We start from the raw sequence: 72089 nt of genomic DNA on the forward strand, positions 1-72089 counted from the left end.
TGAAAGCCGGGCTGTTTCATAGAGGGGAAGGCACAGGCGCACAGAGATACCACACCATCTTTTTTTCTTCCTTTGATGTTGGCGAGCACCTCAGGGAGAGAATATGGAGAGTGTGTTGATTGCAGAATCTAGTATTCAGAACACATTGATTCTGGATGCAGTGTACCACGGGAGTCTCGGCGTGGCAGTTTGAGAGTTTGTGGTAAAAGTGCTGGCAGGGCAGAGCTCTGCTCCTGCTGCCAAGTCTGTGGTTCCATATTGTGGTTATCGGGTACAGATGTGAATCAAACTACAAGCTATAAGCCTTTCTTGATAAATGAAGCCAAGAGCACAGACTTGGCTTGGTCTGATTTGGAAGTATTGTATGTCAGATTCTTACCCTTTTATCCAAAGGACCATTTACAACCAAGCCTCAACCCAGTCTCTTACTGTAGTACTCTTTGACTACTATAGACATTCTTAGCTAATGTTTAAGTACACATTTTTGCAGTAATTATATATCTCCATATCTGTGTTTGTCTGCATAATGGAACAGAATAGAATTCAACTTTATTGTCATTAAACTGTTATAAGTACAAAGCAATGAAATGTAGTTTGCATCTATCCAGAAGTGCTATACAGGATATAAATATTTATATACATGTGCACAGAGACTATGCATGTATTGACTAATGGTATATATAAGCAGAGAGTAATTGTAAGAGGCAATAAAATAAATAAATATGGAAGCTATGTACAGATTAAACAGGAAAGTGAGGATATGGATTGTAGTATACATATTAGCAGGGTTATAATACAGGACAAATAATGATTGATAAGAGCAGAACAAAGATTTACACATTATAGCTATATTATTACTTTATTGCAGCTATAGTTGATGTATGTGTAAGTGGTCTTGGATCTGTGGGTTGCTTATGTTATAAATGTCTAGCTTCATGTTTTCAATAAAGCCTGATAAGAATGGAAAACTTTTAAACATTTATTTCTGTATAAAAGGGACATTTGAATCTATATTTGTAATGTTTCACTTATATAGTCAGAAACATGTTTATAGCTGACATTAACTTTGTGTATGTTCTTTTTTTCTTCCCATATTTTAGTAAATATTGTTGATTCTGTGTTGTGGAGAAAGAAGGGGTCTGAGCAATTGTTTTCCTTAGCTCAGTTACTATTTTTTCCTTCCCAACAAAAGTATTGCTTGTTATTTAACTGTGTAGGTGTTCTGGAAAAAAACCCAAAAACATATTCCTTTTACTATTGTGGTCGGAAAAATTGATTTACTATCATGTCCCTTCTCCTGATTTACTTAAATGTAAATGTATTCGCTCTAACAGAGCTTCTGCTAGACAAGGCTGAATGCAGGTCTTGTCCTACTGAAGCCTCAGAAGCGGTTTTCCAGTTTTATGTGTTTTGGTAAGAGGCTAGACTCCTTTAGACTAAAGGTTATTTAAACAAATGCTTTGGTTTGTGAGAAACTATCTATGTCAGAAACCGTCTATTTTGTATGTGGAATCTCTCCCTGTGCTTCTTAGATACGGTAGTTAAGGAAAACCTTTGGGATTCAGAACAAGCAGGAATAATGCGCAAATAGTTATTGCTGACTTTGATTCTGTGTTCTCTTAATGTTTTTTTCTTTGCCTTTCATATAAAAAAAGTATCCAAAACACTTCCTAAAAGGATGCGCTCCTTGACAAGAAAAAAAAGTATGGAAACGAAGGGTACTTTCTTAGTTTTTATTTCCTACTCTAAATTATGCATGGGTACATATCTCTGTATTCAGCTCCATCTCTTTTGTGGATAGAGTAGTTGTTGTCATCTGGCAGTAACTTTTATTTAGATATTCTCAGATATCTTTTCTATAGAAAGTACCCCTTAACAATTGTATCTGTGTTTGGAACAAGCCATTGATGGAAAGTTTGCTCTGATGAAGTTTGTGGGCTTTTAGTTATGAAAATGTCCCTAGTCCTATGAGTCTGTGTTTAGTTTTTGACTCTTTCATTAACAGAGTAATTGATTGCTGAAATCTATGCATTCTGTTTTTGTTTTTCTTATTTTATCATTTGTTTTTCTCATAGAAAGTACTTCTAATCCAGTTATATTTATTATGTGTTTAACCAAGTCTTATTATTGGACAGCATCCACAGCAGAGTAATTATGGCTGGGTGGTGACCTAAACAACGCCAGTGATACTGCAGTTAATTTCATGTAATCTCTTTATTCAACATAACTATTCTTCTTTAAACAATGACATGTATATGTGCATCTAGTAGTGTACAGTTTCTCTTTTCTAACAAACATATTTCTTTGTATATTTTTAGTCTTTTGTTTTGTGTTGGTGTTCTCCGGCTGCAGCCAGTCTAAGGTAGCCTAAGTGGTTCCTATTTCAGGTTTTTAGCTGTTAAAAAGGAGTTGCCTCTCTCCACTTTCGCCACATGCTTGCTCAGGTTAAAGAACTGCTGCGAACTCAAAACTGTGCTTATTTTCCTCAGATAGCAGCTTTTTAATCGGTTGGCATTTCTTGATCAAGGGTCAGTTTCATGACGCAGGTTTAACAAATTCAGATTCAAACCCACAACTCTAAATTGATCAAGCCAAAAGTTGGGAACTCTGAGAGTTCGGTTTCACAATGGCGGGTTTCAATTAGTTCAATCAATTTTAACTAGGTCCACTCAGAGTTAAACGCGTGCCCGACATGTATGAAAAGCCATTATTAGTGAAGTACCGTTTCAACGAGTCACCATGACAACAGGCAGTAATACAAAAAAATAAAATAAAAAGAGAGAATGTGTTTAAAGGACAGAAGAACAGTGCAACAGCTACAAAGGAGAGGAAGATGGTGAAGGAGAAGATTGTTGCTTGTGTTAATGCGTAAGTTTATATGAAGTGGGCTATGGCAGGCCGTTTTTACATTTATTAAAAGCAGTCCTCTCTGTTGTTCCGTTTGTAGATCACCAAAATAAGATTGTTCCTGATCAAAATCACACTCCTAGACTTAACTGTAATAATATTATTTTCTCATTTACATTTTTCTTGCAGAAACTGAATTTTAGAAAGTAAAAAAAACAATCATACTAGTAAGAATTAAGTTTTATGTACCTAGAAATGTTTATACATTTTAAATGACCATTCTGACATTTATCAGCTTAACTGAAAATGTATTTATGATATCTGAAATTTTTTTTAAGTTAATATAATACAAATGCTGACCAGTAATATTAGGAATATGGAGGTCTGAGATTAATTTCTAGTCATCCAGAATTTTTATTCTAGATGTGGAGAATGTATTTTGTATTATTTAGTCATTTAGACAAAGAAAAAATGTTTTTTTTTCCAGATATCAGGAATATATAAGCAGTAAAACTAGTACATATGAAAACAACTTGCCACAGCATTGTTACTGTGAAAATATGGGATTATTTCTTGAATGGTAGTAGACCAATGTATCTATTTAGGTGAAATCTTTTGGCAGCAGGTGAAAATTAAGTCTAAAAGTAACCTGTGCATCATCTCATGCGTCCATCCTCATGTTGATTCAGTCTTCTTTTACACAGTAAATCAGTGGCTGTTTGCAGCCACGCTTCATCCCAATAAATGGCTGTTATAAGCAGCTATCAGTCCCAATGGTTTTAGATTGTTCCAGTTCTCTCATTAGGGTGTTGTCATCGAGTGAATCCTAATCCTAATCCTAACCCTTAAGCAATCCCTTTTTCCCTGTGGAATTAATCTATTTTTATGTAATCTGAAAATAATTTCAATAGTTCTTCATGTACTGTTAATATAACTAAATAAAAATAAAATGATCAGCATCTCCTTCATATTAAACAAACCAAAAACAAATCAATCTCTCAACCTGTCCACTGAGTTGTAGAATCCTCTCCCTATAACTATTTAATTCTCAGTGAAAACATGCAGATCATTCTTTGATAGGCTCCTCATCAAACGGACATGCAATGTTTGTTTTTAAAACCTAATGTAACGGACCTAGTAAATGATAAATATATATTTTTCATGCACCATAACAACCATAACAAAACACCATAACAAAAATCAGAGTATATCAGGAAATAAAATAGCATGATTGGCTGTAAGGAGAGCAGAGACAGAGGACACTCTGAGTTTACTGAAGAAAACCTGCTGGCGACCAGGTTAGTCAGAATTTCAGAAACAGACCCCAGATGAATTAGGCTGGATTGTACTGTTAAATGTTTTTTTTTTACAGTTGCCTTTTGTAACTCTCAGCAGATGGCCGCTCACACTGAGCATGGTTCTGCTGGAGGTTTCGTCCTGTTAAAAGGGAGTTTTTCCTCTCCACTGTCGCTACAAGCATGCTTAGTGTGAGGGATTGCATTCCAGTCCATGAGTTGATGCAATCAACTGGTTTTCCTTGAATAGAAAACTTTGAATCAATTTGACCCTTAGAGATAGGGTGAGGAGCTCGGTCATTCGGGAGAGGCTCAGTGTAGAGCCGGTTCTCCTCCACATCGAGAGGAGTCAGTTGAGGTGGCTCGGACATCTTCTTCGGATGCCCCCTGGACGCCTCCCTCGGGAGGTGTTCCAGGCATGTCCCACCGGGGGGAGGCCCAGGGGACGGCCCAGGACACGCTGGAGAGACTATGTCTCTCGGCTGGCCTGGGAGCGCCTAGGGCTTCCCCCAACAGAGCTGGAGGAGGTGTCTGCGGAGAGGGAAGTCTGGGAGTCTCTGCTTAGTCTGCTGCCCCCGCGACCCGGTTCCGGATAAAGCGGGAGACAACGAGTACGAGTACGAATTTGACTGTGTGAGCTGGTAAACTGTAAAGTGCCACGGGATGACGTGTTGTGAATTGGAGCTATATAAATAAATTGAACTGAATTGAACATGAAGAAAAAGATTTAACGCTATGATTGTGATGTACTGGGATGCATGAGCATTGGAAACTAACTTTGGTCCAGTTTGTATTGTGTATATTTGAATAATTTTTATTTATATTTACTTCCTAAAAATGTTTTGAAGTTATGTTTCATGAATAAACTAATGTCAAGTAGATAATGAATTATTACAACATGCACTTTTAAAGTGATTTTTGTTTGATTAGTTCATTTTCTAAACAATGGAGGCTCTTTTTACCTTGGTAACAAGCTCCATCTGTATCTTCAAATGAACCTAACCGAAATAACATAAGTGGCTTTGTTTTCTGACTGTTACTATTTCATAAGAACAGTCTCATTTTGAACACATTTGTTCTGGTTTGTGACAAACAAATCTAGGCAAATGCAGCTTATTTCTCCAAAACCTTTAAGAAGCCATATTTATATTTCGCCCATGCAAGGTGACGCTGCTCATGCAGGGCAACGATTTTGCATTTAAAAGGCACTCTGAAGCAACACAGTTACAATTGGGCAATACAGTAGCATTACCTCAGTTTCCACAGTACAAGGCAGCAGGTGGCTGCATGAGCGACGTGGTGGTGATTATCAGCTCATCTCTGCCAGGCAGATACCGAGAAACTGACTGTTAACCAGCTTATGCTACATTTCCTTGGACGCCATGAATGAGAGATAAAGATCTCCAGCATCTGCTATGCACTGTACAGGGTGTCAGGCACCAACACAAACGATAGGTCTCTGCATAGGCCCCGTTTTGCTCGCATACGTGCATGTGTGCACACATATACACGCTTACAGTGAGTCACTCCTCCACTGCCGTGCTCTGACCACAGCTAAGTCTTGACATTTGCTCATGCCTCCAGTTTATTTACCAAAGTTCAGACAGGAAGGACGATTCTTTTACTTTTCCTATCATGTCACCCACCTATAAACAGTGATCAGAAAAATGGGGGAAACGATTGCTTGAATTTCACAATGACAAACTGTTTGTTTCCACTTTGTTTTCCACTATGAAGATTGATTTTTAAAAGTAACTACAAGACCTAAATGCTTGCATTGATCCAACAGAGTCCTCAATTTGGCGTGCATGTGGACGCAGCTAAATTCTACCTAAGTGTGCAGCTATGGAAACTAAACTGGTGCTGCATTTGACAGAGCATTCTTCTTCTGCTTACTTTCAAATAAGCCAGAAAACGTGGCAAAGATTGTCATTCCTTCCCTCTGCTTTAAAGCTTCCATGATTCCTATCTGTAGAGCCTTGGCAAATGGCTGGCCACACTTAGCCTGGTTCTGCTGGAGGTTTCTTTCTGTTAAAAGGGAGTTTTTCCTCTCCACTGTCCCTACAAGCATGCTTGGTGTGAGTTACTGCCTTTGAGACAATGAATCGATGCAATCAGCTGGTTTTCCTTAGATAGAAAACTTTGAATCAGTTTGTGTGATCTGTTTGAATTGTCTCTGTAAAGTGACTTGAGATGTGCTGTGAACTGACACTATATAAATAAACTGAACTGAATTGAATTGATGACCTAAGCTGTCATAATTTTATAAATAATCCCTCTTTCAATATTACTTTTACATTCCCAACATTGATCACCCATGCTTGGAAAAAGAGCATAATAAAATAAAAATAACCCTAAAAAAGTCTTAAAAAACATCTGTCCAATCCAGTCCTTTTCAGAATTCTTCAAGCTGTGAGAAAAACACACTTTTGTTTGGTCATACAAACTCTTATTGTTCTTGTGTCTAGACATCACATCAGTTGAGTTTGTTTCTTTGAATAAAGGGCTTTCAACTCAGCAAAGCTGGACAAACAAGCAGAATAACCCAAGGGTCTCTTTGTCTTGTTTTATTGATTTAATTAATTACAAAATAAACCAGGAATGACATGCAAAAGCAATTTTCACCACTTGTCTGGATATGCTAAGGTAGATTCCATATTGTACACGTTACAATCAAAATAGCTTTTTTGGAAATGAAATAAAATGAAATTTGACAATTCGGTTAAAATGTAAGAACCAACAAGAGCCAGAAACCTTTACAATCAATGTCATCTGGAGCTAATCGGTTTATCAAAACCTGAAAGAAACAGTGAATTATTAAACTTTAATCTGAGTAAAAGTGGGATGGAGATGAGATTAAAGGACAGAGTCCACCTTTTTTGACTTGTGTGACTTAACCAGCGCAGCACAGCCTACACATTTTACAGAACGGAATACCTGCTTAAGCCTTCATTCTGCTCCCTTGACAGATGAATGGCTCTATCAGCTGTCCAACCAGCCTATATTTACTCCACAAACACAAGAACTTGCTGTTCTTTCTAGCTCAGGCTTATGTCTGGATGGTTACAACTTTGGATCTAAATGGAACATTTTGTTCATATAAAGTTGGACCTGCTATTAAGAAAAAAAAAAACATATTTAATAATCAGAATCACTTCATGAATCCCTTGCAGTAAATTATTTTCTTGCAATGCAACGGTATACAAAACAGAGAAAAATAAGATTGATTGTAAGTAAAAAATAAGAAATAAGAATAAAATATGGATCACAGCATGTACAATCAACATTATTTACAATTTACAATGCTGCTCAGTACCAAATAAAAATGATTGGACATGACCGTGATATTGCACATGGTGAAGTAATGAAATAAATAAATAATACATAATAAAAGAAAAGCCTTACTTTATGATTAGTGGAGGGAAAAAGCCCTCCAAAAAATTTGACACAATTATGTAGAAAATGAATTAAATGAAGCAATGAAACATTGGTGAAGATTGGGAATCTATGGTGATACGTTTGCTCAACTGATTTCAGCTCCATGGACATGTTCGCTAACGGTGGGAGATTCTCAGTCAATAAAAACATCTTTGTTACCAAGGTTATGTCTACATTCATTCATCATGCATATCAACAAAGTGATAACCTCCTACAATAAAACACAGCATTTACTTTTATAATTTCTAACATTCAGCAATTAATGTTATTTTTAATTTACAACCAATTTTAAACTGTTGGAAGCAATTTAAAGCGACGTGCAAAAAGCCAGCTCAACAAAATAAAGGGCTTTGTTTTGCTTGTAAGATTTTCACGATATTTTATGAGTCATTCCTTTCACAAATGCTTGCTTCAGTAGTTTTCAATTTGATATTCTTGGAACAAATCCACTCAGTAAATGAATAATTTTCTCCACAGATTTGGATCATCTCCTTCACCGCCTCTTTGATGGCAGAGTTTTCCTTCCTAGACTTAAAGCAGTGGAAAATATGAGCCATTAAACTGTCCACAAAAACCAGTTTTTACTCATGCTGAACGACGCATTTGATCCCTGTGAGATGAAGGTAAAAAGGTTGCTGCTCTCATACTGCTTGGACATAAGTGAAATGATTTACACAGTTGTATTAACCAGACTATGGGTTGTGGACTTCTTCCCTGGGTTGGAAGAAAGAAAGCCACATGCAGTAAGTTCCTGACTCATGAGGGAGAGGGTTTGGGATGGATCAGTGTGGGGTGAAGAGCAAAAGGCTGAAGGAGGGGGGGAGGGTTGGACGCTGAACGCTGTGTGAACCACAATATTAAAAAATAAGAAGAAAGATGACAGGCTTTCCTTAGTTATCCATATGCTGCAAATTATCGCATCTGTTTACAGTTTATTTTATTTACTTTGCTGATGTTTGGGTCGAGTTGATTAAAATTTTTTTTTTAGTGTTTGTTGTCTTCTGGAGCTTGGGATCTGACTGGCTGTCGGTGACGCCTGTTTGAAGTGAGCGCAAAGCGTCTTTGAAGCCTGGCTGGATGAAAGTGGAGCATCCAGATATGACTGGAGGACAGTCTAGAAATGAATTTATGGCTGCCTCTGAAGGCGACCGACAGGCGACAAACATGTTACTAGCTGTTGATTAAATGCTACTTTGAGATGCAGTGATGCACAAACACAGAAGAGAGAGCAAACTCCTAAGCACACATGGAGAAATCAGTTAAACGTGTTTGTTTGATGGCAACAAGATGTGAATGTTGGTGAATAAGTAAAGAAAGTTCCCATTATTTATGAGTCTTGCTGTTTGTAATTGTTACTTTAATTAATGTTATGTATCACTGTTTCCTGTCATTGATGTTGTCATTATATCTTGAAGACATTAAGTACATCAAAACCTTTTAACATAAAAAAAAAAAAAATTCTTAAACCACAAGCTGTTGAGATTCCAGCTGGAAATATTTACGGAATGAAGCAAACATCTCTTATCTTCCTTTTGATAATAATACATTTTATTGTGCACTTTTGGTCAAACTTTTTTTTGGAATATGAGCTGTTTTCTCCACAAATTTAGTTTATTACACTTGATATGAGGGGCGTTTAATAAGTAATGCCCCTGAAATTTTGCATGTTATCTAAATCTCTGTAGATTAAGTAGCAAATTACAGCTCTGAACTGTTTTTGGTTTCTGATTTACAGGTGTTTGAACTGAGTAAAGTCTCAAATGGAGCATGTTGAGCGTCGAGCAGTGATCCAGTTTTTCTATTGGAAAGGACTCAAACCACAGGAGACTTTTGATTAAATTAAACTTGTGGTGATGATGCCCGTTACATGACCTTGCAAAATGTTTTACAAGGTTATATTATGGGACATTATCACTATAAGTTGCTTTCATTTGATCAAAAGGTTTCAAGACCAGTAAATCAGAAACCACAATTAGCTCAGAGCTGTAATTTGCTGTTTAATCTATAGAGATTTAAAATACTTCACATTAAAAATTTCAGCTCGATCAAACATCTGGAAGCGGGCCAGGGGCATTACTTATTGAACGTCCCTTGTGTAATAAACTTTAACAGTCATTTATTGATTATGACCAAACACATTTTGTTAAGTTAAGGCATTCTTTAAATGCTATTTAGAATATATTCAGTTATACTTAATTTACAAAGTATTTTCTTTTTGTGTTTTTTGTTAAGTCAGAGATCTAGTCGTATCAAAAATTGTGAGTCTGACATTATAAAGTTGACATATGGTAGCTCATAGCACGCAAAATTAGGTAATAGTACAGATTCTCTAATCTAATATCAAAAAAGCAGGAAAGAAAATTAAGATCCTTATAGAGTCCTTCTGGTGAGTGAAAAAATGCTCTCTTATGTTGACATTTCTCTCACTGTTAATCTTAGGAAAAAAATATTTTGCAAGTTAATCCTTCTCCTATTTGAAAACATTTATACTTGGAAGTTTTTGTCTGCGAATTATTTTGCTCTATGACATAAATCCCTTTTTCAAAAACAATCCCAAAGCATAAAAACTGAAATAAGGCTGAAAACTTGATGTTAATTTTTTACCTGTTTAAAATGTTGCATTTAGGTTAATTTGCACAGTGTTAAAAATGTACTGTCAAAGTATTGGATTAAAATATACTCCACGTAGAGTTCTAATTTAACTTTTCTTTTTATATAACTGTTACACAAATTTTTTCCTCAAACATTTTTTTTTAAGTTTTGAAAATTATTGGTGGAAAAATGCTATTTCATATTAAGACAGAAATCATAGCTTCTAGTCTAAATGTTCCTCAAACATTTCAATAGTTGCTCTATTTGATAAATACAAAGACCTGGACGTCTCTAAATGTAATTCTATGAGAAAAAAAGCGAAATAAAAAAACTGCATTGAGTTTTACTTTTTCAAGGGGCTAACAACAGCGACATCTACCGGCTAAATGTTTGAATACAGCTGCTTTTTCCCTATAGTTAGAAATTTTATTTTGACAAATAAATTAGTTATTAGGTGTTATAAATTGTTTTCTTAGTCGTCTGTACTGTTAAAACTCAAAATAAATCGTTTGCAACACATACTTTGTAGCAGGGGGTTGTTGTCCCATTGTAAGCTGTTTTATAGCCTGTTACAGAGGAAGCACTGCAGGGGTTGGCGTTGTTCCATTAACTCAACCACACGGCTCTGTTTCTGTGAAATCACGTACGCTAAATTAAAACTGCTAGCTTTTCTTTTTTTTTTTTTTTTTCCTTTTTCCAGGCTACAGCTTTGCGCAACTAGGAAGATGTGCTAAGACAAGGTTTCTTGATAAAGAAACATTACATTTTCTTTTTTTTTTCTTTGTAATTTTTATCTTTTTTGCTGTGTTTAAAGATTTTTCCAGAAAAAATAAAAATAACAATTCGCCGAAAGACCTTGCATTTTATATCTTGACAATTTATTAGCAACCTTTCTTAGATATTTTTATTGTAGGCCCTATTTCTTTTACATAAATTGATACTTTTTAAAACCGTTATTATAATATTATGGTGGGTTCTATAATAAATAAACACTGGATTTATTTAAAACAGTTAATCCATTGTAAACACACAAAATAAATTTTATTCTTAAAGTTTATAAAAAGAATCACTATATTAAACTATAGTATTACTTTAGAAATACTTTCATTATCGTATATTTGTTGAATTATAGCTATTTCATTGTCACACAGCGTTATGTGTTCTGAGACTGTTTAAGGTATTAACATGAAGAAGTCGGTGCAACAATCTGATCCCAGGTCAGCTGTTCGTATACTCTGCGGGGTGTCACTCATCACACTGCGCATGCGTGGATGTCAGCAGTGGGGGCGACGAGGATGTGGGGTACTAAGAGCCAAAGATATTCATCTCTTTTTCTATTTCCGTTTGATTTTTATTTTGAATGTTAAATAAAAAGTCAAAGTTTTTATAAACCATAATTTTTTTAAACGTCATTTAGAATCATAGTAATTAAATCGTGAATAGATACATTAAAAAAAAAGCAGTATTTATAACCTTCACCTTCATGAAAATAACAACAAAAAAGTTTGATCCATGTCATACAAAAGCAACATAAGAAGTGAAAAAAAATATATATATAACACATATAGCCATAATATTAATAATTAATCTACATTAGCTGTGGGATTTTGACTGAAAAAAAAAGTTAACAACACACATCTGTAATAAGTTATGGGAGTTTTAGCTTTAAAGTGATTAAGATTATATAAAATTATAGCTTGCAATGACTACAGGTTAACTGCAGAGTTTTATCCCAGATTTCTGCAATGGACATTTCTATTGATATGAATCTCAATTAAAATACAAGTGAACATTTATAGGCAAGGCAAGGCAAGTTTATTTCTATAGCACATTTCATGTACAGAACAATTCAAAGTGCTTTACATAAAACATTATAAGCAAAAGGGAAAGAAAACAATTAAAAACAATTAAAAGCGTGATTCAAAATTAAAAACATTTAAGATTAAAAAGAGAGAATACAGAGACAGGCGAATTTTAACTTTTGAATAAAATCTACGTGAATGCAGCTGAGAACAGGTGGGTCTTCAGCCTGGATTTAAATAAACTAAGTGTTTCAGCTAATCTGAGACTTTCTGGGAGTTTGTTCCAGACATGTGGAGCATAGAAGCTGAACGCAGCCTCTCCATGTCTGGTTCTGACTCTGCGAACTGATAAAAGGCCGGATCCGGATGACCTGAGGGGTCTAGTAGGTTCATACTGGGTCAAGAGGTCACTGATGTATTTTGGGCCTAAACCATGCAGAGCTTTATAGACCAGCAACAGAACTTTAAAGTCTATTCTCTGATGGAAAAAGAGTAATACAGAAAGATAATTTCTTAGCAATAAATTGTGGTGTTTGTATTGATCAAATAGTATTTTAAAATGAACAGGATGAGTTTTGATTGAATCTTTTTTTATTTGTTAAGCTAAATCAAAATAAATTAGTGAATAAAAATCAAAATCTTGTCAAAAAAAAAAAAAACTTAAAAAGAAAACTGCCAATGTCAGTTAGATTCTATTTTGCAATTGCAGCTATGAGTAGTACACAATACCTGCATTCATTTATTTTTTTTTATAATTCATAATGTTTTATATAAAAAAAAAAAGCAAGAAATGAAAAAAAAAAGAAAAAAAAAAAAGAAACAGACATGCGGCCCCTTTTTTAGGTGGTTCCAAAAATTATTATTTTAAGTGCATTGGTATCAAGATAGATCTCAGTTCTTTTAGCAATATCATATTAAATTGATAACTCAAACGGCTAATATTAAATCTGGAATCCATAAACTAAAAATCTCTTTAATCACTTTTAAAGAAACATATTTTTTCTTTACATTTGAACATTTTTGCAAAGCATTAAAACAAAAACAAACTAAAAAAAAAAATGCTCCAAAATTATCCCTTTTAAGTGCAGAAAACATCGAAATGTTTGTTTTGTTAAAAAAGGAAAATTATTTTGGTATTTTGGAACCACATAAAATTAGGAAAGGACAATAGAACTTGCTGTTTTAGATGAGGAGATAATAATAATAATAATAATAATAATAATAATAATAATAATAATAATAATAATAATAATAATAATAATAATAATAATAATAATAAAAATAATAATAATAATAATAATAATGTTGTTATTGTTGTTGTTATTATTATGAATTATAACAACCTACCAAGCCCCTTAATAGTTTTAGCCAGAGTAATATTATTCTGGTTACTTCCCTTCATTCATCAATTGAATCTAGCTGACAATCTAAAACGGAGTGAAGCATTTCGCAGTGTGACTGAATACTCAATCTTTGTAGAAGATGGGCTCTGACGTAGTACGTGACGCCATCCACCTCCCTCCTATCTCCTCCCTCTGTGCGGCTGACAGGCTCCTTCTCGCCTTGGACTAGAACACATAGAGGTAAGTTCTACATCTTTCAGAAAAAAATTAAACACTACAAGGTTTATGTTTATTTCACGGGTCCGTGACGAACATTAGTCTCCACAGGAATCGCAGCGGTACCCACCCCCATTGCATATTCTGTAAAACTCCATTGAGAAACCTAAAAATTAGACAGGCCTGCTGCTGTTATGTAGCTATCACCTGCTGCTAGCTTGGGCTGCTATCTTGTGATGCGGTCATTTGAATGGAAAAGTTATCAGCAGTCGCGCTGGTTCTTAGAAAGGAACAAAGTTAATGTTCTTTACAAATTGACTGTCTCGTCACGTTAAGCGCTGTATGTTTCACAGACCGGGTCATTACGCTCCTACCGCAGTGCCTTTCACCATCTAACCACCTTGACTGTCAGCTAATGCTAACCTGTTAGCATGCGAGGGCATGAGGATGCTGGCGTGATAACCTTCTCGTCCCAGTCATTCAGTTTCTACTGAGATCCTATTAATAAAACATGTATTTTTCTTTTAATATTACAGTTTTTACTGCTTTAGTTTAGGTTAAGAGTGAATGGGTAAAAGTTAAGGAATTCACTTCTATGTGCTAATACGCCATTTATTTGGTCTTTCAATCATATTTAACTCTTAATTTACCATCTATTTACCTTTTAAAGGCCCCCTTTAACACTCTGGAGGCGAGATTCATCGAGTCTGACCTAATCCTACGTTTTTACCACCTTTAAAATTTTCCTCTATAGTTCAGATTTAAAACCCTAAAATAGATGTTGAAGTACTGACTTTATATTTACTAGGGCTGAACGATTTTGGAAAATAATCTAATTGCGATTTTTTACTTTGATATTGCGATTTAATGCGATTTTTCTATCCTGGTTTAATTTCTCATGTCTTTTTAAACATATACAAACAAATCTGTTTCATAATAATCAGATTTATTTAAAGCACAGATTACAATAATAAACGAAACAAATCTGTGTGCGTTTACCTTATTAACATCTTCTCATGTTTCATGAAACGCGATATATAAACATATAGACTCCACTCCTTAAACATTGTCAGATTTTAACAGGACAGTCTAAAAATAAATAAACAAAATAAGAAACGAAATAAATCACTGATCTCCAGTCAGTGGCATCAAACATACTAAATTGCAGCATAGTATACCGAATGAATTACTTCTTTCAACCTGTAAACATTTTAATAGGTCAATCAAACTCTCAAATAAACAGAAAATAAATTAGTGTATGACCTTTTTAAATCCTAAGAAACGTTTTGAACAATCATATAAATTATATATTCACTCAGTAAGAGCAGCAAACAACTATTGTAAAGTGCAAAAAACATATGGCACTGTAAGCCACAAAGATTTGTCTCTGTATTTTTTTTTAGAAGCTCACAGATTTTTTGCCAGGAAAATCAGCATGTCAACTTTTGCTGGTTTCAAAGAGGAGCGAGTGCAAGTCACTATATTCCCTCCAGCACTGAAAAGACGCTCTGAAGGAGCACTTGTGGCTGGGACACAAAGATACTTGCGGGCCATGTTGCACAGTTGTGGAAAGTTAATCCTGTGCATCTTCCACCAGGCCAAGGGGTCTTCCTCTCCATCGATGGTAGGAGTCATGAGGTAGCTGTTTAACTCTGCCTCAACAACATCTTCGGGTTGCATGCAAGAAACAGAAGAGCCCACAGCAGTCTTGAAGAAACTCCCAAGAGACTTCTTGCCCTTTTCAACAGAGGGCTGTGCATTTTTAGGCATCGTTGTGGTTTCAGTATGACTTCTCTTCTCCTGTCAGATAACAAAAAAAATACAGTAATTAGTGTTGAGGTTAAATTATAACTAGAAAGATATATTGTGTTTATGGAATCATAAATGTGATAATTACCAACCTGGTTATATGCACGCCTTGCTGGTTGCATAATTTCAGTTTTGAGTCGGGTCTTAATGGTGGGAATGTTGTCTGCAGCGATGTACTTGGTTTTGAACCTTGGGTCTAGAAAGGATGCAACATCCAAAAGCTCCTGGATGCTGGGGTCACTGTACTTATCGGTGAGGTAAGCCAGGGCCTTGGTCTTAATTGACCTTGTCAGGTCAGTGTCCTCTTGGTTTTCAGCCAGGACTGATGTGGACAGAAGGTGAAGAACTGGTTTTAAGTAAGAGATGCTGACGTACTCCTCTCCAGAGAGAGCATCCGTAAACTCCTGGAGAGGATGCAGTGCCTTGTGAATGGACTCCAACACCTCAATATCCTGCCAGGTTGGGATCAGGGAGCGTGCATATCGGTCACCTGACAACACCTGAGTGATGGCTTTGAGCTGCTCTAGCACCCTGGCAATCATCATTTCTTTGGATCCCCATCTTGTAGGGCATTCAGTGATGAGGGAGTGCTCAGGAAGTTTGAGTTCCCTTTGAGCTTCAGCCATTGCTGCCTTCTTCTTCCAGCTGTGGGAGAAGTGCCCCACCAGCTTCTTGCACAGCCCTATTGCTCTGGACACTCTGTCATCTTTAAGTGCATGTCCTGCAACATAAAATTAGATTATTAGATTATATTATTATGCTGCAAAATTTGCAGCATAATGCAGTGCAAATCTACACTTCATTTCTTAATAAATAATATTAAGTACATTTATACACTATATTGCCAAAAGTATTTGCTCACCCATCCAAATTATTGGAATCAGGTGTTCCAATCACTTCCATGGCCACAGGTGTATAAATTCAAGCACCTAGGCATGCAGACTGTTTTTACAAACATTTGTGAAAGAATGGGTCGCTCTCAGGAGCTCAGTGAATTCCAGCGTGGAACTGTGATAGGATGCCACCTGTGCAACAAATCCAGTCGTGAAATTTCCTCGCTCCTAAATATTCCACAGTCAACTGTCAGCTGTATTATAAGAAAATGGAAGTGTTTGGGAACGACAGCAACTCAGCCACGAAGTGGTAGGCCACGTAAACTGACGGAGCGGGGTCAGCGGATGCTGACGCGCATAGTGCGAAGAGGTCGCCAACTTTCTGCAGAGTCAATCACTACAGACCTCCAAACTTCATGTGGCCTTCAGATTAGCTCAAGAACAGTGCGCAGAGAGCTTCATGGAATGGGTTTCCATGGTCGAGCAGCTGCATCCAAGCCATACATCACCAAGTGCAATGCAAAGCGTCGGATGCGGTGGTGTAAAGCACGCCGCCACTGGACTCTAGAGCAGTGGAGACGCGTTCTCTGGAGTGACGAATCGCGCTTCTCCATCTGGCAATCTGATGGACGGGTCTGGGTTTGGCGGTTGCCAGGAGAACGGTACTTGTCTGACTGCATTGTGCCAAGTGTAAAGTTTGTTGGAGGGGGGATTATGGTGTGGGGTTGTTTTTCAGGAGCTGGGCTTGGCCCCTTAGTTCCAGTGAAAGGAACTCTGAATGCTTCAGCATCCCAAGACATTTTGGACAATTCCATGCTCCCAACTTTGTGGGAACAGTTTGGAGCTGGCCCCTTCCTCTTCCAACATGACTGTGCACCAGTGCACAAAGCAAGGTCCATAAAGACATGGATGACAGAGTCTGGTGTGGATGAACTTGACTGGCCTGCACAGAGTCCTGACCTCAACCCGATAGAACACCTTTGGGATGAATTAGAGCGGAGACTGAGAGCCAGGCCTTCTCGTCCAACATCAGTGTGCAACCTCACAAATGCGCTTCTGGAAGAATGGTCAAAAATTCCCATAAACACACTCCTAAACCTTGTGGACAGCCTTCCCAGAAGAGTTGAAGCTGTTCTAGCTGCAAAGGGTGGACCGACGTCATATTGAACCCTATGGATTAGGAACGGGATGTCACTTAAGCTCATATGTGAGTCAAGGCAGGTGAGCAAATACTTTTGGCAATATAGTGTATCTCGTAATTTGTTACCTTTTTTTTTTTTTTTTATCAATGTCTATATCAAGTCTTGCAAGTTATACAGTTAATTCATTACAACAATACCTCCAAATTGGTATTGAATATCAGCCAATATGCAGAGCACAGGTACTGGATCATAAAATGAATGGATTGGTGCATCTCTAGTGAAAAAGGATATTAACTTTCACATTCTTTTACTCAACCCCTTACATTACACACACATTCTCTCTCTGCGCATTCACAATCACACACACACACCCACACAGAGATATCCTCTCTCTGCGCATTCACAATCACACACACACACCCACACAGAGATATTCTCTCTCTGCGCATTCACAATCACACACACACACCCACACAGAGATATTCTCTCTCTGCGCATTCACAATCACACACACACACCCACACAGAGATATTCTCTCTCTGCGCATTCACAATCACACACACACACACACCCACAGATATTCTCTCTCTGCGCATTCACAATCACACACTCTCATGCTGAGATACACTATATTGCCAAAAGTATTTGCTCACCTGCCTTGACTCACATATGAGCTTAAGTGACATCCCGTTCCTAATCCATAGGGTTCAATATGACGTCGGTCCACCCTTTGCAGCTAGAACAGCTTCAACTCTTCTGGGAAGGCTGTCCACAAGGTTTAGGAGTGTGTTTATGGGAATTTTTGACCATTCTTCCAGAAGCGCATTTGTGAGGTCGCACACTGATGTTGGACGAGAAGGCCTGGCTCTCAGTCTCCGCTCTAATTCATCCCAAAGGTGTTCTATCGGGTTGAGGTCAGGACTCTGTGCAGGCCAGTCAAGTTCATCCACACCAGACTCTGTCATCCATGTCTTTATGGACCTTGCTTTGTGCACTGGTGCACAGTCATGTTGGAAGAGGAAGGGGCCAGCTCCAAACTGTTCCCACAAAGTTGGGAGCATGGAATTGTCCAAAATGTCTTGGTATGCTGAAGCATTCAGAGTTCCTTTCACTGGAACTAAGGGGCCAAGCCCAGCTCCTGAAAAAACAACCCCACACCATAATCCCCCCTCCACCAAACTTTACACTTGGCACAATGCAGTCAGACAAGTACCGTTCTCCTGGCAACCGCCAAACCCAGACCCGTCCATCAGATTGCCAGATGGAGAAGCGCGATTCGTCACTCCAGAGAACGCGTCTCCACTGCTCTAGAGTCCAGTGGCGGCGTGCTTTACACCACCGCATCCGACGCTTTGCATTGCACTTGGTGATGTATGGCTTGGATGCAGCTGCTCGACCATGGAAACCCATTCCATGAAGCTCTCTGCGCACTGTTCTTGAGCTAATCTGAAGGCCACATGAAGTTTGGAGGTCTGTAGTGATTGACTCTGCAGAAAGTTGGCGACCTCTTCGCACTATGCGCGTCAGCATCCGCTGACCCCCGCTCCGTCAGTTTACGTGGCCTACCACTTCGTGGCTGAGTTGCTGTCGTTCCCAAACACTTCCATTTTCTTATAATACAGCTGACAGTTGACTGTGGAATATTTAGGAGCGAGGAAATTTCACGACTGGATTTGTTGCACAGGTGGCATCCTATCACAGTTCCACGCTGGAATTCACTGAGCTCCTGAGAGCGACCCATTCTTTCACAAATGTTTGTAAAAACAGTCTGCATGCCTAGGTGCTTGAATTTATACACCTGTGGCCATGGAAGTGATTGGAACACCTGATTCCAATAATTTGGATGGGTGAGCAAATACTTTTGGCAATATAGTGTATGTTACGTACCGATGGCAAGATGTAATCGGTGCCCAAAACACTGCAGTCTGGTCCATTCATTTAGTTGTGCTGCCAACACCATGTTTGATGCGTTGTCCGTCGTTATGCAGATGTGATTTTCTTCCGGTAAATTCCAGCTAGCCAGTCCCTCTTTCAAGCCAGCAGCAATGTTTTCCCCTGTGTGGTCGTCCGGGAAGTAGGAAGCTTGAAGGCAGCGAGCTTTAAGATTTAAGTCCTCGTCAATATAATGCACTGTTAGACTCTGGTACGGCTGCGCTGTTCGGCTTGACCACAAATCTGTAGTTGTTGCAAAAAACTCCACTGTTTTCAGCTCCGCAGCAACTCTGTCTCTGCATTTTTTGTATAGCTCAGGTATTGCGACTTGGTTAAAATATGTGTGCGAGGGCATTGAATACCGCTTATCCAACGTGTGTACCAAAGCCGTAAACCCAGGCCTGGTCACTATACTGACGGATATCATGTCTTTCGCTATAAACTCCGTAATTGCCCGAGTTATTTCAACGTGCCGTTTCGCATTATGTTCATAGGGAGTAACACTTTCAAACAGTTCGGTCAGTGATCCCTGTCGGGTGGTACTTTGCTTAACTGACGCTGAGGCACTGGTAGTTGCCATTCTAGCCATGCAGCTATCATACATAGCCTTGTGGTGTTTTTTCAAATGCTGATAGAGGTTCGTCGTGTTACCTCGTGAGGTAGCAACCATAGCAAGGCATGTCCGGCACAACACCTGAGTTTGCGCAGCGTCTTCTTTCTTAAACCCAAAAAAATTCCACACCAATGACGTGCCGCTCCTCTTTGGTACCAGACCTTCAGTTGTGTCGGTGTTTGTGCATTCTGACGCCATTGTTCAGCAAGTTAGTCGCAGACGACATCAGCTTTCCCTCTGTGTTGTTTGGCTAGCGCGTCACCGTCACGTGACCATCACGTGACCGTCAAATCGCGTCCATTGCGGTTAGAAAATCGCGTTTTATCATATCGCGATATTATTGCAAATGCAATTAATCGTTCAGCCCTAATATTTACCATAGATTTTGATGAGAAACCAGTTTTTTCTTTCATTCAGGGAAATTTTTCAAAGTTAAGTGTTGTCTTCATTGAAACAAGTTTGTTTTTAAAAGAGCTATCTAAGGGATAACTGGGAGATCTATATCCTCTATATCTGTTTCATCTCTCAAGAGATGCTCTGGACAAACTAGAAAACATGAAAGTTCAGTAGATGTTGAAGGTTAGAAGTTTAGGTAGGATGATGCAATGTAGTCAGATGTGATGTCACCCTGTAGTTATACGTTTCAGGGATTATAGCTGTTACATTAACAGCTTGGGTTTATATATATAGATATGTATTTTTTGTTTACATTTTTGCTTAAAATCCTTGGTAGATGCATCAGGTATAAACAGCCACCTAGGGATATTTGTACAAAATGTCTAATAAGAGGCTGAACCATTTTCAAGCTGAAAAAATTCAGGTACTAAATGTCCAAAACGGCAGAAATGTAAAAGTATGTGCACCAGTATTGGAGAGAACCTTCGTTTCTGCTGAGAAATTAAAGTAATCTATAATACTTTTTATATGTAATTGCCTGTATATCTGCAAATCTATTTTAAAACTTTCAAAAAGTCTGAAATTGCCTGGGTTGGAGCAGCAAAAATATGCTTAAAAGGTATTTTGTACTGAACTGCTTTATGTAGAAGGTAATTTCTAGTTGCTAGTTGGTTTAGAGGTGAGTAACTAATGGTTAATTCAAAAAGCGGATGTTTAATTTATTCTTTTGAAGTGTATTCCCATGTATTTGCTCTTAGTTATTGGAGTTAATGTTAACCAATCGAATTTCCACTTCTTGATTGTTTGGAATGGATTTTCTTAATTTCTTGCCTTATTTTGATTGGTAAGCATAGATGTCACTCTAACCTAGAAGCTATTTATTACATGTTGCATTAAAGTAAAACCAATTTTGATTAAGAGACCCGATCTGAAAGTCTAGGAGTCCCTATTTTATTCAGCAAGTGTTCCATTGTACCCTGTTATCTACAGTCAATATGTTAAGCATGTTATCAATGCACCCACGCAACTCCAGCGCTTTACTAACATTTGCTGCATTAAAAACTGTTCCTCTGTGTAGCCTGATGATGAAACATCTTGCAAAACTGATTGCTCATGAAAGCAGGGGACAAAGGCTTGCTCACAAACTTGATAGGAAGCGTTTCAGACAGTTGCCAAAGAGACGGCTTTGTGTTAAAGTCTGTGGTCCTCATTGTGTTCTGTTCTCCTAACCTCTTCCAGTTGGAAATATGAGCTTTTATTTGAGTGGGGGGTGAGTACGGTGTTAAACTGACAGCTGTTCTCTCTTAAAGAAAGCAGAAGCATGGTTGCTTTAAGGGAAACTCATTGAAAAAGCTTGTAGGCAAGTGTGTGTCCCATTAAAGGATACCTTTACACTCTATAGGTGACCTTCACCTGCCCATGGCTTCTTGTTTTAGGAACGCCATGCTAAGTGAGGTTTGTTTTCTTTTACTTTTTTTTTTTAGATAATGGCTGTACCTCCCACCTACGTTGACCTTGGAAAATCAGCCAGGGATGTTTTTACAAAGGGATACGGTAAGCACCACATTTTTTTTTACTATTTTTATTTTCAGAAAGAAATCATGAGCTAACAAAGATTTGACGTACAGAAAAGCGCTTTTAATAAAATTTTTTATACATTTGGAGCAGTATTCTCTCATGTTTTCATTTTACAAATAGCCACCTGAGCTATATTTTTGTTTGAGGTGTTGTTTTAATTGATGAATTTAACTTTTTTTCTCTTCCAGGATGTATGAATCTAACCTTTTTATAAAGCCTGTTAGTTTTGACCAATAGCAGTTCTCTGGGCTACCTGGTACTGCTTGAATAGATTGGGATGTAAAATGGCCATTCACTTTGTTGATGCATAAAGTTGAGTGTTTCAGCAGTAAAATAGGATATCATTACGTTGTTGAAGTGGTGGTTATGACTAGAGCCCTGAATGGTAAAGGCCAATATCGATTTTGAGGGCTTTAAAAAAAATGTATATTCTATATATTGGCCGATATTTGATATATATCGGCCAAAATGTATATATAAAAATAAACGTGTACATACACAGGATATTAACTGTCCAACTATAGTCCATCTCAAATTCTCGTAACCAAAAATTTGATTCAAAACAAATACACAAAAAACAGAGCTATATAAATAAGCTACTTTATTTTGAGCAGTTTCAACATGAAACTGTAAATACAATCAATTTTTGTAGTGCTGATTTAAATGTTGCTTCAAATTTGTGGTGTTTTTTCTTTTTTTTGTCTTGCTTGCTCTGGAACTTAAACACTGCAGCTGCTGCATCCAACAGCTGTTACATCCTTCAAGAAATGGCTCCACACCTGACTTTTCCCCTCTGCCTGTGAAATCAATATATTTACATTTAGTGTATTTTGCTAATTAGATATCACTTCTATAGATGAGCATTAAAAGATGAAAACAAGTGGCTGCATACAGCTTAAAGTGAAAACACACAGGCTAATGGGAGATGTTTAGGATCTGATCCATTTTTAAAAGACTCACAAAACAAATCAAAAATATACATTTGTCATATTTACCAGCAACTAAAAAGTTCCCTCCACCACTGAACACAAACGACTAAACTACATTTAAGTAGCAACACTGCAGCTTTTAAAACATCCAAACAGGACTACAACTAAATACAGAAATTGGAGCCTTTTTAAAAAGATAGTTTAATGAAACCATTAACTTCTGAATTATTGAGCCCCAGTATAGCCTGTATGTCATCATGAAGTTTAGTGCGACACAATATAATAATCTTATTTTCCTTCTAAAATTATGTTTATTTCACAAATAGCTGAAATGGTACTATGGTCGCCAAAACTAGCTCATATAAAACTCATCTGTTCTCCTTAGCGCACCCTTACAGCGTTTTTCAACCCGAATGTTTGTTGTCTTGGGCACTAAAGTGTAATTTCACAAAATCACAGCTTACTATGGAGTAAACGGCTCACTCTTTCCCTCTTCGTTCGCTCCAATTTTGACCTTTCAACTCCATGCTTACGCTAGCAACAGCTGTGTGAGACTGTGTTTGAGGGGAGGAGCAGAGCAGAGAGAGTACACTGTTCTCTGTGAGGGGAGGGGCGGCATGGCGCAGGTCAGCTCTTAGGAAGTGAGGAGCAGATTCAAGGCCAATTTATGCTTCTGACGCACAGCCTCTGCAACTGTCAAATCTGTCTCTATGCACGACAACGCCCCCTGCACAGAGGTTCTGCAACCGTCGTTGCGCACCTCAAAAAAATCCTGACTACGTGTCGGACAGTCAGAAACCTGCATAGACAAAAGCAGCTGTGATTGGTCCATGGTATGCCCTTCCGGTTGTCTGTGTTGTCGTCCTTCTTGATTCGGTGCTGGGGCGCGCCATTTTTAAAAACCGAGGACCAACTACAATGGACAACTACGACGAAAGGTCAATCGAGGAGGTTCTGAAGTACAACCACTTGTACGATGCCTCAGACAAATTATATAAAGATACCATGGTCTCTGCCAAAACTTAAGTTCTTGCTACCATACGCCGCTGTTCTTGCGAGTTCTCAAATAGGCTTTGGCAGGAAACTGCTGTGCGTCCATAGAAATTCCAGACCAACGGTGCAGAAGCATACCAGCAAAACTGGTTCGTGACCAGACCCAAGCGACATTTGATGTGTGTGGTTGCAGAAGTCTAATCTGCCCTTCAGCACCCAACCAAAGTTTCTTTCAGCTGTTTGCTGCAAAAATAAATGATATGATGTTATATTTATGTCTGCCAGATTAATACAGACGCCAGCACACTGCGCAGGTCGTGTCTGATCTAACAAGCCAAAGCAACTCTGTTTACATTCAATAAACATGGCGCAGTAGAGGTGAGAGGGATTCTGACAGATACTGGAGCCAAAGAATCACATTTACATTAATATTTAATAGATTTTTAGAAGTGTTTGTTTTCTCAAGCTATAGTTTGGGTCACTGCATTCTATATTGACATTGACATTTGTTCTGGCCGACAATCAATTTATATGATATTAGTGCTCAATTAATGAGGTTTGAACTGGTTTGAAATGTGACTTATGCCACTTTTTAGGACTGGTATGCCAATAAGCAGTCATTGAATGTCATATTTTAGTTTTGACAAGATTTCTTTAGATATATATAAAAAAAACTTATTTATATATATGTGTGTGTGAGGTAGTTTTAACGTAGCTAATTTAGGTGTGTTGTAGAAAACACTAAGCATTCATTTAACCAAATCTATTAGTTAATTCTTCTTTCATGGTGTGACTGGGTGTTCTGCCAACCTTGTTAGCATTTTCTTAGCCACAGCAACCAGAGCTCTGCTTCTAATGTTGCAAACAGGTGATTACCAAGACTGACTGAAAATAAGAGTGTGACCAAATAAAACCAAACTGTTATTTTCATACATGTAAATGTAGAGGGAGGCTGAATGTTAAAGCCATTGCTTTAAAGCAGCAGATGTAAATCTGCTGCTTTGCTTAGCCATGTGTCATTTCAGTTTTTAATGTAGTTCAAAGTTCTTCTTTTAAAAACAAAAAAAGCCTAACAAATCTAAATGTGGAGGTGATTTTTAATCATTTTTACCCATGACAACACACATATTAACATAGACTTAGCATGCCAGTAGCATATGTCACTTCTAAAACTGCCAGATGCCACTTTTCGTTCTAGGTGTTGCTGTTATTAATCATGGGTCTTTGCCCCAAATTCTCATTTCTGTGCGCCCATACATGCAAGGCTTTTTTCTAAATTCTAGACTCTGTTCTGCCTTTATCGGTAAAATATTTCCATGTTCACTGTGATGCACCAGCTAATTGGTCCTGTATTGTAAACTGGACAGTAGGTCTGTGAATGCGTGCCAATTACTAAAAAAAAAAATGCTTTTCCATTTTTGTTCATTTAATCAGTGAAAACCACAAACAAACAACAAAAATATCAGCAGACGGCATATTGGTATTCTTGCTTGTGTTATGCTTTCCTCATTTTTTGAATACTTCAGAGGTATCATACGTGTAGATGTCCTTTACTAAAAAAGAACCCAAATTGTAAGAATGACTTAGACACAGAATCTATAAAAAAAAAAAAAAAAAAAAAAAAAAAAAAAAAAAAAATCAGCCTATAAAGCCATCATTATTGTAGAACTGCCTTTTAGACACAACTTTGATCTTTTTCTCTAATGTTTTCTGTTTTCAGGCTTCGGCCTTATTAAGCTGGACTTGAAGACAAAGTCCGATAATGGACTGGTAAGCTTACTGGCCTGTTTGAGCACTAGAGATGTCTGGTTACATTTTCTGTGTTGCTGAGTGTTTGTATTTAACCCTCAGGAGTTCACCAGCACCTGCTCTGGCAACACTGAGACCAGCAAGGTTGCCGGGTCGTTGGAAACCAAATACAAGTGGGCAGAGCATGGCCTCACCTTCACAGAGAAGTGGAACACTGACAACACCCTGGGAACAGAGATCACTGTTGAGGACCAGGTGATTTGGTGTGAGAAATGTAAAATTGTTTAATTGTTCACAGGAAAATGTAATATATACCAGTAAGCATGATTAAAATACTCAATATTCATCCAAAGGTGCATTTAATTGAGTTTTAAGAGCTTCCAAGCAATAAATTTTCTTTCTTTTTATATATATATTAGAAATATATAATTTAGTCTATTTAAATATTTTAACACGATTCTCTTTTTTTCCCCAGTTACTTAAAGGGTTGAAGCTTACCTTGGATTCCTCCTTCTCTCCAAATACTGGGTAATGACAGCTGCTTTAGCCGTTTATTAAAAATTAAACATCCAGCTCTCGATTCTTATTTATATTGACAATCTTTCCTCACCAAACCTCTGCCAGCAAGAAAGGCGGCAAGATCAAGACAGCCTACAAATGCGACCACATCAACCTTGGCTGCGACGTCAACTACGACATCAACGGTACAGCTGTCCATGGCGCCGCTGTGGTGGGCTTCGAGGGTTGGCTCGCTGGCTACCAGATGACCTTCGAGGCGGGCCGGAACAAGATCACTCAGAGCAACTTTGCTGTGGGATACAAGACTGACGAGTTCCAGCTCCATACGAATGTGTAAGAAAGAAAGCAACCCTCTGCTGATTTAATTGATTTTTCAGCTTACTTTATTACTTTCTCTTAACATTCATAACAGATGCATTTTATTTTAATTATCTTAGACTTTGTTTTTGCTTATTTCGATTCTACAAGTCAAGTCTTTTTTAAACCAAGATGATTGGATTTATTCTATAAGTCAGCAGAGGTTAAGGTTTCAGACTGTGAGCGTGAGGGTCAGGACTTGTTCCTGCTGTGTCCCTGGAAAAGCCTGTCACTTTCACTTTTTGTCTACGATGTCTGAAGAGGTCAGACACTTGTTACTGTGCATAACAGACATGCACATTTCAGAATAGTATTCCCTGTCAAAATGAAAGATTTTAAGGCCATAAAGATGCTTTTCTTTATAAGTTGTGAAGTAACTCTGTTTCTTGACAGAAACGATGGCACTGAGTTTGGTGGGTCCATCTACCAGAAGGTGAACGATAAGCTGGAGACGGCCGTCAACTTGGCCTGGACTGCAGGAAACAGCAACACCCGCTTTGGCATTGCTGCTAAATATCAGATTGATGCTGATGCTTCTTTCTCTGTAAGTTCCCCGCTCTTTGAATGGGCACCTGCAAAAATCATTTAACATGAACAGTTGTGTGTTAATGTGTTTTTGTCCAATTCTAAAGTCCCTCTATGGTGAAGAAGCTGCACCGCATCTAAACATGTTGCTAAAAGCACCTGCCTACTTGTAGATTCCTCTTGGCTTAAAACTCATTCAGACCAAAACAGCAAGAGTGTGCGTACTACACAAAGGTCTTTGCTAATTTAGTCCTGTCGATCACATTAGGTTTAAATCCCACTTCCCACGGAGCCAATTAGTCTGCTTGTCTTTGAACTGGGCCCATATCTATTTGAAGGGACTCCACTAAAGTTTAACTACAGAACTACTGCGACTAGGGCTGCAACCAACGATTATTTTGCATATCCATTAATCTGTCGATTATTTTTACGATCAATCGATTAATAATTAGATAACTGAAGATTTTTTATGAAATCTCTCTCTCTCTATATATATATATATATATCTATATATATATCTATATATATAGAGATATATATGTATGAAATGCAATTTACTCACATCTGAGTACATTGCATTTAATTACTGCTCTAAGTGTGTTTCTCTGTCGGCTAAAAAAATGTTCTATACTCAAGTTACGCTTAATTGATTACTAAATTAGAGACTGAAGCCAATTCAAACTATTCAAATATTAAAGTATCAACAAAGACACCTTTTTTTTTTAATTAAGGTTATCTAATTAAATTGTAATCATATTTGTGTCTCTGTGGCTGATTTTGATCTGTTTTTCTGATAGGCAAAGGTCAACAACTCCAGCCTTGTGGGACTGGGCTATACTCAGACTCTAAAACCAGGTAAGTTCAGTCTTCAGATCATTAAATGGGGGGCGAGTTATAATTTTGAAAGCTCTGCATATTCGATAATGTTCAACCTCTTTACTCAAAACCTTAAAGTAATTTCTATGTTCTGAGGCTAAAAAATGTTAAAGGGAAAGCCTTTTAATACCCATTGCTAAAGAAGTTGCAGGAATGGGTATGAAAATGAGCACAAAATATATTAATAAAGCTATCAAAAAGTTATTCTAGTTTCTTTTTTTCTCCCTAGCAACATATTCTTTGGACAGAAAGTCACAGATAGGGTATGGTTATGCAACTAAACAAAACAGGAGTCAAAATGCTACCATGCCGTCTTTCATTTGACCCAGACACAGAATTTACATTATTTAGCAGAGATGCGTGTTATTTTATTGTAATAGTAATAGCCTGTAGGTATCAGCTGATGTTTTGCATTGACGGAGAGTAAGAAAAATAAACACTGACATATAACAGACTTTTTTTACTCAAAAGGGGACTTTTTTGTGTGTTTTTGTAAAACCAATTTTCATTTTTTTTTATGTCTGGTTTCTATCTCTTGAAACAGCCTTAAACTCTTCCTCCTTCTTGTTACATTCTTTTAGTTTTAAATATTACAGAGTAGGGTTGTTAAAAAATATTTATCTAAAAAAAGTATCAGTACACAAACGCTGCATCCAGACGCAATATTTATTTGGCATGGTTTCAACACTAAAGTCAAGTGTTTACATGTTTTTGCTATTTTTACTTTTGGATTTTTGGATGATTTGTACAATAAAAAATAATACATGACACTTTCAAAATATTGTGAAATTGTGTTAAATTTGGGTTATTTTGAATTAATTAGTACAAATGTTTGTTGCATCTCTGATTCTGTGGAGAAAGCATGTTTGACATTGAAAAATTTTTTTTTTTTTTTTTTTTTGCTTCAATCATTTGTCTTTTTTTTTATCCCCATTGTATAGAATATTTTCCTTATTATTTATATTGTGTTTGAAATTTTGGTGCCCTAAGAACCCGGTTGCAGAGTATGAATATAAAACTTAACTTTATAACCTTTATAAATGTCAGCCGCATGTTTCCTGTGTTTTTAAGACTAGAGTAATAGCTCTCTTCTTTTAAATTTTGCCAAAATGCAGCACAGATCCAGTCGACATTTGTTTTCTCTCTGACCATCAGTTGTCACTCTGTGCAGTTCTATAAAACTTATCATTGCCTATATAGTTGTGCAGGTTATGTTTCATAAAGAGCTGTTTCCATTTGCAAGAGAAATACATTTTTAAACTGTTTGTCTGCTTTTAAATGGTGACAATGTCCTTTAGGAACCTTTTCTTTCAAAGGCAGGGATACCTGTCACACATTTGGATAATGATCCCTGCATAGCAGTGATATTTAAGATTATAAGTAGCTAGTATTCAAAAATGTGATGCCTTTTCACTGTTGATCATCTCCGCAGCAGCATTATTCCATCAATATATTTTACTTCTTCCAATTAAATGATTGCCCTGTGTGCTACATTAAATTATTTAATAACAATGCTTACATATGTGTTGTTACAGGCGTGAAGTTGACACTTTCTGCTCTCCTGGATGGCAAGAACATCAACTCTGGTGGGCACAAGCTTGGTCTTGGTTTGGAGTTCCAGGCGTAGATGGAAAAGACAGCCAGCCTCTCCTCCCCCACACACTTTTTTTCCCACCCACCAGAAAATAATTATATCTTAAACCTCTATTGATTAGTCCAGACCTTAAATCTCCTTTTTGTCCTTGAAATGTTACAGAAACTGTGGAATAGCTTTAAGATTGCAAACGGACCATTTTAATGTTCAAAAGCCCTATCAAGAACAAAGCTGTAATAGTTTCTTCAGATTGCTTGTGTAGTTTTTAAGCAGAGAAAAAAAATAGGCAGTAAATCTTGAATCCTACGCTTTTCTTTTAGTATAGTCATGCAGAAAGCTTTCGTTACTTTTTAATCCAATGAAAAAGGGAAAATCTACTCTAGATGAGCCCAAAACACATTTCTGGCTTGGCACAGTTAGCATGCAGTTGTGTTGTTACTCCTCCAGATGGTGCTGTTACTGTAGCTCTAGAAAGCACTTCTCACTCAGATGGCTTTGTGGTTATAATTTTTTTTCAAACATTTCCACACTGAGAGCTCTTATGTCTGTCTTTGATATATTATATGATGGGAGGGGTTAGTTGTCCCGGATGTAAGCAGCTGTCGTTAGCTCTGAGAGACACTACAACCCAACGTGTACATTCTGTGTTTCTTGTCTCACCCGTCTTTCGTGTCTGTGCATTTGATGTGACTTAAGTTTTTTGTTTTTGTTTGTTACATATAGCAGCAGAGAATATAATTTTGTTGAGGGTTTTACATAGTTAGATCCACTCAAAGTCTTAAGGAAAAGACGCGTCAACCCTCTCTGATCAAGAACACCGAGATAAACTGTCAAGCACTGATGTTCTGTACTCTTGATAAGTTTGTGCTTTAAGGCGGAGGATGAAACAAGCAGAAACACTCCATGGAATGGTTGTCTTCCACAACTGGTTTTTGGGGATCATGGTTATTGTACTTGACAGTATTGTCATTCCCTGATCTAAATAAAGAATATCTTGAACCAATTTTTTCTGTCTATAATGAAGCCTGTTATTTTTATCCTTTTATAATCACATTAGGAAACAAGTGCTTCTATTTCAGACTAGAATTCATCCTGGTTTTACTTTTAGGGAACCATCAACCTTTTGTTTTTCACAAGTTCAATTAATCTTGCATCACTTTTGAGCGATGCTTTTATATATCTTTTTTTTTACATAAAGGTGTACTATACAATTATCAGTCAATAAATGAAAAGCAAATTAACTGTAGTCCTTATTAACACCTGTGCTTTTACATCACAGTTCATACACTGACTTACTGGACTATTAATCTGTTTTCCATCAAAAGAAACACAGAAAATTGTGTCTTTGACTGATAGAATTCACTCCTTCAGCAGCTTTTTCCAGGAAAAAAATTGTAGTGAAACAGATGAGCTTTGGGCTAGTTTTTAAATCTAGATTAGGAAAGAGGGCTTATTTAGTTAATCTTAGTAAAAATCTCACCTGATATAACTGTCTAGGAAAGGGACAGTCATTGTCTGCTCAGCAGGACCATGTATATCCCATAGCAGTGTTAAAAACAGTCTTGATGCACGCTGCTGGGGTAGAAACTTCCCTGACCAGTTCCAGCAATCTTGGATTTGTAAATCCTTAATTCACACAGGCAAAAACTTCTGGCTCAGTCTGTAAACATGTTTTTAGAACTGGGTGTGTTTTCCTAACAGTTTATGGTAACATTAAATTTTTCTTCACACTGCAAAAATCCCCTCAGTTATTCTCAAACAGCTGCTTAAGCCAGTCTTCGAATACTGGCTCATCAAGCACTGTGGACCCAAATGTTAAAATTAATCATTTAAACAAAGATCTGAAAACTCCTTTTCTTGAAAAATCTCTGACTCAAATCTGTTGAGGTAGTGAAATGTGTTATCTTTTTAGATACAGTCCCCTCTATGGATTAGTCCGAGTTATTTGTGCATTAACCAAGCGCAACTTAAATAACCTAATGAGGAACGACTTGACTTTAATAAGGAAGTGGCCACTTCAGGGACAGGAATTGAAACTTACCTTAGACTGTAAACTTTATATGCAGAACTTCAGAGGCTTTGTTTTGTCACTGTTACTTTGCATTTTCCCTCTCTGTTATGGATCGAACAGTAAGAACAGTCCAACACAGGTGTGTTTTCAAAAGACAAGGTTCTTTTATTTAATCCCAAAAAGAAAAAAATGTCACAAGTACAAAATGTAACCAAACATGAGGTAAAAGAAACAAAAACTATAGTCAAAATAAACAATAACAGAACTAACTCAAACAAACTGACCTGCCTTATTTAAACAAAGAGAAACTTAAATAGTGGCTGATCAGTTAAAAAAAAAGGTACAAAACTTACACAAACCTAACTGAACAAAATGAAGCAAAACCCCATTTCCCCCATACCGCTTATGTGGTATACAGGTGCTGGTCATAAAAATAGAATATCATGAAAAAGTAGATTGATTTCAGTAATTCCATTTAAAAAGTGAAACTTGTATATTATATTCATACATTACATACAAACTCATATATTTCAGATGTTTATTTTGTTTAATTTTGATGATTACAAATGACAACAAATGAAAATCTCAAATTCATCATATCAGAAAATTAGAATATTGTGAAAAGGTTCAAAATTGATGGCCCCTGGTGCCACACTCTAATCAGCTAATTAACTCAAACCACCTGCAAAAGCCTTTAAATGGTCTTTCAGTCTAGTTCTATAGGCTACACAATCATGGGGAAGACTGCTGACTTGACAGTTGTCCAATCGACACCTTGCACAAGGAGGGCAAGACACAAAAGGTCATCGCTAAAGAGGCTGGCTGTTCACAGAGCTCAGTGTCCAAGCACATTAATAGAGAGGCGAAGGGAAGGAAAAGATGTGGTCGAAAAAAGTGTACAAGCAAGAGAGATAACCGCACCCTGGAGAGGATTGTGAAACAAAACCCATTCAAAAATGTGGGGGAGATTCACAAAGAGTGGACTGCAGCTGGAGTGAGTGCTTCAAGAACCACCACACACAGACGTATGAAAGACATGGGTTTCTGCTGTCGCATTCCTTGTGTCAAGCCACTCTTGAACCACAGACAGCGTCAGAAGCGTCTTGCCTGGGCTAAAGAGAAACAGGACTGGACTGCTGGTGAGTGGTCCAAAGTCATGTTCTCTGATGAAAGTAAATTTTGCATTTCCTTTGGAAATCAAGGTCCCAGAGTCTGGAGGAAAAGAAGAGAGGCACTTCATCCACGTTGCTTGAAGTCCAGTGTAAAGTTTCCACAGTCAGTGATGGTTTGGGGTGCCATGTCATCTGCTGGTGTTGGTCCATTGTGTTTTCTGAGGTCCAGGGTCAACGCAGCCACATACCAGGAAGTTTTAGAGCACTTCATGCTTCCTGCAGCTGACCAACTTTTTGGAGATGCAGATTTCATTTTCCAACAGGACTTGGCACCTGCACACAGTGCCAAAGCTACCAGTACCTGGTTGAAGGACCATGGTATCCCTGTTCTTAATTGGCCAGCAAACTCTCCTGACCTTAACCCCATAGAAAATCTATGGGGTATTGTGAAGAAGAAGATGCAATACACCAGACCCAACAATTCAGAAGAGCTAAAAGCCACTATTAGAGCAACCTGGGCTATCATAACACCTGAGCAGTGCCACAGACTGATCGACTCCATGCCACGCCGCATTGCTGCAGTAATACAGGCCAAAGGAGGCCCAACTAAATACTGAGTGCTGTACATGCTCATACTTTTCATGTTCATACTTTTCAGTTGGCCAACATTTCTATAAATCCTTTGTTTTTATTGGTCTTCAGTAATATTCTAATTTTCTGATATGATGAATTTGAGATTTTCATTTGTTGTCATTTGTAATCATCAAAATTAAACCAAATAAACATCTGAAATATATGAGTTTGTATGTAATGTATGAATATAATATACAAGTTTCACTTTTTAAATGGAATTACTGAAATCAATCTACTTTTTCATGATATTCTAATTTTATGACCAGCACCTGTAGTCCAAATTAGCTCAGCCACCTGCTGGTTCCTCAGTCAAGGGACTAGATCAGCTGAAACAGAATGTGGACACTAATTTTGAAATACAGTGCAGTGGTGATAAAAAAAAATCCCAAATAATGAAACCCTATTTAACAAGGAAACTAAATATCAAATGGTATGTTACCACATCTGTGAGGCAGTACATGCAGCCATCACACTGTCAAAGATGGAGTAAATAAAATACAGATTTTGATAATAAGACCCAACTGGATGATTAGTGGGTGAGGCTGGTCATGCAACACCACACTAAGGCTGCTGTTGATTAAATATATTTTTATATATAAATTTATATATAAATTGAAAAATAAATTTAAATCTAGGAATCGTATTGGTCTTAAGTTGAGTAAGCAGAATAAAAAAAGTGCATTAAAATGCTGATACCTATGTTTCTTACACAAAAATATTAAATGTACATAATTGCATTTTTCTATTTAACTTAATGGGTTTCCTTAAATGCTTTCTGTTACATTTACTTGTCAAGTTTTACAGTGAACCGAAATGTCCCCACATTGAGGCAAAAAATGACTTTCAACAAAATTAGGTGGTTCTACACACCACACTGCTCACAGGAACATTTTGATACAAATTTTAAATTTAAATGAACTGGGGGGGGGGGGGGGGGGGGGGGGGGGGGGGGGATGAACATCAATGGAAAAGTTTGAATATATTGAAGGGGTGACAAGGAGGTTCCTACAGTCAAATTCTGTTTCTTACCTTTTATTACCTTTCAATGGTATTAATTCAATTTCCTTCAACATACTACTTTTTTCTACTCTTTATAAATCCTGTACAATATAAATTACTTGGAACAAATAAATATTACTCTACATATGAGACAAATTGTAGGTATTTTATGACCTGTCAAACAGGAACTGGAACAATCATTATTTACATAACAAACACTTCTTGCACTAAAACTGACGTAACCTGTCAGAGCCTGGGCGTGCCTTTAAACAGGACGTTTGTGATAACTCTGGTTCACTCATGCAGCATTTAGTTTGGTGCCACGACATCAGTTTGTAAAAACTGGATGAATGACTTTGACTGTGAAGTTCTTTCTTTTGTTCTTTTATTTTTTTATGATGCCAATAAAATGTGTCTAAGTCTAAGTTATTCATTCACCAGTTAATTAAATGCAGGGTAGTGTCCCTGTCATGCTGTGGGGATAATGAAGTTTTAAAAAAGGTTGGACGGAGAACGGGAGTCCGACATCTTAGAGCTATTTTAAGTTTCCCAGGTGCAAAATTTCATTGCAACAAATTTCTAATGTGGCGTACTTTTATTGCTGTTATTGTATGCATGTTTTAAAGATTTTTCCCAATATCAAACGTCTTTTAAATGAACACTTGATAACTCTTTGATAACTATTAAACATTTTGCTAGTTTAAAAAAGAAATCTAAAACAGGGAACTAACCAAGAAAATGCTCATATGTTCTATAACAGTTTGCTGGTTTGCAGTCTGGGTAGAACTGAAGAGGTAGTGGTGAGGGAGGAGTTTTTTTCCTCTTAAATGGAGCATAAATGTAGCTTTTCATCCCCCTTTGAAGGTGCAAATCACTTTACACATTTATCGACTGATTTCAAGCTGTAATATGGACCAGGTTTAAATGATATCCCTTCCTTGTTGAGGTTCATATTCTGGAAACATATCACACCCAGAGACGTAGGAATGCACATTGACTTGCAGTTAAACTGGTTCTTTAAGTAACAACTCTCTGTCATTAAAAAAAAAACCTGAGCGGAAACAAAGAACTATTAGCTTTTAAAAGGACACAGTGTCACATATTGTCATGGGACAGTCCTGTCCTTCCCTTACTTTGACTCCGTAGTTCAAAGCCTTGCTGTGGCTGAATTTCATCGAAATAGTACATTATGGCAGGGGCGGAGCTAGATGGGGGTCCAGGGGTGGCCATGGCCACCCTTAGCTAATTATTGGCCACCCCTGTGGCACCCCTACCATTTTCTTCCCCTCTAACACAGACGGTGGCAGCATTAACACTCTCAAGTGGAATATTCCAAACATTTTAAGTTTTCATATATTAACAATTACTTGACAACAAAAACAATGTGGTCAATTATGCACATCATTATACTAACATTAAATATTATAATTCACGCTCTTTTCAGAACTAGATTATATGTTATATGGAGTAAAGAAAAAATGATGTGCCTCTGAAAGTCATCTAGGAGTCTTCAGTGAAAATCATGATAAATGATAAATTAATATTTTAATAAAAACTTAATAATCAATTTATGTATATATTAGTACTTGTAAATATCAATTTCATGCAGAATAATTGTTGATAAAAGTAGGTAAGTGATGAAGAAAGGAAGATATGTTCTCCCCAGAACTCAAAACTGAAAGAATTATATATACTATACCTTTTAACTAGAAAACACAGATGTTTAAATATATTTGTTAGCAAAGGTTGTAGGAAAGTATAGTTTGTCTTTATTTAGAAAATATGGCTGTTGTGCTTGTTAATTTTCCTGTTGCAATAGTGTAGATTGAGCCTGAGGTTCTGGCGCCTATCTGCTTTCGGCCAGCCCTCAGTGTACAATGGTTATTCCATGGCCACCCTTATAAAGATTTTCTGGCTACGCCTCTGCATTATGGTTAGATATTGCATCAGGATTTGACAATAAGCGTTTATTGACAGGACAGAAAGACTGTTAAATCAGCCTGATTTTTTAAATAACTGAAAACGTCAATGAGTGTTTTTAATTACCACCACAAACCCGCCCACTCCCGGTACCGCTCTGCTCAGCGGCTATAGAATGATGCACACCCAGATGCTTGTGTAGATGTGGCCGACAAAGCCCGCCCCCTTCAGTCACTCACCAACATGGCGACACACGGATATCAGAGGCAACGCAGAGGAAATATTTACGCCCTTTGTTTGGTTATTTTTCTCCAGTTATCCTTCAAAGCCTGCCTTTCAGCTCCAACTGAGTTAGTAACGGAAGGTATGGAAATCTGGTTTTGTTACCTGCGGTGAAGATAGTTTTAGCACCGAGAGGCTAGCTGCTGTGGCTAACTAGCATGCCCTGTTAGCAACTGCTATGTTATTTTGGACAGGTTTATGATGGAATAGCTTGTTTTTTTGTAAAGGTAACATGTAAAAGACAGGGTTTTTTTAAACATTATACTTCTCTAACATGTTAAACAAAAATAATGAAGTTGAAGCTCTACTCTTCTGCATTAAATGTGTTTAATTTCATATATAAATAGCACACAATCTAGCATTGTTCTTCTCTTATCTATGAGTTGACCATTAAGCTAAATAACCTAGTAAATCTGATTTATAACGCTCGAGTCTGATAACATGTTAGAAGTTTTGCAATGGTTTATATCGGACCTACGAGAACTCTTGTCATCATATGTTCGCAGGGCTGCCAACTTTTAACCAAACCTTGGAGTGAGATAGTGAAATAATTTGAACATGCAACCCTGTCAGGGTTAGATGAGGATAGATGCAGCTATAGGTTGGAGGTCTTCAGAGGATTTGACTGAAACAAAGTTGTAAAATGTTGAATTTTTAAAGCACAGTAAAGTGATCTATAGTTATGAGGAACATTCTTCACACAATATACATTCTTTTCTGAATTCTGGTGATTTTCAGAGAACTGAAGTAAAGAAGTATGAGTCCAACTAAAATATTTGTATATTGCTGTAAACAGAATTTCACAACAGTGTTTGAGTTATTTTACACTGTTCAAGTAAACTAAAAATGGGGAACTCAAAGTGTACAATGACACAGGACAGCACTTCTGTGGATCTTTGATTTAGTAGATGTGATTTTAAATTAAGTTTTTAAACATATTCAATGGACTAAAAATAAGAATACATGAATAAGAAAAGTATTAATAAAATAACATCCCTCTGGTTCCTCTTATATCGATCCTAACTGAGTTGTTCTGCACATCCTCTCTGGATGTGGTTGGTCTTTTCTTTGGTGGCGGATGTTTTGGAAAATAAAATGCAATAGTTCTTTTTCTTTTTGCAGACCTCCTATGGGTTTGTGAGAAATACCTGGCTGAAAGCTTTAAGAATTTAGTTTAGTTTAGTTTTGGTTTAATTAGTCCTAAAATCCAACGGGAGATTATTAAACTAATCTGAGCAATAATGATCTAACTTGTGAGCAAAACATGGACTAAAACTAGGACTAAATCAGGCGGCTACACTAGAACAAACCAGTAGTAAAGCTCACAAAAAAACCCACTAGGAATAGAGAAAACAAACCTTTTGATTTGATCCTACACTTCCATCTCCACAGTGATAATTTAAGCTAACTGCTGTCTATTTTATTCATATTTAGTCAAGTGCTAGATTGTTTAAAATCTTCATTAATTTACAAAGTGAATTAACCAAGTCCAGATAAAATAAGATTCAAGTGACAAACCTCTTAAAGGGGAACACCGTTTTTTTTACATTGGGCCCTTGATTTTACGTTATCACATCATGTTCTACTCACCCATATGAGTTGTGTCATTTGGAGCTGTTCTGAAGATATTCCGTTAGGTTATATCCAAGTAACGTCTTCCTATGGGCAAACGACTTGAAGGCACAAAATAAACTGTTCATAATTTATCCTTTATGGTAAGCCAGCATTCAAAACTCATTTTGTGTCATTTGATACAAAATGAGTTTTGTGTCATTTGAACAGCTCCAAATGACACAACTTATATGGGTGAGTAGAATGGGATGTAATAACGTAAAATCAAGGGCCCAATGTTAAAACAAAAAAAACGGCGTTCCCCTTTAATAACTACTCAGAGATCCAGGTATTTTTTTCAATATCTGGAGCAGGTCCCTGACATCAGCTGCTCTCAGCACAGTGAATAGGTCGGCTGGTGCAAAAATACAGACTGGAAATTACCGTATTTTCACGACTATAAGGCGCACTTAAACGTCTTTTTTTTCCCTCAAAATGTGCGGTGCGCCCTATGGTGCGGTGCGCCCTATGTGTGTTGTAACTGCGACTTTTGAGACCACCTCATTTAGGAGATGATGAAAGAGTGGCTGAATGTAAGGAGACCAGGTGTTTTTTTTCCACTCATCACCATCGCTGTTAATATGTAACTCCATGCGTGCCCATCTCACAGCTGATGTGAAAAACATGGGGAAACAAATTAACCCTGTGCTCGCTGTTCAACCGCTCGACATCGGTGTGAACCGGACCCAGCAGGTGCAGCAGAAGCAGCGAGTTTACATGCAAAGTCAATGGTTGACGCGCGTATAGGTGCAGCAAAAGGTCCCGCAGCGCGTTTTGAGCAGCAGGTGCAGCACGTCGGGAGCGTTTAAGCATCTGACGCACCGCCAACGCGCTGCTGCTGCTCGAGATGGAAAAATTGAAGTTTTGCTGCTGGACGCGCCGCATCAACCAATCAGAGAAGCTGATCTGGGAGCTGACAGCGAGACAGACACAGCGCTCTGATGACATATGATATTAAATGAAAAAGGCTGGATGGATGAGGAGATGATGAAAGCGTGGCTGAGGGAGGTGTATGTGAGGAGACTAGGTGGTTTTTTCCACGCATCACCATCGCTGCGTGCCCATCTCACAGCCGATGTGAAAAAAAGATGAATCAAATGAACGCTGTGCTCGCCGTTATCCCGGGGGGTCTGACAAAGGAACTTCAACCGCTCGACATCGGTGTGAAGCGGCCGTTCAAAGTAAGGCTGCGAGCGGCGTGGGAGCGATGGATGACAGACGGAGACCACAGTTTCAGGATAAGTGGAAGGCAGCGCCGGGCAAGTTACGCCACCGTTTGCGGATGGATTGTAGATGCTTGGACTAACGTGTCTGCTGGCTCTGTTGTTCAAGCTTTTGCAAAAGCCGGCATTTCTGAGGAGCCGCGCTGCACGGAAAGTGACTCTGACAGCGAAGAAGGGGAAATTGGCATGTCTGATTTAGTGCAGCTGTTTTATTCAGAAACAGAGGATGAGGACTTTGATGGGTTTGATTAATACTTTGTAATAAATACATGAATAAAGCACAAACATACTCAGTTTTGCTCCCGCTCTATTTTTCTACCTGAAAACTTAATTTAACAGCAGCCTCTGGGCCGGGTCTCCTCCTCTTCAGCGCGGTGGCTGGCAGGTGTTTTTTCATCTAAATAATCTAAATCTTGCAGCTATATTTGCTGTGATCAGTGGGAATAAAGTAGTTTTAATATGTTTTTAAGTGAGAAAGGCCACCTGAAAACTTAATAATTGCAGTCAGTTCATCCAGATTATCTATTTCTGTCGGAGGCGCTCAGACCCCCACATACCAGCGGTGCACCGACAGTAGAAATCCTTTCATCAGCAGCCTCTAGGCTGGGCAGCCTCCGGGTTCACGCGGTGGCTGGCAGGTGTTTTTCATCTAAATAATTTAAACTGCAGGCACCACGATACCGGTAATAAAAGCGAACATATTCCGTCGGCAGGTTTCAGGATTTTAAGTTAATTTAGGAGTGATCACAGCGCTGTGTCATCTGCGATGTGTCTGTCTCACGGCCAGCTGCCAGGTTTGATTAATACTTTGTAATAAATACATGAATAAAGCACAGTCATACTCAGTTTTGCCCCCGCTGTATTTTTAAATACGCAGTAGAGGTATTTAAAGGTAGTAGAGGACATGTACCTGTATATAAAAAACGCACCCTATAGTCCGGTGCGCCTTATGTGTGTGTTAAATACAGAAATGGGACACATTACTGAGAGTGCGCCTTTTAGTACGGTGCGCCTTATGGTCGTGAAAATACGGTAAGCTGGCATCCCATTATGTGTTAGCACTAAGGTTGTGTTAACAATGCGGACTGGATTTTTATCATCATGGTATTTTTCCATATAAATAAGTGGAATGGAGTCATTTTTTAGCGTGAAAAATTGGGGATAAGGAGTGTGAGCGTGTGAAGACACTGAGTCTCACACCCAGTGGGTGAGAGTTGACAGCCCTGTGTTTGTTGAGGGCAATGACAATATATGACATTGATTATTAATGATATTCAGAGACTTTTTCCTAGAAACAATGTCTTATTTGTATTTGTTGGAGCAGGTAAAATACTGCAACGGCTGTCAAGTCATTGTCTTGTTGCACATTTATCACATGTCCGCTCAATCAAGCCTAAAAATTTAGTTTGTGGCCTATATACGTTTAACTGATATATAGGGCTTTAAATAATGGTTATTATAGTAATCGCAAAAAATCTTTGGATTATTTTTTTTCAACATGAAAAGGTTTGCATTAGAGCATATTGACAAAAGAAAACTTTTATTTTTTTATCTTAAAAATAAATGTTTTTTTTTTATTTTTTACAATTTTGGTATAATTGTGTGTACACAAATCATTGTTTTAACATTGGTCATAATTATACTGTAATTATGTTTAGATCAAGCCTCATATATACACAAGTGCTTTACAGCGGCTCCCAGTTATATATTTAAAAATTAAAACATTAAATAAAAAGTATTTTTTGTGCAAATTATTTGGAGGAGTTTTAAATGGCTTTGACTGAGGAGTTGAGATTCTGCTGTAGATTTTATTTGCTGTAGTTGTTGATGAAGATTTTGCAGTATTTTAAATGTTTGTTCAGTAGCAGAAAGGAAACACTTGCCCGTTTTATCCGTGTTTAACCTTTACATGTTGGATGTAAAATGTTTATCTTTGTGAGTTTGAGGAGACCTGTTTAGCGTGAAAAATTGGGGGTTACATTTATCACATGTTATACTAACAGAATCAAAACAACCGACCTCTTGTTTGGAGATTATTTATGCTGGCAAAGTCCCGTGGCAATGAATAGATGCTTTCTTTTCTTGGGGGATGTCTTAACTCCGCACAAAAGTTCCCAGTGTTTTCCTCTTGTCCTGTCTTAAGGCAACGCCCCATATTCCCTGAAGATGAAGTAATGGGACTTGTTTGTTAAATGGTGTCATTCTGGCAGAAAAGCTAATAAAACTTTAGCTTTCACAGCTTGCAGCAAAAAAACAGAATTTTTTATATCGGCTACATTTTGGTTGATGTTGGCTAACGAGCCAGAAGCTAAAATTTGCAAGCTGTATCGGTCCAGGGCAATGATGTAAGGGTCAGATGTAATGACTTTCTAGTTTGCAGATGCTTAGAGTACTATCCGATCCATATCCATATGCCACCCACCCCCATATGACCTCCCTCAATTTAATAAAAAATCTTTGTTAAAAGCAACTTATTCTACCAGTAGGATTGAGGGCAGATTTAGTTCATTTTTGTGTGTGAGTTGAAAAGGATGTCTCCCAAAGCAAATATATTGACATAAAATTGTCCTGCTGTATGTAGTTTTGCCTTCTCAACGATTTCTTTATTTGTTCCATGCAGACCCTAAAGGATCTGCTGTACAAGGCAACCCACCTGCTTCGCCAACCCTAATGAGTGTAACATCTTCAAGAAATCATTCAGATCCAAGTATTACTACAAACAACTTGCCAGGATCCAACGCCACTAATCCTATACCCCAAAATGACGGCAAAACCACAACTATCCAGAAAACCACACAGCCGGATGGTAAAAAAGTCACCACAAAGAGTTCATCTGTTTCGTCAACCCTGGGGTCAATAGACAAAGTAAGTGATACTACAAATCCAGTGCAAAATGCTTCTCTGGGACCAGATGCGACAGCAACAAAACCGACTACACAACCTCCTTCAAAAGCTCCTACTACCACCAAAGCGGCAACACCCGAAACAGAAAAGCCTGAAAATGACATCAAAGACGCTACGACAAACCCAACCACAGTGGAGAGTATTGATGCCCTGCTGCCAACCGACGACAAGGAATCTGAAAACACTAATAATTTGGACGATACAAATGACAAGTATTACGATGATAATGACGATGATGACGACAGTGAGGATTACATACAATCCACCAATGACGGCATCTTTGAGTTAAAAGACAATAAAGACCAAAGTAAAATGAAACAGCCATCACAGATATATGAACCCAACAGCAACGACTCTGAAAATCAGGACTCCAACTTCTTCTTTCACCTGGTCATCCTGGTTCTCCTGGTGGCCATTGTCTACATTACATATCACAACAAGAGGAAGGTGAGTTTTTCCATGATGGTAATTATGGGTTGATGATCAGTGTTTTAATATATTTTTTTAGTTTAGATATTTTAATCTTGCTCCTGCTGTGGTTACAAATTCTGATGACATGCTGAGAATGTGTTAAAATGACTATTTTTTTTGAGCTGTATGGCTGATTTAGTACCTCAGCTTAGCCCCATCCACTGGTGACCATCTAGCTGAAAGAATCCTGCAACACTTTCTCTTGTAAAATATATATTTAGGAAAAATATGGGGTCATGAAATTCATTATAAAATTATTATATACTGCTTATGTTTCATCCATTGTCTCTGCAGTCTATTCCAGCCGATAAATTAAGAGATGATCCGGGGAAAAATGCATTTACTCCAAAAACCATCCCCCAAATTAAAGGTTTTAGTAGCTTACTAGGTGTTTATAGATCACATTGGTTTTTGAGGAGAACAAATAAGTGAAAAGGGTGAAACAATACTACCATCTCAGTTTAAAGCCAGATTATCGGTCCTCATTGTTCCTGTATAACCTAAACTCTAGCTGTAGACTTATTTTAAGGAGGCATGGCTGATATGACAAAAATGGAGAATTTCTTAAATTAAATAGTGATCCTTTGGGGATTTCTGTTTACAAAAGCTTAGTTCTTAAAACAGCCCTGTGTAATTATTTACCTCATATTAGCGTAAGTGAAAACCGTGCCGAGGTGGGTCTGAGCAAGGTAACTGAGTATAAATGGCACGCACAACTAAACCGGACCGTGCCAGACACAACCGAACCACGCTAACATGGTACTAGTTCATCAGTAGGGCTCGGCGTGGTTCAGTTTCTGCTTGTTTCTCTGATAACAAAGAGCGCATGAGCAGAGTGCGTCATCTCCTTACAGTCAGCCTCCGTAATCATGAAATTTCAAATATTCATAAAAATACTAGCTTCCCTACTGTGCCAAACAATTTCCAGTTATAATTCTGCTTAGCAGTGTAATAAACCTCAATGCCTGTCGTTGTTTCCTGCATTTGTAAGCCCTGATTAGACTATAGTTTGACGTATCCACTTCACAAAAGGGAAGGCGAGGAACTGCTAGCGTGGTATATAATGGTTGTAAGGAACTGAGCTCGGCACGGTTAACCGATCCAAGCTCGGTGCAAACTTGGCACGGATCGGTTTCAGAGGGTTGTGGAAATAAGGGGTTTTTAACTTGGGAAGGTTGGTGCCTGGGTTCATAGTTCATAGTTGTCCTTAAACATGGATGTTTAATGTAATTTTAATTCAATCATTCAAACTGCATAGAAGAACTGATAATACACCTAAAGGGGTCAATAGACAAAAATTCAAGCAAAAAAAAACTACCATTAAGGCTAAAATAAAACAAAATGACAAAAGAGCAGCTTAAAAAGTAAGTAAAATGGAGCCTGATATGTGGAATAAAATGGCAAGTTAAAAAGATAAGTAAAGAAGATCATTATAATGGCCTTAAAATCATTTGTGTTTTCACTCAGTCATTGATGTAGGAAGAGTTGGGGAGAAACACTACATAAATGCTTAGTTTCCCCCATCTGATCTCCATTGTTCTCAAAACCGGTAAGTGAAAATGGGGGAGAGCACGTAGGGCGGTGTTATGTAAACGTATCACCAGAATGATTGACAATTAGAAGGACCACTTATTTTGATGATCCATCCAGAAAAAGAACATCCTCCGTTATACCTTTAGGGATTCCAATATTATGAGTCTTTCCTGTCCATCAAATGATTTCAATTAGCATTTTACTCATCATCGCTCTGTTTCTTATTCCTCAGATTTTGCTATTGGTTCAGAGCCGTCGGTGGAAAGAAGGTTTATGTTCCCGCAACAACGTGGAGTATCGGCGCCTGGACCAGAACGTCAACGAGGCCATGCCGTCCCTCAAGATGACCAAAGATTACATTTTCTGATTGGCACTGTTCATTCCTCATGTCTAGATCCTCTTTGTATGATCACTCGCATAGTAGAGACACTTAGCCTTTTTTAAAGATTTACATTAAAGCAGGGGGAAAAATTAACATATTTTGGAGTAGATCTATAAAGTTGGTTGCCTATTTTGATTTTTCTGTTTTTGTTTTCTCTGGGTTTATTTTTGATATAGAGGTCTTATTCAAGTCTATGGTCCTTGTCCAGCTGCTGCTGTGCTGCTCTTGCAGTGCACTTAATTGATACTCAGTTAGACTTAAACAAATAATCGCTTGTAACCTTTAGCTTTCCTAATAAAATTAACCGAGATAGATTTCTCTCTCAGCAGCTGAACCAAGCCATGTACTGGCACACAAAGCACTTTCTGTGTCATGCATATATTTATATAAAAAGCATTAACTAGCTAAGCAGAGCAGCAATGTAAATTTGGCAAAAAATCAACATGTATTTGTCAAACTACTCACTGGTTGCACCTTGTAGATAAAACAAGAAAATAGACTGTTTGTTTTCAAGCTGTACCGATAATTTAAATGTAGGTTTTTTTTCTTTATCTAAAAAAAAAAATATTTACAGAATATATGTTGAATTATTCTCTTGAAGTTGTTTTCCAACAACCTGTTATGAAAAATGCACAGTGGCCTCTGTATGCTAAAATTTGGTTAATGGATGTAAAATGAAGTAGTTAGGCATTTTAAAGATGCACATTAAGCATTAGATCAGGGAGGAGTATTCATGATGATGGATGGTGTTGGATGATTTTGCGTTTAAGCCATTTACAAACTTAAATGATTGGTGCAGGATGGAATGTAATATTGTAATTTATAGGAGAATCATTTTTTTCTATGTTTGCTGCCCAGACTTTGCTGTGCAGGTGTTCTGAGGCAGGCCTTTCGTTCTATAGGTTTCTGTCAACACATCGCCATTGATGCAAAAAGTTATTGCAGGCTGGAAGAGATTTAGTCAGTAGATCTAGGTCACCTAGCATTAAGCTGTCCACAACTGGCTTAAGAAATGTTTTTTTTTTATTGCAATCACATTTTTCTGCTGTTTCATGCCTTTTTTTTTTTTTATCTCAATCAGTTGATGGCCTTTGTTACGTGCATTTACATGTGTGCTGTGCTTTACAGATTTGATTTTTGCAGATTTGCTTTGTGCTGCCCAGACAGCTGCTGGTTAAAATGTGGGTTTTAACCTTATGATCAACACTGCTCTTTCAATCAACCTTTCACACTGTACAATCTTTTTCTCAATAAAGCACAGATTATATAAGTTCTTCTTTTTTTGGTTCAGGGAGGGAGATCTTTTTCCTTTATCTTTATTAGTCATCTATGTCTAGTTCAGATTTACATGCAGGTACATTTACATTGATGTTATCTCGTAGGTGTGTGTATTTTTTTTTTGTATGAGCTACAGCTCATGAAAAAAATGACGATTCTCATATTTTCAATAATGCAGAAAACAACACTACAAAAATCTTTTTTTTTTTTTAATAAGTGATGAGGTTTGTTTAGATAATTTTACAGATAGTATTTCATTAGTCTGTGTAGGGTATAGATTTCATGTAGACTTAAGATAATAAATATACTTACTTTTGAGCGTAATGGGCGATCTCGCAATCGCTAGTTTGTTGGCTCTGCGCTGCCGTAGCGCAAAGATGTCTGCCTCCATGGCTGCGAGACCCGCTCCTATGTAATTATAAATAACGAATTCTAAGGCAACGCAAATATTATGGTTAAGAGGCTGAGCTCGTAGATGATGATAAATAACAGTTATAATATATTACATTTCTGACTGTATATCCCTGTAATTATTACACACTGTAGCTTTAAACAAGAAAATTTGCATTTGAAATAAGAAAAAAAGGCATTGTCTTTTTCCAAGTGCATATTATCTAATTCTTATTTTAAGAGTAGATATACTTATTTCATTGGTAAATCATCTTTTTTATCTACATGAATTAAGGGGAAATACACTTATGAGAATTTTTTTTTGCTTATTTCTAGATTGTTTTTGCATTGAAGTGGGTTTCTACTGTGGGTAGCACAGCTGCCTTGCAGCAAGAAGGTTCCGGGTTCGATTCCCTACCCAGCATCTTTCTGCATGGAGTTTGCATGTTCTCCATGTGCATGCATGGGTTCTTTCTGGGTACTCCAGCTTCCTCTCAGTCCAAAAACACAAACAAAATGGTTGTTTACTTGTCCAGCGTGTATCCCGCCTTAGACATTTGGAGATAGGCACCAGCACCTGTCACGACCTGAGCAGGGATAAGCCTGAGGAAAAAGGGATGGATGGATTTCTACTAAAGAAAAGGAGCTATTTTTCTTTTTGACAGTGAAATATATAAACGCATGACTGAAATTATAAGTGGAGGCTAAAGGGGTAAGAAATTGATTCAGTATAGAGAGGAGTCAAGTAAAACCCTTTTTTAACCATTTGGGTCTGATTCAGAAGTTTTTGTTTGGGTGAAGTCATTCCTGCAGGAGCCTCTGTTCAGTGACAGATTTAGGAAATTTGCTTTAACTGTCTTTTTCCCTTATTATTTTTATTTTTACATATTAACGAGTAACCAGAAATCTGCTATGTCATGTTTGTTCAGAGTCCAGTGCTTTACAAATAAACATAAGAGCATTCTCTCTGCTGACAGCTAGCGATGGGGTTTTGCAATCTCCTCATGGCTGGAATTACTTTAATTATTTATGAATCTTTTCTGCCAGATAATGTCCTGGACATCTTTCAAGTCATCAGATTTCCCTATGATTGTGTTGGGACGTCTTTATCTATCTGATGTAATATACAATTTATCTTGATATGCTGTTTTTTTTTTTTTTGGCTTCACTAGCTGCAATTTTTAACCCTCTGAAAAATGTATATATTATGAGCAACAACATATTTTACTTAAACCACATAGTTGACGTTACTGACACTGAATTATTTCATCAGTCTTGTGATTATAAAAAGGCATTTAAAGCATGTTGACAGATGCAAGCGGAGTGAAACCGGAAACGATTTATACTGAATTGGACAAAAATACATCTTGATTATTGAAACTGCAAGGCTTTGAAATGTAAATTTACAAAAGCAATACTTGTGAAAAGTATTTTTTTCCAAGAACGCCCGTTATGCAGCTGCAATTTGAAACTCAACCACAAGAGGGCAGTGTGCACACACATAAAGTGCTTCAAATAAGCAAAGATTTTCTATTATCTGATCTAGTTTTCTGCAATGTCCTTTATAAACTGAAAGGGGAAGATGAATGGCACTGTTCAGGTTTTTGCATTTCTCTTGTTGGCAAATATTATTAGTAACTGTTTTGTACAGTTTCACTAAGAAAATCATTATAAATTATTAAGAATCTTGTTCAAACAATATGTTCTGGGATGCCAAAAAGCAGGCATCTGTGCCTGACAGATTAAAGGCATAAATTTTGCTCAAATCGGCTTTCGTTTGGTTAGCACCAAAAATAGGAAAATCAGATTTTATGCATTAAGAAGCAAATGAACAGTGAAAAATAAAATCAAAATATTGATTCAGATTTTTTTTTCTAAAGGTCTTACTTTGATGAATGGCTGTCATGGTCTGTTCCTGTAGCTCATTTGGTTTTAATGTACCACAGACCTGCACTGAAACATATTGCCTGGTCAGATTCTAACAAGGCTCTCCTAAATCACAGAAACTACAATGTGAATTGTTGCACCAAACAACAAAGCATATGCAACCAGACCCCACTTCTTGTGAAATGTCACAATTACACCCAAAAGTTAAGTGCACAATTTCTCATAGAGGAGCAATCTTACTTAAAGTACTCAGAGTATTGGCAGTTCAATACAAAAACAAGACGGCACACTTAGTAAGCACACAATGGAAGCCATTTGTATAACTTGTCTGCTAGATTTTAAAGTTCTGTGAATAAATAGAGAGGATACAAAACAATGGAAGGGAATGGCTGAATAACATATAATGGATATTTTAAAAATAGGATCTCTGAACAGAAATGACCTTAGCTGGCCATGGATTCGACTCTTGGATTGAGGTCTGGACATTGACTGGGCCATTTGAGATTTTTTGGGGGGTCTAAATCACTCCATTTGAGTTCTGAATTTTATTCTGCTTGAAGTTGAACCCCAACCCAAGTTTTAAGTCTTTCTCCACATCTAAAATGTTTTCACACATTGATTTACTGGAATTTATCTTTTTTTTTTTTACTTTCTCATCAGTTCTGAGTTCTAACTTCTCTGGTCCTGCTCAAGTAAAATATCTACCTCCACCATATTTCTCATCGGAGATGATATACTAGTCTGCTCTCTTAGCGGAGCACATTCTCCTAAATGCTCACTGTGTCATCTAATAACTTGTAACAAGCTGCTTTTTTTTTCAATGATTAAATTTTTTGTCACTGTGTCATAAAGTTCCGATTTGTTCAGTTCTTGAGATTTCAACAGATTTTTCCACCCGAGCTGCTGATCTCTGCAGCACCTCCAGATTTGCAATCATCCTTTTGAATGCTTGTTTGAATATCAGAATCAGAAATACTTTAATAATCCCAGAGGAAAATTGCTTTGTTACACGCTCCAGTTACGGTTTTTTATATATACAGTGGGGCAAAAAAGTATTTAGTCAGCCACCGATAGTGCAAGTTCTCCCACTCAAAAAGATGAGAGAGGCCGGTAATTTTCATTATAGATATACCTCAACTATGAGAGACAAAATGAGAAAAAAAAATCCAGAAATAAACATTGTCTGATTTTTAAAGAATTTATTTGCAAAATAAGGTGGAAAATAAGTATTTGGTCAGTTACAAACAAGCAAAATTTCTGGCTCTCACAGACCTGTAACTTCTTCTGTAAGAGGCTCCTCTGTCCTCCACTCGTTACCTTCATTAAGGGCACCTGTTTGAACCCGTTATCAGTATAAAAGACACCTGTCCACAACCACAAACAGTCACACTCTAAACTCCACCATGGCCAAAACTAGAGAGCTGTCAAAGGACACCCGAAACAAAATTATAGACCTGGACCAGGCTGGGAAGTCTGAATCTGCAATAGGTAAACAGCTTGGTGTGAAGAAATCAACTGTGGGATCAATTATTAGAAAATGGAAAACATACAAGACCACTGATAATCTTCCTCGATCTGGGGCTCAACACAAGATCTCACCCCGTGGTGTCAAAATGATCACAAGAACGGTGAGTAAAAATCCCAGAACCACGCGGGGGGACCTAGTGAATGACCCACAGAGAGCTGGGACCAAAGTAACAAAGGCTACCATCAGTAACACACTACGCCGCCAGGGACTCAAATCCTGCAGTGCCAGACGTGCCCCCCCGCTTAAGCCAGTACATGTCAAGGCCCGTCTCAAGTTTGCTAGAGAGCATTTGGATGATCCAGACGATGACTGGGAGAATATCATACGGTCAGATGAAACCAAAATAGAACTTTTTGGTAAAAACTCTACTCGTCGTGTTTGGAGGAGAGAGAATGCTGAGTTGCATCCAAAGAAAACCATACCTACAGTGAAGCATGGGGGTGGAAACATCATGCTTTGGGGCTGTTTTTCTGCTAAGGGACCAGGACGACTGATCCGTGTGAAGGAAAGAATGAATGGGGCCATGTATCGTCAAATTTTGAGTGAAAACCTCCTTCCATCAGCAAGGGCATTAAAGATGAAACGTCGCTGGGTCTTTCAGCATGACAATGATCCCAAACACACCGCCCGGGTAACGGAGGAGTGGCTTCGTAAGAAGCATTTCAAGGTCCTGGAGTGGCCTAGCCAGTCTCCAGATCTCAACCCCATAGAAAATCTTTGGAGGGAGTTGAAAGTCCATGTTGCCCAGCGACAGCCCCAGAACATCACTGCTCTAGAGGAGATCTGCATGGAGGAATGGGCCAAAATACCAGCAACAGTGTGTGAAAACCTTGTGAAGACTTACAGAAAACGTTTGATCTCTGTCATTGCCAAAAAAGGGTATATAACAAAGTATTGAGATGAACTTTTGTTATTGACCAAATACTTATTTTCCACCATATTTTGCAAATAAATTCTTAAAAAATCAGACAATGTGATTTTCTGGATTTTTTTTTCTCATTTTGTCTCTCATAGTTGAGGTATATCTATGATGAAAATTACCGGCCTCTCTCATCTTTTTAAGTGGGAGAACTTGCACTATTGGTGGCTGACTAAATACTTTTTTGCCCCACTGTATAAGAAGAAGAATAAAACACTCTCCCTGCCCAGTTTGTCAGTTTAAATACAAACAGGTTGGCCCTATGTACTAAATGAGTAACCTTTTTAATGCAGTTTGTGAGATTTTCTTTAAGGACTTAGGGAATCTTTTTCATACAAAATATTGAAAACCATGTAGTAGCATTCTTCCAACTCTTAGATATGCATTACTTGGAGTATTAGTAAAATTCCAGCAGAGTATGTTGAAGTATTTGGTTGTATGACAAAGTTCAGTTTGCAGTAAAAAATAATTTTGCATTTTGATTTTATTGCTTAGATGCTTGTGAAATTTCTCAAAGAGAGATTTCTATTTAGACATCTTTGACCTTTAATTAGGGAAAATGTATTATAATCCTAAAAAGACACATAGTAGGCTTAAATGACCACTCTCTTTTACAAGGTCCACATTTTTACAATTTAGGTGACCTTGGTTGGTTTCCTCAATAAGGTCTGTATTAAAATTTTTATTAAATATACTTTAATATATAGTTAATAGTTATATATAGTTTAACGAACATATAATGAAGGAATAGCAGATATATAATATGATTTTTAGGACTGCTGTTCACCTGGATAAGCCAGTAGGTACACAATATAGTTAAAAATACACACTTATCCATCATTAAAAAATGGTTTTCAAATCACTTCTACGGCTACATGTGTATAAATTCAAGCACTGAGGTATGTAGAGTGTTTCTACAAACGTGTGAAAAAATGGGGCGCTCTCAGGAAATGAGTAGATTGCAGCATAGCACTGATAGGATGTCATCTGTATTCTAGCTTAAAGAGATAGAGCAAGGTCATATTGAACCCTACGGATTAAGAATGGGATGTCACTTTGGTTCATGTGCAAGTCAAGGCAGGTGAGCGAATACTTTGGGCAAATATAGTGGATATAAAAGGTCATGTTTTGTGCCACTGAACTTGGAGCTGCTCTTTCGACACAACTGAAACCATGATAAAGGTGCATGACATGTCAAATATACAGACAGAAAGGGCAGGAAGAGGCAGCCTTTAGCAGATAAGAAAACCTATCCTTGAGGATATTTGTACAATAATATGTTGGGGAGCATGCTCTAAAGATGGTGACAAATAAAATCTACCAGCCAGCAAAAAATCCAGTGCGCTGTGATTTGTAATCCAGTAGGGACAGGAAAATGTTGTTTTTTTTCAGCTTGCATAAAAGAAAGATAAAATAATTCAACATCTTTAAGCAGAGGCTTCTAAATAAAAAAAGAAGAAAAACCCTTTATGTTTTTTAAAACCGTCTTGTTTTTTTTTTTTTAACCTTCTTCCATTGGTGTTTTATTTGTACAAATATATATGTTATATATATATATATATATATATATATATATATATATATATATATATATATATATATATATATATATATATATATATATATATATAATATATATATATATATATATATATATATATATATATATATATATATATATATATATATATATATTTAAAAACATATATATATATAAAATCCATATCTTAACTTTCCTGTATAATCTGTATATAGCTTCCCTATTTATTTATTTTATAGCCTTTTACAATATGTATATATAAATATATATATTGTATAAAAAAAAAAAAAAATATATATATATATATATATATATATATATATATATATATATATATATATATATATATATATATATATATATATATATATATATATATATATATATATATATATATATATATATATACACACACACACACACACACACACACACACCATTTATAGTCAGTACATACATACTGTTTGTGCACATGTAAATAAATATTTATATCCTAAATAGCACTTCTGGATCGATACAAACTACATTTTGTTGCTTTGTAATTGTGACAGTGTAATGACAATAATGTTGAATTCTATTCTATTCCATTCTATATATCTTAATACTGATGTATGCTATTTATAAAAACGCAGCTTTTCCCTTATCTTGTACATTTGACTTTACTGCACAACCTCTTTTTTTGTAAATACATTTTTTATATGCATATTTGAATATTTCCATTTGCCTCTCATTTTTCCTCTGTAAGCCTAAATTTCCTACTGCAGAATATTTCTATTCCATCATAGAATAGCAATATTTGTAAATTGGCCTCAAATTCTTCTTAAAGTCTTCAGAAATTTTCCTAAAGTTAAATATAACTGACACACAAAAAATGCAAAGGTAGCCTACCGTAATCTTTAGATATAGGGCGTATAGTAGTGGTTTTGCCAAATAAATTGCTTTATAAAAGTATGAATGCTCCATTAATTCCTGATTAGAAACAAGCAGCTGGAAGATGCTGATTATTTGCGTTATCTGCTTGTTTTTGTCTTTTTTTAAGAGGATAATTAAATATCTAATACCTTCCCATGTTGCAGATTAGCCTCTGCTAACATGCATGTCAAAACCCTCCAATGCTGCTTTAATTAATTACAGTAAAACTACCCTGAGAGTGTGCTTTTCTATGATAGCATTGCATGAGGTTAAAAATCCAGAGAATCAAGCTGTGGTTTTAGCATGTTGTCTAATAAAGAAGGCAGATTTAGTAAGTCAGAAAATAAAAGAGAAAAACTTGCTTGCTAGATTTATGTTAAAAACCTGCTTGGCTGGAACACATCTTTACTAACTTGATTTCCTCCGTGTGACTATCAGTTGAGGAAACCTGTGATATCGACCGACTTGTTCTCTCTTTAACGATTCCTGATTTTCTATTTTTTTTTAGTAGAAGTTGCAGGATCCCATAGGTTCACTTTTCTAACTGATTTCAGCAGGTATCCTGACTTTTTTTTTTTTTTTACTTAAACGTCGATACATTGAGCTGAAGGACACTTGGGGGTGTCGCAGATAAAACTGTTGGGTTAAAGCCAGACCTTATCAAAGTACATGCAGCTGTGATCGAATCATGTGGTCCAGCCTATTAACTGCCTCCTCAGTGGGAGAGGCCACAGAAAATGGCTGCTGAGTTTTGTTGCATCAGCCTCCTGCACTTCACATACAGTTAGTGCCAGATGTGGAAACTGAAAAGGATTTATTGCATCTGCACTATTGAGGATGTCTTACGTGTGTTATATAAAAATGTAAGCATTTTAAATTGGAACTCCATAAGTATTCTTGTTGTAACTCAGTAATATAGATGTTCTAGATGCAGCTTAGAGAAAATAACTGTTTGGGTCTGTGACCCATGTGTGGATGGTTTTTGTTTTAACTCGGCTCTTTCATGTTTTTTGGGCTGGAGAGACAGATGGAGAATTTTCAAAAGAAATTAAGTCAAATCAAAGAAAAAAAATGAACCAATCACTTAAATGAGTGGAAGCAAAAAACAAAAAAAACCCCAAAATTGTTAACGTGAGCTTTGCATTAGTAGTTTGACAAGTGTATCACCAATGTTCAGAGAGCGGTTGAAGCATTATGGCTTTCCATAATTAAGCTATTGGCTCAGCATCTCATGCTATTGATGTTCCTGGAATACAGGATGAGTGAATGGAAATTCACATCCCTCAACGTGCCGTGCTGCCCAGTGCTGCTGCCCTGTTGAGTTTGCCCTAATGCCAATAACATAATCGCAACGCTGATTTAATAATGGATTGGCATAGAGTACGTCCCTCAATGAGAATTAAATGTCATTCCGATTGATTGAGGGTAATAATTTGTTGATTAAGTTTCAAGTTTTAATTTGCTGACAAAGTCTGATTGAGGATACTGCACTGTATGAGAGTGAAAAGCAGGGCTCTAAACCTTAACATTGTTGTTATGTAACCATAATCATATTCTGGTGCTACACCGGCTCAGAATACAAATACAATACAAAGACTAGAATTAGAAAGACAAAGAAATAAATTAAGCATCCATGTAAAAAACCCTTAAAAACCAATAACAACCTTAGAAGAAAATCACAGTCTTTAGATATCAAACTAAAACTACTAGTTTGACTTGGTTCTCTTATGTTTTCTTTTAAGTATTCAGCTTTACTTTGCTCCATGTTTTATAGTTTTATTGGTTTAATTCCTATTTTGTTGTGTTTTCTGGATATTTTTGAGTTCTTAGGTTTTTATTTGTTGCTCTCTTGTGTTTGTCTCTTTTTCCCTACCTCCTTTCTAAACTCCTCTCTTCACACCTGCTCCCAATCAGCTCGTTAGTTCAATCCTCTCTTTGTTCAGTTTCCCATAAATACTCTCCTTGTGCAGTCCTTCAGTGCTGGTTCCTCATCTTACCTCATCTCCTCTCGCCTTTCCCTGACTCCACGTGCTCCTTTCCCCTGATGCCTCCTTAAATTTTACATTTTAAGTTGGATTTTGGATTCCTGCCTCTGTTACCCGTGTTTATTCATTAAAAATAGCAAGAACTCACCTCTGCCTCTCAGCCTCTGCATTTGTGTCCTAAAACCTCAACCCAACCCTGACATAAACATCCTTGGAAGAAAAGCTGAACCAGTCTATGTAATGGGCTGGTGGTCTATTTGATTTTCAGCAGGCAGTGGTTTGCTCTGGTTGCTATTGTTCCTGTATTTTCTCTCAGGTGGACCAGCACAAAATGGAGGTGCATCTAAACCATTATGCATTTCTACCGTCTCGCTCCGTCTGTCTGTCTGTCCGTCCGTCCGTCCGTCCATCCATCCATCCACTCCTACTTAGCCCTGTCAGGGTTGCTGTGGGGCCAGTGCCTATCTCCGACACTCTATGGGCGAGAGGTGGGCTATGCCCTGGACTGGTCTCCAGTCTGTTGCAGGGTACACTTTTTTGTTTTTTTGATTTACAATATTGACTTACAATTTGGTCATCATACATTTCTTTAAGTTAAGCAAAATTACTTATTGTTTGATATTGTTAGAACAGAACTTTCAGATAGCTACCCATTTTTGTTTATTTAATTTGTTGCCATAGGGTTATATTATGGAATAAAGATAAATTGAATTTAAAAAAGAAAGCAGTAACAGCTTCTGAAAATGTAACAGCGCAGATGAGGTTCCCCAACATTGTAAGAACATATTTTTCTTTCATAATCACAACGGTTCCATTATGAAGATAAAATAGATATAAAGTATGGCAGTATTCTACCAATGGCAGAGCAGTATGGACTATGGAGGAGTTGTTTTAAATGAATGGAGATCTAGACATTAATTGGACTCCAGATAAGAGCAAACAAACATACCTATACCTGCCTGGATAACAGTAAATCCAAATGCACAGACATATTGATTAGAACTAATGGATGAAGACTGTTTTTGAATCCAAACTTCTTATCATAAAGAGAAACTTAAAGAGGCATTTCTTAATCCACATAAAAATAAATTATCAATATACTAGAATCGGGTTTTGAAACACAAGCCAATAAATTCTTAATAATGTTTAGCCTGTTTGGTTGAAAATGAATTTAGTGGAAAAGAAGTGTAAAAAATAATAAAATTAGATATTTGTGAGATACACAAGGTGGGTGTTCAGTGATAAAAAAAAAAGGTAAAACACAATTCTTTGCAATCAAGAAGTTCAAGGTTACAGCAAAAAGAAAATCTGATTTTTTAAATAAAATGATAAAATAATTATTGTGGAAAAAACTTCTCTGAAAAGACTGTGCTTTCCAAACAGGCTTGCAGAACAAATGGGTGCAGACTGGAAGGCTTGCTGGATTTGAAATAGTAACTCTCAGCTTTGACTGAAAGAGGGTCTACATTTGTACCGTATAGGAGTCTGCTCTGTGCCAGAGAGAAAACGTTTCACGCCTCCATCACAGTCCAAACAGACAGAAAAAGAAATAAAACATCAAGACCAAAAAAGGAAAGGGGAGAGAAAACAGGAATTCAGACACAAACCATGACAGAAACATGCCATTTTTAGACCCCCGGTAAACAAAACAATTTCATCACACTGACAGGAGAAACATTAAGGGTGGCTATAGAAGGGCTGTGATGTACTTTGAGTGGTGAAAAAAAAGGAAAAGACACTTTAAAGAGCATTAAACCAGACACCAATCCTTTTCTGGTGTTAAATGTAAAAATATGTTGTTGGCCGTGATCGCCCAAACTTCATGCACTATTTAGCAAATAAATTGAATACGAAAACAGAAATTAGACAAAAGTCATGTGATCTTTTGGCACAGATACTTAGATTATATATGTATTGAATTTTTAAATAACATGTATAAATGGTCAAACACAGTTTATTATATCAATGTCCACTCTGTTACCATGCTTGTGTATTTAAAACATAATTTTATCTGCTTGCAGAGAGATCGCAGCTCAGAAGCAGCTTGACACAGTAAAGAAATACAAATTGTTTCAACTAAATCTGTCTAGTTTTATGAAGATGGTGCTCTTACTGCATTAAAGTCTTGGAGATTTGATCAAGCAATATAATGGTTGATCACACCCTTAGTTTGACTATGTTTAAGTTTATATTAGTTGTTCATGTGACCGTGAGTTAAACATTTTTTCAAACAAAGAGGCCAATGCTAATTTTAATTGGTATTTCCAAGAACTTGGACAAAAGAACTTGAATGTAGTTATTTTTCCTATATTACTAATATACATTTTTACAGAACTTGCCAAGTACTCTTCTGGAACTTAGAGATTACTCTCAGGGCCTTCCCAGTTTCTTCCCCCGAACTTCTATTGAATTTAATATTCGATTTATTCTATTTGAAAGGGGTAGTTATAAGGATAAATTCCATTATAGTTAATCAGTTAAAAAGCCCAAATAGGTCCTTTTCATCTGTAGTAGACAGCCATGATGTCAAAAGCAATAAAATCCAGAAATGAAGTGTAAATTCAATTTGGAGGACTCTTGTCATCTTTACCTGAACCACATGTGAGGTCCCTCGTTCAGCTCCAGCCAATCAGCTTGCAGGGCGCACCTTCTCCAAATTCAATCATCTTGCAAGATCCCCTTCTTTTAGCTCCTGGCCTCCCTTCTCTCTCTCACAAACAAGAAAACCTTCACCTTCTTCCGACCCATCTCTTTCCTCATTCTCAGTCCCACTTATCCTCTTGCTTATTCCACCCTGGCCCCGGGGGAAGATTAATCTTCTTTTCTAGGTTACTCATCCAAGTGTATGTGGATTCACAGCATCAAAGTCTTCTGCTGGGGCCTAAGCACCAAATAACTTCATTTTTGTTTATGTCTTCATATGCTTCTGTCTCCTTGAAGCTCAATCGACCTCAGCAGATGGCTGCTAACACTGAGCCTGGTTCTGCTGGAGGTTTCTTCCTGTTACAAGGGAGTTTTTCTCTCAACTGTCTCCACATGCATTCTAGGTGCGAGGGATTGCAGAGAGTATGCAAGTCCTTGCAATCATCCTTTTCCTTGGAGAAACATTTTGAAGAATATGATTGTGTTACCTGTATAAATAAATTCAATATTTTTTAATTGCAACTTAATTTCTTTCCTTTTTGAGATGATCAGTTCTTGGAAAGTAATTAGAAAATATTGCAATCAAAATATGCTTCCAACATTCCGTTACGATTTGTTTTGGTTGTTGGTATCTGGCATGATGCTATGTCCATCTTGCTTGGTATATATATTAGCAGAATAAATTCAAATTCATAATATTTCTAATTTGCTGTCGAACAATTAATGCGCTCGGACCAGTATTTTATGATATAAAGGCTGGGATTGCATGGATTGTTCATTTCTATTCCAGTTTTTTTCTAAATTCCAAGCTAAAAAATCCTTGTTTTCAAATCAAAGAATGGTTGGATTTTTTAAAGCAATCTAGTGAGCACCGACTGTAGCTAGAAAAACAAACAAGAAGAGTAGCTTTTGTCTACACCTTTGTTTTCTAGGTTTGATTTGCTGGCTAGGCCGTTTTTAATTTCCCACCCAGCAAATGTTAGCAGAGCTTTATAAGACTCGGCTCACACTGGCTTTGCTGTATTCCTCAGAGCTGTGTTGTGCGTTGACAATGACACTAAAAGCAACACTATACCATTTACACAGCGCTGAGGCAAGCCTTGCTGACTGATAAGGAATGTGCCCATGGTAGCATTTTATATTCTCTCTGGGCTAAGATTAAAAATACAGGAGGGATCACATTCTTGGTTTCAGAGTGGTAAGGCTCTACTGCATGAGGGGGATATAGAGGAGCAAGACACAGAAAGGTCTTGTTCATATCTAACAGAGATTTTAATGAGAGGCAACACATAGAGATAGAAATATGCTCTTTCACTATGTTGGAGACTGTCCTGGCCAATCTGAGTGGGTAATTGGACAGCACAAGAGGTCTAATCAGCTGACGTGGTTCACCTGAGCCCTTAGGCTATAATATCTCACCTCTGGATAGCTCACCTCCTTTCTTTCCCATCCATCATTCTCTTGTTTTTTTTTTATTTTTTATCTGTTGCACCTTTAAAAATTCCTATCATATACTTAATTGCCTCAAACAGTAATTTTAATGTATTTTATAACAGTAACCCAAAGTTGTCGTCTTGGATTCCCAGCATTGCTTTTCACAAAGGTGTCTGCAGTTTAACATATACTGTGATACATTGTGGTATGAATAATTACTAGAACAGACTCTTTTGTCTGTATCATAATTAATTAATTATATTTAATTAATTATAGGAATCTTATTCTGCTCTGTGTTACAGTGTATCCTGAGGGAATTCACAGTGCAGCACTTTTTTTCCACAATACCAATTTTAAAGCATTTATTCAAAATGGCATTATATTAATCTCAAAATTCCACACAAGCCATCTCATTATGACAATGAATGTAAAAACCATTTTGACTCAAGACAGGATGGTCTTTTCTGAATCACAAACCCAAAAAGTCTCTTTCAGTGGCTGTGCTTGGAACATTTTTGCACCAGAGCCAAACATCCAACACTGCATGAAAAGTGGGATTTTCATCAATATACGGCACTGTAGATTGTCGTGGAACTTCAGGTTAGCAGCAGTATACGGCAATTTGCAGGCTTCGACGAAAACTCCCGTAAATTGTCAGAAATTGACGTGGAATTTCTTAGGCAGTGTTCCCCCCATGCCTCCCCCCCATGGTATTCTAGGGGAGGCTTTAACATGTAAATGAACATGCTGTGAGCTATACAAATGCAAACCAGGGTTGCAGGGGGGGTTTTACCCCAAGTGATATTTTTCTAAAGGTAAGAAAATCTCTGATACAAAGAGATCAGGCTCAAAGTGGCCCAAAGTGTGGCAATAAATATCCCCCAAATACATGGTAGAAATAGATCAGGCTCAGTATAGCCTAATTATAGACTCTTACATTTTAGCTTGAATTGATTTATTTAATTAAAGTACGCTAGATTACTGTGTATGCAAATGTTATGTAAAAAAAATACACAAAATAATTTACTTCAAAAATTAGTTTTAATCAGAATCAGTTGGCTGTAATGGTTAAATTTTTTTTTTAGATTTCCACTTTTTTTTGTTTGTTATTGAATATATAAGAAAACAATAACAATCTCAAATAACAAGTCAATAACAAATATTTCAATACAAGAAGAAATATCACAACTCCTGCTTTTGAAAAATAAAATTAAATGCACAGGCTGGAACAAAGTATAAAATAAAATAAAATAAATAAAAATAAATAAAATAATAATAGTAGTTAAAGTAAATTAATCAGTGGGGACTACCAACTGAAATTCTTCAATTAACTCAAACAATTTAATTGCATTTAAATTCTGCATCTTTCTCAGACATCTTTTGAAAAGGGAAAGTTCATTTTTGAGAGCAGAGATTGAGAGGGAGCATTTTGCATAGCGACATTTATGGATATAATACTTTGTTACAATTATTAGAATATTGATTAAAAATTCCAAAAATTTTTTTCTTTAATGGATAAACCGAATTGAATGTTTTGCCAGGAAATAAAATCTAAATTTATTGTTTTAGTTTTTGGGAATATATACAAACTATGCTCTAATTTCTAGATACCGATCTGTTTTTACTATAATTTAATTTGACAAACCGGGTCTTCTCTACATTCTTTTTTCTGTTTGGTGCGATTGCAATAGCGGGTCTTGATCTGGACGGACCGGAGGGGAACAAAAAATAGCTCAGCTCCGTATTTTGACGGTGAAGGACGGAGAAGACGTACGTGGGCGGTGACGAGCGGAGGATGTGGAACAGCTCTCATTGATTTACATGACAGACAAGTAATACAGATAGTAGGATGGACATTTTATTAGAAATAAATCATACACTGTTCAGAATACGAAACATGGGGCTGATAGTTACATTTGTGTGGGTTCCAGCACATATTGGGGTGGAAGGAAACGAGAGGGCAGATAAAATGGCAAAAAGGGCAATTAAACATTCTATTAGTTTTATAGTTAAAATAAGTAAATCAGAAGGAAAGAGTATTATTAAAGAGAAACTTATGGAAATTTGGCAAAAAAGGTGGGATGAAGATAAAACAGGAAGATGGTTTTATAAAATTCAGAAGATGGTAGGAGAAAGAAGAAATGGAAGAAGAAATAGAAAGGATGAAAGAGTGATAACAAGGTTAAGATTTGGTCATACAGGACTTAATCATACACTTTTTAAAATACAAAAACATAAAACGGGCAAATGTGATTTCTGTGATAAATATGAAACCATAGAACATGTTATATTAGAATGTCATAAATATGAAAAAGAGAGAAGATATATGAGAAGAGAGTTTGAAGACATTAAGGAGAAGGTTAATTTATTAGATATACTGAGGAAAAATTTAGGGAGTAAACACATACAAATAATTATTCGATTTCTAAAGAAAACGAAATTATTCCATAGAATTTAATTATAGTAAGTGTGTTTGTGAGTGAAGGAATGATATACAAAGCTGTGCACAAATATGTTTATATTTTTAAGTGTGAATGTGTGAATGTATGTTTAGAAGAAGTTAGGGTAGAATGTATCAGGATCAATATTTAAACCATCACGAACCACACTCCATACCAGTAAGTGGCGGTAATGCTACTAACAGTTTGTTGCCAACCGCCATAAAACTCGACAAGAAGAAGAAGAAGACAGACAAGTACTCCGTACGTGAGCGGGGCGGAGCGCTGACGGAGTATGTGGAATCTGGGGGTAAAGGAGGACAAATACACGTCCGGCTGGGTGCAGCGCCGGACGCCAGACAGTGCAATGAAAATCCGGACTGTCCGCCCTAAAGCCGGACATCTGGCCACCCTATCTGCAGTCGAGCAACTTTGCGGGATATACGAACTCGAGGAAGAGAAGACGGGTGCACAACGCCACGCTAGCGGTAAATATATGTTCGATTACTGGTAGCTATGCTAAAAGCAGCCTAGCTTAGCTAGGCAAGCTAAAGACAGCCTAGCCTAGCTAGGTAAGCTAAAAGCAGCCTAGCCTAAAGCTTTACTAAAGTGTATTTTTTGTGATTCACAGGAAGCATTATGCCGTCTTAACAACTCAGAGACTAATTGCAGGCGCTATGAACCGGCAGGGGTAAGGTTTTAAGAATATGCTTTCATTCTGCGGTAAAAGGACATGGATACGGATGGATACCGACCATAGCTGTACTTTTTTTTTTCACAGACTACAGTCGCCTCACAATGAGGCGGTGACCTCCTATTTGCTCGGATTTGCACGATGTTGATAAAGACGACATTGTGTGTAAGTGACTTGTTTTAATGTTTTCTCCTTCCTTGGTACTGTGACTTGCGTTTGATTTTTTTTTTTATTCATACCACTCTCATTTAATTGTTTTCCAGCTGCCTGTAAGACGTATTATGAGACGGTATGCAGGAGCTTCAGATACACGCTGCTAGCCAGCACGCTGCGTGCGGAGGCTGCCAGGCTATCTGCTCGGATTCGGGCTAGAAGAAAGAGGGTAAGACTTTATTTGGTGACTATTTTTCAGGTGCATTGATAGATGTGTTGTGTCCATACGCAGTGCGCTGATTCATGTTTTTTTTTTTTCAGCTGCTGAAGGCGAGGCAGAGTGTGCTGGCAGATGAGGAAGTGGAACTCTGTAAGTCCGCCACCGTCGACCTCATGTCCGACGAAGAAGATGGCGTCGTCGGCGGTGTCTCTGGATGGATTGTACGGTCGCCGCCATTTCGTAGGCCGGATCTCACTGAACTCTGTGTTAAGCTGCAGTCCCGGTTAGAAGCGATGTCGAAGTACAAGGCCACGCACAGTAGGCGTCTGCACATCGGACCTGCCTCGGAGGGAATGCTGCCTGTTACCTCCAACCCCGAGGAAGCAAACGGACCGTTCACGGAGTTTTAATTTTTAGAAACGCATGTGTTTGGATACGCGTTGTATATAGTTGTGTGTGTTTTAATAAAGCTCTTTCTTTGCATAAACAGCTTCCTGGCAAATCTTCATTTCCTGTATAAATTCATTCATGTCCTTGATGGTAGCATAATAATTGTGTAGTAGTGTAGGATAACATAAATACACAGCATATGAATGAATAAATATATGAATGAATAAATATATGAATATATATATATATGAATGAATAAATATATATATATATATATATGAATAAATATATATATGTAAATATATATATATGCCAACCAATCACGAGCGACTTCACTTGTTTAAAAAGAAGTGGTTCCGTCCAATACTCAGTAAGAAAATTAAAGCCTGGCGTGGCCACGTGTGGTTTTGCTGCCAATCACGAGCGATTTCATTTGTTTGAGAATAGTGGTTTCAGCCAATACTGAGAAGGTTATTCAAGCCAGACCTGGCCAGCCGCGCGGGTTTTCTGCATTCATATGCTAATTAGGGCCATTAGTACAGCTGATCGCTCTCCACCTACGTCACTGTCCATTTCCGACAATTTGTGGCACGACAAACGCGGACAAGCACGGGTTGCAAATTGTCGGAAACTGACGAAAATCAGGCAGATCTGCGGGAGTTTACGGGGACGAAAATCTCACTTTTCATGCAGTGCAAACCATTCTCCTTTTGTGTCTTCAATTTAAAATTGGCTGCTCATTTGCATGCTTAAAAACAAAAAGTGCAATTATCAGATCATGCTTCATTGAATTTACTCATTAAGATGTAGAGTGATAAATAAAATAATAATAAATTTCATTAACTCTTTCTATGCTTCGCGTCTGCTGTTTGTTTATTTATACTTGTGCTCATACCTGTGAAGTAATACTGTTTTATTTTCTACCCACAGCTGAATGTTCAGTGCGGGTAGCTGCCGTACTTGCTGGTGCAGGACTCTAATCTCTACACAGACCTTTTATCTACAAAAAATAAATAAAAATACAGCTGATCTGAGTGAAATCATGTTGCATTTGGTGGGATTAGCTTATTGTATTGGCTGGAGGGGACACACTGTACAACTAAAAATTTTTATTTATCTTCCTGTCTGAAACAGACTTAAGCTTAGTTTAGATAAACCTTCACAGAATCCTGACCTTAAACAGTCAAATCAACTTTGGAGATGAATATCAGACTCAGGGTGGCCCTCTTCTCTGATAAATGCATCTGAAAAACTTTATTTCCCCTCGGAGACTAATAAAGTCTAATTGAATTGAATAATGCAGAGGACAATAGTTGTTGCTACTCCTCATCGGAAGGAGCCAGTTGAGGTGGCTCGGGGATCTGTTTCGGATGCCTCCTGGTCGCCTCCCTCGGGAGGTGTTCCAGGCATCTCCCTATGGGAGGAGGTCTCATGGAAGTCCAAGGACACTCTGGAGGGACTATGTCTCTGAGCTGGCCTGGTGTCACCTCGGGGTCCCCCCAGAGCAGCTGGAGAAAGTGTGTGGGGATCGAGAAGTCTGGGCATCTTTGCTTAGACTGCTGCCTCCTTGACCCGGCCCCGGATAAAGCAAAAGAAAATGGATGGATGGAGAGGACGGTAGAGTTCCCAAACATTATACTGATGTTAGAGCAGCACTGCATCATTGTATATTTACTTAAGTATCAGTAAAAAGTAGCCATCCAAGAAAATGACTCAAGTTGCAGTGAAACAGTATTTGGTCAAAAAGCTACTGAGTACTCAGTAGTCCATCCCTATTCATCATTATAACATTCAATAAGAAATAAAATAAATAAAAAAAAGTTAAGTTGCGCAACATAGAATTATGTGCAAATCCTGTGTTTTAAAGAAGGAGATAAGAAAATATTTTTTTAACATATGGCAATAACTCAATATTTATTTCAGGTAAAGGAAAAACTGAAAAATGTGTTTGATATATCTCATTGTCTAATATGAGAAGTTACTCATGAAAGGTGGATTAGTGTTATTTTTATAATTTCAGGAAGAATAGGATAAGTATTTAGTTCCAAAACTCTAAAACTAATTATTATTTACTCTTTTTGTTTAAAAATGTCAGTATGCCTTGATAATTCCCAAATATATTGGAAAAACATTTTAAAAAATTTACCGTTGAGTTTGGATCAGATTAAGAAATGAATATTTTGTGACTTAAAGGTATAGTGGAAGATGTTCTTTTTTCCAGGTGGATCATCAATATAAGTGGTCCTCCTAATTGTCAATCATTCTGGTGATATGTTTAAGTAAGGCCATCCTACATGCTCATCCTCATTTCCAATTACCGGTGGTGAGTCTGACATAGTGGAAAAATTGCAAATCTTCTTTTGGGAAGTAAGCATGTATGAGCAATGCAAACAGCAACTTTTAAACAGAGCGAACAGAGCAAGGAGAAATGGGCTCATGCATGCTCTTGCACATGTTTAGTAGGCGTTTCCTCTAGGGGGTGAGTGCTGTGTTGTGCATGTGCATTTTTTGTGAAAGTGGAGGGGGCAGGTCTTTTCAAAAATTCAGGAAAATCCTCCAGTATACCTTTAATGCTTTGTGTATTCTCTCCTTCCTTTGCAGTAATGAGAATAATCATGTGTACTTTATCTGCTTTGGTATCTGTTTTTCTCCTTCTGCAATGATATGGTAAAGAACCAGGCATTCACAGAACCGGTAGAGCTAGCTAGTGTGACCAGAGGGTAAATTATCTATGCAGTCTCTGACTATAATTGAGCAGCCAATTAAGGATCAGTAATCTGGTCAGGGACCAGTTGTTAATTTCCTAAATATCACACTAAAGGGATGCATCCTTTTTAACAGGCCATTTTTTTTAATAACCTTTTTAGCTTCCAGTCATTAGAGAATTCTACTGAATAACGTTGGCTCTTTGCTGTGAGAAAAAATAATTTGAGATATCTCAATTTTCAAAGTAGACATTTGAAGTGCAGCTGTCCCCTTGAGCGATAAACACAATTCTAGAGTGGAACGAGATGACATCTAATTTTTTTCTTCCATCACATTTTATTTCTCATTATTCCAGCTGTTTTAATTTCTCCCTTTAAACTTCTTGTCAAAGTCTAACTTACATTTTCCCGTTGTCATTTTCCTTCCCTCTGCACTTTGAACATTTAACAGCTCTTGTCAGTGTCTTTTTTTTTTTAAAGCCCCATCTCTCTTTCACTCTGGGGATTTTTCTCTACCTATCAACTCTAGATATGAAACAAACTCCTGCTTTTAAGTATTTGACAGTGTGTGTCTTCCTCTCAGGTAATTTGGATTTCACTATTTCATCTGTCTCATTTCGCTTTTCTGTTTTCTTTATCTGTCTTGTTACTTTGTCCTCTTTTGTCCCGCTTCTTTGCATCATGCGTCTCACTTCTTGGCTCTGTCTCAATCTCAGCACGCTTTTCTGTTGCTACTTTGATCTTTCTCACCCAGCTTCTCATAAGCTGCCTGTGTGGTGTGTGTAAAGTCTCTGTGTATTTTTAGGTATGTCTTCTTTGCATTAATTAGCCTTGCTGCATGTGGTTCGCTCCTCCACAGGATTTCTTGAGGATGGGTAAATATTCTTTCCCTGGAGGCTTTTGTAACAACGAAGCAAGTTATTTGACAGACAATGAAACAGATTCTTTAATGTAAGAATTCTCTGTGAGCAAATTATAACTGCTGTTTGTGTGTTCTACTTATAATCCTTCGATGATTAGAGGATTAGTTCAATAGTTAAATGCATATCATGTACATTATGTCAAGTATTTCTTCAGTATGTAACAGTAAATAATCCTAGGGAGGATTTACACAAGTATTTAGAGCATTCTAAAGTGTGGCTTGTGATGGTTTTCATGAGTAAAGGAAATTAGAAAGTAGAAGAAAGTACACTTACCGTGTGCATGTACCCCTCCCTTTTCTATAAATCTGTTTGATTTTTTCCAAATACCTACCGGTAGCCTAAAAGAAGGTATAAACCTTTAGTAAAGCAGAACACACTACAAATCCAGTAAAAAAATTAATATCCACTGTGTCCTACCACAATGAGATTTATAATTGTTCTGTTCTTCGTTCACCTGGTGCTAACTGATCCTTAATGGGTTAACTTTGATGTCAATCAGGTGTTAAGTTTCTACCATTTGGTAATTAAAACTGGATGTGCTGTTTATTTACTCTTTCTACTAACGGTTACTGAGATGAATTAGTAGTCAGAGGCAAACACACTGAACATTGCTGCAGCACTTTTTTGGAATCAAAAATGATAAACCAAATTGCAATCTTACTTTTAGTTTATTTCATTACTTTTTGCAAAACTGGATTAGATATACATATAGGATGGTGTAAACAGCCCTGCTAGAACTGGAACTGAGGCAATCTATGTTATTAGCAGAAATACGGGGCTCCAAAATCAATCAATCTGCAATCAATCATTTTCATGAGCAAGACTGATGGTAAAAACATCATCTTCTTGCTTTTTCCTCTTACTGTTTTTTTATTTTATTCCACTTTATTACATGCATTTCTTTGCTTTGACTTTTTTTTGTGATTTTCTTGTAATTATTTTTGCCTCACTGTGACACTTACAGCAACTTTAGTAAGAATGGCGCTGTTTGCATAAAGCTGATTAGGATTATAAATGAGGCTGACTGTATGAAGGAAAACAAAGGTTTTAATAAGCCATTCTCATTGTTCCCGGAGTGGAACACACGCCTAAACACAAACACACAGATGTCTGCATTCCCTAGTGCATGATAAACCCTCTCCTCAACCTTACTTTGATGGAGGCATTGCTGCAGCACAATAGATCAGAATATACAAAGGAGCATTTCAGAGCAGAAGCAGGGAGATAAAAAAGCCAAAGTTTAGAGGAAGAGGGAAGAGAAAAACGACATCAACGACAGATTGAAACTGACCATGAATTGCTCATGTTGCACTCTGAGAAGGAAGATAGAGAAAATATTAAAGAATACTAATTTCCTTTAAAGTTTTAACAATTGTGGTCAGATAATTATAGCGAGGTGCTTTGACAGTCTGGAAAAGTTTGGGATTAGTTTTTTTTCTGTTTTCCAGGTAGGGAAAAGGATGGGGAAGTAATATTTTTTTTTTAAGTGTGTATTCCCAGACTTGTTTCGCTCCCATTCTCAGGACTTTGAATTGACTTGCACTGAATAAATAAACTTAGCTCTATAAATAATCTTCATTTGCCTCTGAAAGTTGTTTTTCTTTTGTTGTGTTCTTTTTTACTTGTACAATTCTTCCCTTTATTAATTCCTTTAGACCATGCATAAATAATTTAGTCCTTTATTACTAACCTCTTTTTATATATACCGTTGTCACTTCCTTTTTGTGTCATTTTTTGGTTTCACTTTACCTTTATTTCTTCCTTCATAGTCTCCCATTTGTTTCTACCGTTTTACTTTCCAACCCAGTTTTCTCCTCACTTTGTGATTTTCTTGCCTTACATTTTTTTCTAACTCTTTTTCTTTTTTTTTCCTGCCTTCCCCCATTCTTTGTGCCGTCCCTTTCTTCTGCTCCTTTATTCTTCCTTCTGTTCTTTTCAGTTCCTTGTTTTTTCAGTTGTTTTTTCTAGAAGTATCTACCAAATATTCATTTTAAACTATTGTATTTTATATTTTAAGTTGAATGCAAATAAAGAAAAACTCCTGAAATAAAAGTATGGAAAGGTCTAGAGCTATTATTGTAAAACATAAATATATATATATATATATATATATATATATATATATATTTTTTTTTTTTTTTTTTTATAAAAAAGCAGCTGTTAAAATTGATCTGAGTCTTTAAGACAAATTGCCAAACAAATGGTAAACTTTGGGCTAAAATCATATACCTAAATTTAACTCAAAATTTAATGGATGTGTACAAATATTTGTGCCACAATGGTAATGGCAATAATAAAGTATTCTTAAATTGTGATTCTTGGTTGAAACCACAGCAATAAATCTTGACCATCCCATGGTACAATAAAGTTATTTCAGTTCTGGTGTTAGAAACAAAGGTCTTTGACAATTTACAACAAATACTTTATTTGAATTACTTTATTTATGCTTAGTCTCTTACATATAAAACACCTTTTAGGTACCAACAATTATAATTTTCCTTTTATATGTTAAGATTGAAAACTAAGTGTGTGTTTGCTGCATCTCTTCCAGCAGCTGTGAAAAAGGCCAGATCTCATCATTAGAATATAAATCTTAAGCCTCCTTTAGTTGCTGTTCAATTCATAAGCGATCTTCTGCAGATTTCTTCTCTGCTTGATACAAATGCTGGCTTGATTCTTCTGGATTGTTAGTTGTTTGTCTGACCTAAATGCATTCTGCAGAGCATTGGTGAATGGTGCATCGAAAAATACACGGTACTGAATATTACAGAGAGGAGCAGCAGGACACGAAGCATGGGCCAGGTGCCAGGCAACTTAGTACTCCAACAAAAAGAACCTTGCAACTTTTAAATGAGGAAACTGAGGAGGAAGGGATGTAGGGATGGTGAAATCAATCATGTAGAATGAGACAGCTGAGGAGAATAAAGGCAGATCTGGGGAAGAAATTTTAAATTAACATGAGTAAGCAGGAATGTTAAACAGAACAGAACAGAGAGAGAAAACACAAGGGAAAAAATATAACAGTAAAAATTAGAAGAAGTAGAATGTATTAAAAACCAAATGTATAGTAAATGACAGACACCGGATAACATTAAAAAGAAAGAAACTGAGAACCAGTATTTAACAACACTAAAAAAACCTAACAAGACATTGGATCAGTCAGCCACATTTTATTCCTTCAGCAACTATCTCTGTTGTATTGATGGCTCTATTAAAAAGCTGGATTTGGGTGAACATCTAGATCAGGAGTCTTTATTTTTGTAATGAGCTGGATGTGGACCCAAGATTCACCACAACAGGTCACTGACGATTTGAAAAGTTTATTGAGAAAACAGGGGAGAGATGTTGACTTTGGGACGCTCAGCTTCTGCGTGCAGACTGGTATGTCCTGGAGACAGAGGGGCAGGTTAGAGGCAGCACTGGCAGGCTTGAGCAGAAACTGTCAGATGGACTAACCTGTCTTGCATGGAGTTTGGACTCTGAGGGTCAGCCAGGGAAAGGTAGTGTGTCCAGAGAGTGATTCCAGTTTTCCAGCAGATGAGCAGAGGGGATATCCAGCAGGTTGGTCCAGTTTATGATCCAGGTTCGATCTCCAAGTATCTCAGAACATCCAGGGGTCAGGCAGGCTCAGTGACTTTAGGCAGAAACGGGTCAAAGCACAGGTTATCAATCCAGAATCCAGAGACTGACAGAGCTGGTCTCAGGCAGGCAGGCAAATCCAAGCAGGGGTCAGGCAGGCTCATAAATCAGGGGACAGGACAGGATCTGTAACAGGCAGGCAGGCAGGCAGGCAGACAGACAGGTTTTCAGGAATCAGGCTGGAAGGTTCTCACCGGGTTGGCTTGAAACGATCTGGCACTGGAGGCTCATCAGGATGGAGCTTACATGCAGGTGGTGACAGGTGAAACCAGCAGAGATGATTGCAAAGGGGGTGGAGACTGAACAAGAGTGATAATAGGAGACCGGGTCAGCTGCAGTGTCAGGATCATCACAATTCTAGTCCTTAAGAGGTGTGTGTTCAATTTTAAAGTTTGCATCCTCCAAGGTCCTTGAAAATAGGGATAGAATCAAATAGGTCTATCCTTCCGGGGCTTTCACCGCCTGTAAGCTTTGTCGCTTAGCAACCATAACAGTTAACACTGAAAGCAGCAAAAGAATGAATACCGAACTTTTCACAACTGTTTCTTGATATTTCTTTTTTATTTTTTTTTATTTATTGTAGAGTGAACAAAGACTACATTCACGAGAATGCAGAGTGGATTAAAGGTGACAACCACCGGGAGCGTGAACAAATAAAAGCCAATGTAATGGTATAAAAGCAGTAGAAAGATATAAGTAAATCAAAACAATGTATTTATGAAAAATCTATCTGCAAAATCTCTTGTAATCAACAACAAAAAGCACTTAGTTAGGCAAATTGTGTAAAATAGCAAATAAAAAATTTAAATCATATCAAATTTATAGTCCCCACACTGCAGATTTATTAGAATCCCTCCTTAAATTACAGCCAAACCCATTTACACAGTAAAAGATACAAAGATTTAAATAAACCAAACATTAACTGTTGGGATCTGGAGATTCTCCACCTTCTCCAGCATAGTGCGCTGTGGATCCTCCTGGGCTGGAACCCTCCAGCACAGCTGACACTCATCAGCTCATCAGGAGACCGGCCTTTATAAGCAGCTGCCAGACCTTGCTTCGACGCTGCAGTGTTTGCCAAGTTTGGTTAGCGAACCTGAGCCTCAGAATTTACTAATAGTTATCTTCCTAGAGAAACCTTATTCTAATTGCCTCTGTCTTCTTGCTCCTAGGAAACCAGTCTCTCGAGAGAAGCTTAGGATGAGCTTAACCTGAATCTGCCTGACTGCCCTAGAGAGCCAAACCTGAAGACTACATTCTGGAATCCACCTGCTGCTCTTGGGAAAGAGCTAATCACTTCAACCAAGGTCTGTTCACTGGAAGTCAGAAGTAAGACGCTGCTGCTGCCTAAGCACTCTGCTGAACCAACAGTCTCTGGACCCAACCGGTTCCCTCTTTCAGAACAAACCTGGACCTCTTCAAGGTATCCACTAAAACATCTGAAAACCCATTTAACTTATCTGCATACCCAGCTAACCAACTATCCGTCTCTGCAGACGCCAGAGAATCCTGCCCGGACCAGAACCTGAATCTTGTCTTGTTTGTGTGAAACTTTAATAAACTCTGTTAAACCTTTTACCAAGTCTCAGTGGTGTTCTGCATGTTGGTTTATCTCTAAACCGATTCGGACAGAACGATTCACATACTTGTATTATATTAAACTGCACTTCCAATATTCCGCACCATTTCCCTTTTTCCCCTGAGCATAGAGCAGCTGGCTTGCTTGGACTCGGAATAAAGCAGGGGCTATCCAAACCTACGTAGGATACACCGGGCCAGTCCTTCAAAACGGGAAAAAAGAAGGCTGAATTTGTCGGCCGCATAACAAAGAGTCTTGCAATCCAAACAGACTTTTGCAATGCAGTAATAGGCCTACGAATCTGGACTTGGGAGGGCACAGCCCCTGAGTTCGTACTCAGCAAAGGTCTGGGGTCTTTCACCTTTTAGATGTG

The 72089-nt window shown here is 37.4% G+C and overlaps 4 protein-coding genes across 4 annotated transcripts; 2 read left to right on the forward strand and 2 right to left on the reverse strand.

The window, feature by feature from the left end:
- The first annotated feature begins 13430 nt into the window (after positions 1 to 13430).
- Positions 13431 to 30381, forward strand: vdac1 (voltage-dependent anion channel 1). Its single transcript, XM_038307244.1, has 9 exons — positions 13431 to 13557; positions 21743 to 21812; positions 25479 to 25528; positions 25610 to 25762; positions 25983 to 26035; positions 26132 to 26359; positions 26777 to 26927; positions 27706 to 27763; positions 29320 to 30381. Exons 2-9 carry the CDS (start codon positions 21746 to 21748, stop codon positions 29409 to 29411), a joined length of 852 nt encoding a protein of 283 aa, XP_038163172.1. The 5' UTR covers positions 13431 to 13557; positions 21743 to 21745; the 3' UTR covers positions 29412 to 30381.
- On the reverse strand, positions 14709 to 15310 carry LOC119797955 (E3 SUMO-protein ligase ZBED1-like). Its single transcript, XM_038307245.1, has one exon. It carries the CDS (start codon positions 15301 to 15303, stop codon positions 14941 to 14943), a length of 363 nt encoding a protein of 120 aa, XP_038163173.1. The 5' UTR covers positions 15304 to 15310; the 3' UTR covers positions 14709 to 14940.
- LOC119797951 (E3 SUMO-protein ligase ZBED1-like) lies at positions 15314 to 20060 on the reverse strand. Its single transcript, XM_038307234.1, has 3 exons — positions 19205 to 20060; positions 15357 to 16063; positions 15314 to 15322 (listed from the first exon to the last, which is right to left on the reverse strand). Exons 1-3 carry the CDS (start codon positions 20058 to 20060, stop codon positions 15314 to 15316), a joined length of 1572 nt encoding a protein of 523 aa, XP_038163162.1.
- A 5884-nt stretch (positions 30382 to 36265) lies between the features above and the next one.
- cunh5orf15 (chromosome unknown C5orf15 homolog) lies at positions 36266 to 45379 on the forward strand. The gene is made up of 3 exons (XM_038307248.1): positions 36266 to 36417; positions 41790 to 42520; positions 44310 to 45379. The coding sequence occupies exons 1-3, from the start codon at positions 36297 to 36299 to the stop codon at positions 44442 to 44444; spliced, it is 987 nt and encodes a 328-aa protein (XP_038163176.1). The 5' UTR covers positions 36266 to 36296; the 3' UTR covers positions 44445 to 45379.
- Positions 45380 to 72089: the final 26710 nt, after the last annotated feature.

This window comes from Cyprinodon tularosa, unplaced genomic scaffold (assembly GCF_016077235.1).
Source record: "Cyprinodon tularosa strain WSP-4 unplaced genomic scaffold, ASM1607723v1 ctg605, whole genome shotgun sequence".
Classification (NCBI taxonomy): Eukaryota; Metazoa; Chordata; class Actinopteri; order Cyprinodontiformes; family Cyprinodontidae; genus Cyprinodon; species Cyprinodon tularosa.

Coding starts and splice junctions, on each gene's coding strand:
- cunh5orf15 (XM_038307248.1), top strand. CDS start 36,297: ATGGCGACACACGGATATCAGAGGCAACGCAGAGGAAATATTTACGCC. Junction 36,418..41,789: donor AACTGAGTTAGTAACGGAAG/GTATGGAAATCT, acceptor TGTTCCATGCAG/ACCCTAAAGGATCTGCTGTA. Junction 42,521..44,309: donor CATATCACAACAAGAGGAAG/GTGAGTTTTTCC, acceptor CTTATTCCTCAG/ATTTTGCTATTGGTTCAGAG.
- vdac1 (XM_038307244.1), top strand. CDS start 21,746: ATGGCTGTACCTCCCACCTACGTTGACCTTGGAAAATCAGCCAGGGAT. Junction 26,036..26,131: donor TCCTTCTCTCCAAATACTGG/GTAATGACAGCT, acceptor AACCTCTGCCAG/CAAGAAAGGCGGCAAGATCA. Junction 26,928..27,705: donor ATGCTGATGCTTCTTTCTCT/GTAAGTTCCCCG, acceptor TTTTTCTGATAG/GCAAAGGTCAACAACTCCAG.
- LOC119797955 (XM_038307245.1), bottom strand. CDS start 15,303: ATGCCTAAAAATGCACAGCCCTCTGTTGAAAAGGGCAAGAAGTCTCTT.
- LOC119797951 (XM_038307234.1), bottom strand. CDS start 20,060: ATGGCGTCAGAATGCACAAACACCGACACAACTGAAGGTCTGGTACCA. Junction 16,064..19,204: donor CCGATTACATCTTGCCATCG/GTACGTAACATA, acceptor TTTATGTTGCAG/GACATGCACTTAAAGATGAC.